This window comes from Camarhynchus parvulus, chromosome 8 (assembly GCF_901933205.1).
Source record: "Camarhynchus parvulus chromosome 8, STF_HiC, whole genome shotgun sequence".
Lineage (NCBI taxonomy): Eukaryota > Metazoa > Chordata > Aves > Passeriformes > Thraupidae > Camarhynchus > Camarhynchus parvulus.
The window spans coordinates 17565217-17637305 of NC_044578.1; the positions used below are offsets into that span (position 1 = coordinate 17565217).

Here is a 72089-nt window from a genome sequence, read left to right on the forward strand (position 1 = left end):
ATGTTTGGGCAGAGCCATATTTTGTTCAGCAATGCACGCCTTTAATCGGAGCGAGCTGCCTTGCCTCAGGTTGGGTTGGAGCTGGGAGATCTTTTGTGCCTCCAAATACCCTGTTCATCCTGTCTAGCACTTGTATGTGTCAGTGGCCTTGATCCTTTCTCACTCCTGTCAGTGAGTTCCTGTGCCCTGAGGCCAAGGCTTAGCTCTGCCTGCCCTTGTGCAGAAAACAGGAGGGATATGACTGGCCTGACTCCAATCCCCTAGAAAACCTGCACCAGGACTGCTGCAGCAGTATTTTGATTACTCGCTACAGGATGATGACTTTTACTTTACATGCTCTGTGCCTATAGTGGTTGTAAACTATCAAATTTGCCCTTTTAAGATATTTTACATCTACTAAGTCACCACATTAGACAGCAAGCACAATATTGGACCAATAGCTGGACTATGAAATGAGTAAAGAAATACAGACATGTAAATTTGACACAAAGATGATTGCTATAGTCCAAGCCATGAGGAATCAGCCTATCACTGGACTGCATCTCATAGTGCTGATGGTATTTGTTAAAAGTTGCTGCTATTCATGATGGAATTTGAGATGATAGCTGCTGTTTATTCTGAAAATGCAGATATCTTTGTTGGGTTCAGATATTGCAAAAGGTTAATGAGATATTATGTCACAAGTGGCCAGAAATTCTCTGAAATTTGCAAGCAGACAGTTTGTAATGCAGTGTGACAAGCTGCTCTTGTTCTCCAGCTACATCAGCACTCCTAAAGGACAGTAGACTACACAGAAGATTACTCTTGAAATTATAAAGTAAATTAGTTTTGGGGATGGCAAACTGATTTTCTTTTAAACAATATCCATCTGGATATATAATGAATTTAGGAACAGAATTATTTCTGACTTCCATCTCTAATCTGTTACTCTTCTACTCAGCACCCATTTTCAAATTTGCAGTGGGTTGTTGTGCCTTTTACCACTTAACATTTCTGTAGCACTTAATGCTGCATATGAAAGCAAACTGTATCTGCTTTGTATGGTCGATAGAGCAACTTAGAATTTTTTAATGGAAAATATAATTTAGTCTAGAGAAGAATATTTGGAACCTCAGAAACATTGGGATTTTTCTATTATTTCCAAATTGAAAAGACAAGAGTTAGGTTGACAAGGAAAATTACTGAGGTGCCTTGATCTGTTGCCCTATTCCACCATTAGTGAGATTTTTGTTTGCTGTAGCAGGTCAACTTTAAATTACAGCTAACATATCACAAAGTTTCTGTGGTGCATGAGGAATAGAAAAAAACCCATGCAAAACATTGGTTTATGGATTGCTTTCTGGTGCTTTTTTAACCCTACCGCCTAAGGCATGACAGGTCACTAATTCTACCTGTGATAGTGATGTCTCAGTTTCTGATTATTCAGGGATCAGAGCTGCAGGGGTGTGCACCTCTCCCAAAATCTCATTTGGGGCATGGGAGTACATGTACCAGTCCCAGCCTGAGCAGAGCCTGGGAAGGGGCGTTGGTGTTTTCTCAAGGATTGATGTGAGGCTCTGGCTACGCTGCTGGAGGAGTTTTAGCTGCAGAAAAGCTCACCAGTGCCCGCAGTTTACGTGCCAGCCTAGGGCAGCCCTGGGGGCTGTGTGGTGGCTGCAGGGGTGGCAGCAGGGAGGACGCTGTGCTGTCCCCAGTGTGGGCTGCTCTGTGTCAGTGCCACAGGGCTGGGCCCTGCAGCTGCTCCGGCTTCGTGGGACCCCTGCAGCCTGGGTCAGGAGTTTTGGGTTTGAGAGGCAGTGCTACAGAAAGGTTTTTATGTGCAGCTACTTGGGCAGATCATCTTCAAATGATCTAACAAGGTATTTGTATCTTTCACTTAAATTCTCTGAGCATTGCTAGCTGCAGTGACTGCTGTATTCAGTGAGTGAAAAGACTGTAACAGCAACTGAACATGGTAATTGGTCCTTGCAACCTGGATTTCTTTTCTGCTATAAGCAAAACCACTATTCACATCTACCTTTTAACATGAAAACAACTTCTACTTTTTGTGGTCATCTTTTTATTTTTTTCTAAAATGCAAGCCCCCATCCCCGCTACAGGCTATTATTAAATAACTTTGTGGTATAGGTTGTGTCAGTTGGGTCAAATTTGCCTCCTGTGTTGAACCTCTCAGTACTTCACAGAAATCACAGGTCTGTGAAATTGATATGCTAAAAACTATTTCAGCTGAGAAGATCTGAGATAGTAATGTTATCTACAATATTTAATACAGAAAGATGCTTAAGTGATCTCAGTTAAATTTGCTCCTAGACAAACAGACCAGTGGGAAAAGTATGTACAGTAAAGCAATTAAAAACCAGAGTGTCACAATGCATCCCCCTAGCTACATTTTTCTAGGGGTATTTATGATGCCCAAATCCTGAAGTGAGGAGTGTGTGAGGACAGCACGAAAAGATAATAAAGGGGAGGGGAGGAGACTGTCCCTTGTTGAGTGTTTTTGATGTAGGAACAGTATGAAGGTGGTGGTACTATTGTAGGTTCACTCCACCAGGAGTAGATGACTAAAATGTTGCTTCTGTGAGTCTCATGGGTAAGAGACAAAGTGGCCACTCAAGAAAGCAATTATGTATTTTTTCTGCTCATTTCTGAATTTCTTAATTTAAAAAAGACTGTGTCTCCCCAGGATGCTTTAAACTCCACTGCCTTGCCCTGCAAATAATTCTGGTTTGCTGTTGGCTTTTGGTCAGCTGCAGCTCACTCACAGTCCAACAGCTTGTGTAGTGTCCCAGCAGTCAGCCTCTTTAAATGATGCCATAGATCCACCTCCCTGCATTGCTCAAGGAAACACTTTAACAGCAGTCATCTTCAAGGCCATGATGTTTCAGTGTGGCAAAATGAACAAATTGTCTTTTCATTGTTTCCTTTCTAAGCTATATAGTGGCTATTTACTTTGCTTGTCACAGCTTTGCTTCTATAGCTCTTCCCTGTAAAGCTTTTGACCAGCAAGCGCTTCATGGAATGTGCTAGTTGGAAAACATCTGAATATGCATTTTTTCCCTGTAGAAATCATCCAGGTTCCAAAAATCATACAATTCTTAAGTGGAAAAACATACTGCAAAGCTGCTATTTCCTGTCTTTTAGGGGGGAAAAAACCCCAGGAATTCCATGGGAATATCATTCACAGAAATACTTCCAACAAGCTCCATTTCATGGACTTTCTTACATCTTCAGAAATTAATGATTTCTTTTTAAGTCAGCAACTCCTTACACAGTGAGAAAGAGTACACTGCCACCAATACTATTTATTGATTAAAATATTGTAATAATATATTTTAATAACTTTGTGAAGATGATAAGGATTTTAGATAATAATTATTCCTCTTGTAAGAGAAGAAGCATTATTCGGCTCTATAGTTAACAACAGTGCAGTTATTTCTCTCTTTAGGAACACCCTATACTCTCCCAAGGAAATACTGCTTTCAGTTTTAGGAATGGTTTATTTCTTTTAAAGTTTTCAGATCATTTAAGAGATTTCATTTCAAAGATTCTCACTCTAGAGGAATGCCCTTTTGAGGATTTTCTCACAGAAAGAGGTGTCTGCTTTGAAGATTTTCATTTCTTGAAAAATAGTCACATTTCTGGGGTGTCCTCTTTGAAGACATTTTCTGTATCACTTAAAAGGTTTCCATTTTAAATATCTTTTGCCACCATGGACAGCATCCACTTAAAAATATTTTTCCTCTGTGATATTCTTTTTGATAATTTATACAGTCTTGTAGGAGTCCATAAAATAATCCCTATCAAAAAAGCCCAGGAACAGAATGCTGTTCCTACATAAGGTGGAAAAGCATGTGGAAGAACTTAGGCTAGGATAGTATGAGAGCACAATTTTGGAAACATTGTACAAAAATAATTCCATTTTCTAACATCAAAGGGTAAAGTGGAAAGGTGAGCTCATCTGTCACTTATATGGCCTTTTAAAAATTACTGCAAGACACTTTTTACTCCTTTTAAATTATTTGAGTTCAGAGTTCAAGTTCTGGTATTCCTGAAATCAATAGCAAAAGTCCCGTTTCAGTCTAGCTGTGCAAAGAATATTCTTTGAAATTGCTATGAGTTTTCTTTCTTTGTTTGAGAATGTATTGCTTTAATTTACTACTATATTATTCGAGATTTGGAATTTTTCCTTGGTGGTGTTTATTTTTTTAAAAAAAACATGTTCTCCATTATTTTTGGTCACCATTTTAGTAATCATAATTATCAAATCTGTAAAACTAGGCAACCTCAGAGCTTGTACAAGACTGGGCTCATTGTGTATATTACATATAGTCTTCTGTCTGATGTTGGTCTGGGATTAAGAAGCAGAGAAGTTCTACCCTTTTTTTTTATAACATCAACAGACACTTTTGCATTCAGGGGGGAAAAAAAAGGAAAGAAAAAGAATAAAAAAGAAAAAGAAAAATACTCATTTCACTTCTTGCCCCTGACAGAAACCAGCTGCAGCTGTGGCTGTACATGACCCACAACATGATCTTTACTCCACCACCTCTCCAAGACAAAACCAAGGAAGCCCTATGGAATGAAAGATGTTTGCAAACACTACTGGCACATATTGTTTGTAATAACAAGTAAAACTGATCTCCAGTACTGAGGAAAGTAAATGTACATGTTTTTAATCACAGTGATATAAAAAGGTGAATTTGGTGTGGAAAATAAATTTCCAGGTGGATATCCTAGAAGCCAGAGAGAGAGTGGGCAGACTGATAATAATCTGGTTGTCGTGAGCAGACCTTTGGACACAAAACGAATGTTCACTTAAATACAGGATGAGCTATGCCACATATTTCAGTGTTTGAAATGGTAGAGAGCAGTAACATTCCCAGCCTGCCCAAGATAAGCTCTCTTTCTAGCAAGGATGCTAGAAATAAAATGCTGGAGAGCAGTCTGTGGGATTCAGGCCAGCAAGACAAGTTCTGACCTGAACTCGGAAAAGAGGCATTTATTTAGGCCACTGTGCTTGTAAGAGCTACACAATAGCTTCAAAACTTAGTTTAAGAAAACAAAGTAAATCAACACAGACTGCTGGGAAGAAATGTTGATTAAGGACATTGTTTACAGGAGCACAAAAAGATGAATAGCTACTAATAAATGTTGGGACTTCGCTCAAAGGCATCTGGGGAATTTATGAAGATGATAAGGACTGGCTTAAGATAGAATAATGTGGTTTAATATAACAAAGACTGGTAAACCAAATGATCAACCTTTCCCATAATATCCTGAGGATCTGTTGTTGTAAGCAACACCATTTAATGACACTACCATTAACAATTTGGGGAAACTGAAGAATGGGGCTGTTTGGAGATAAGGACAAATGAAGAGTTGTTACTGTGTGCCTCTAATAGCAAGAAGCGTCATATTCTTTGAAGGAGTCACTGAGTTTTAGCATAGTCTGATTGAAACAACATGATAAGGTTTTCTTAAAAAAAGAATTTGCTTAAGTTCTCTGCCCAAAGCTCTTGAGAGAAACTAAGCTGTCACAAGATTAACAGGTACATTCTTTGATATATTATTAAACTGTTAATTATTAGTTATTAATACTAGATTAATAAAAGATATTAAATGAAGGACAAGAAAAATGTTCTATTTTGTTACAGTACAGGGAGGTCATTGGTAGTGTACCACAGGGACCTATGTTGTTCAGCATATTCTTAAATGATCTGGAAAAAAGAGTGATTATCGAGGCAACCAAGTTTGCTGATGATGCTGAATTATTCATGGTAATAAAAACAAAAGCTGACCGTGAAGAATTGTGGAAAGCTCTCATGATACTGTGTGACTGAATGATAAAATGGCAAGTTACATTCTGTGCTGAAAAATGGAAGTAATATGTGAGAGAGAAAACAAGCCAAAATATAAGTGCAAAATCCTGGAATCTAAATAAATGGCTTTCACACAGCAAAGAGTGTTTGAGTTGTGGGGGGTTCTGTGAAAACACTAACTCATGGCTCAGTAGGATTCAAACATGCAAATGAGATTGGTGTTATAAGAAAGAAAAATAATATAAAATCAGCAAGCATTTATTATGCACCTATATAAAGTCATTGAGTATGTAACTTGAATAATGAAAACCATTATGGTCTTCTAGAATAGGATTATGAAAGGTATTTAAAAAACCAAAACAAATCATTGAAAACAGGGAATGACTTCTAATAGAGGAAACATGAAATTTACTAGAACTCCTGAAAGATAACTGAAGACAGTATGATGGAGGTATATGCATTCAAGAACAGCAAGAATAGGTATACAGGAAAAATGATCCATCTATTTTTTTTTTTAAAGGAGAACTAGTGGACATCAAAGGAAATTATCAGGCAGTGGGCTTGACACAACCAAAAGAAAATATTTTTCAGACAGTGATTTCCTAAATCGCAAGATTTGTCACCCTAAAATGCTGGGGATGTCAAAAAGTGCTCAGGCAAACTCTTGGACAAGCTGTTCTCTGAGAGTGTGGATGCTGTTTTATCCCCAGCAGCTCCAGAGACTCAGTCTGGGACAATGTACAGCAGAAAATATCTTTGTGTGCTTTCTAATGCCTACAATCTTCCATGAAGCAAACATCATTAACTACTCACACTGCTACTGAACTACACAGATGGTTATTTATTAGCTGTTCTTGAAATAAAATGGAAACAACCGATCAAAGCGAAACATCTAAGTGTATCAATGATCAAAGGAAATTATTTAGGAAAACAAGATATTGTTACAGCAGTAAGGGTATGGAACTTTTGAATAGCTGATAATAGTATCTGCACTTAAATTTTAGTTAGAATAAAATGGATAGAGTATATAAGCCCGTGTGTTTTGTAATGTAGCAACTGAATGTGGAGGGTTTTGCTTGAGGTATTTTACTTAATGCCTGTCTCTTACTGGACATTTCAGCTGAATTCTGAAATGGCTGATGCAGGACTTCAGCAGAAAGTTGACAGCTCCTAAGGACAAGGGGGTGTTTTTTGGGAACAATTTTTTTTCTGACTTTCTGAAACCTGAGAAAGAAAAAGCAAAAACATACTCTAGCAACAAAGAAAACAGGCAACCAGATAAACAGATGATGCTATCACAGTGTTCCAAATGCGGCAGACATTTCGCAAGGCACTCAGAAGTGTACTAAAAATGATCTAATAGTATAAAAAGGCAAAGCTACATGAACAGGAAAGTGGAATACCACACTGCATGAACAACAGATCAAGAGGGTGCCATGGCATTTTATTAGAAACGCACTGAATACTTGTATCTTTTTTATCCCTTTTAAAATTAAATGCTCTAGGTAAAATCCTGATTGATTATCACTTCTATTGATGCTTTGTGGGGGACCAGAGTTTTGCTGTATAAACTCACATCCATTATTTCAAGCAGATTTGCAGACCCAGTTCCAGTGTCTTTTCTGCTATACCCCACAGGTATTCCTCAGCCTCCTTTCTATGGAAGAGCTTCTAACTCAGAGGATAAACTGAATGAGTATTAGCTCACTTAGATTTTTGTAGGTGTCGTGAAAGAAGGAGAAAAAAGAAATATTACAGAAGAGAAAACCAGATTTGAAGATGGCATTACTATAAAGGCAAAGAAGGTAAGCAAATTAGGCAGTTGGAGAAATGAGATGGAAATTAGATCTTCCACTAATTGCTAAGAAATGGAAGGATTAGTACTTCTACCAATACCAAAATGCATAAGATGTATTTAGATTAATAAGGGGGAAAAAGACAAAAAAAATTCCCAGTACAATATGGCATCAAAAGGCAATGGAAATCAAGAGAAGCCAATTCTAAACCCAACCTCCAATGGTGTAAAGCCTAGTAAATATGCCAGAATATACAGGAATTATACTTAGAGAGAGAGAGAGAGAGAGAGAGTAAATATATAAATGTGCCCTGGATTTATGGAGATTGTTACATGCACTCCTATGTCTCTGATGTCTTCAATGTTACTTTCTATCATGATCATAGCACTTTATCACATGTAATCAGGAAAAGAATGCTACAACCACAGACTTTAAAAAAACCCAAACAAAACATAACAATGTAGAAGGCAAACCCTTATAGCATAGTATGTGGCATGATGAGCTTTAGATACAATCTCAGCAAATCAAATATTTAAGAGGGATTTTCTAAGAAAGTGAATAATAGTAATTTAGTCTAGTGGTCAGTGATGGGTGCTGAAGACAATTTCTGAAAGAGGAAGTAGTTGCAGATATCCAAGTGATAATGGCATTTAGGAGAATCATTATCAGTAAACTGCTGCAGAGAATGAGTGGCTTTTTCCAGAACAAAACAACAAAAAGTTGCAGAGTAGAATGAGAATTAGTACACACTCCTAATTGTTAATCCAGTTGAGTTATTTGTGGTGTCAGCTAGAGGAGGATACTGGAGTATTAAAGCATACTGAAATTTTTCCAGTTATGGATGTATGTACAGTTTCATAGTTTTTGGCTCCTAAATTCTTTATCAGGCTTCATTGCAATAGTTTTGATGACAGACTCCAAAACGTGCAATCAAGTAATGGGCTACCTTCTCTAAAGATATTTTTGCTAGATCAAAATATAGAAATCACAGAAGATGTTTTGAATACTTTGAAACATTCTTCTGGGTTTGCAATCTTACAGGAACATTTGGATCACAATTTCGAATTTTCTTTCATAGGTATAAAATGTTTAGTTTGATTTTTTGTTTGAATGCAATCCAGGGTCTTGTCATGCACAGCTTTTCTAGAAGACCTAGAAATGTATCAAACATTTGAAGATTTGTAATGAAATACTGAGATCTGGCAAAAGATAATGAGGAGAAAATGTGTATTTCTTAATAGCCACGAATTTTGTACCCTGACGCGATAATTTACAGAGAAACACAGAGATACTTATTTCTGTGAAGAAACAGCCCAATTGACTGCAGTAGTTCCTTTGGACGTTCCTCTTTATTATGTTTATGTAGTGTTAGCGATCAGTTATATAGTCAACAGGTTGTTTTCTGGGAAGTGACAGCGCGGCCGAGGGCAGGAGCGATGGGCACAAGGCTCCCTGTGGGGGCTGGAGCCCGGCGCGGGTCCCTCTGAACGCGTTCCCTGAGGAGAAGGGCCGGGATCAAGCCCGAAACTCTCTCTCTTCAACAAGTGGGGTCCGGCAGCTCAGCCCGGACGGGCGGCAGGGAATGCCGATGGGCTGAGTCCCAGCCGCCCCCAGCAGGCTCGGCGCCGTCCCGCGGCCGCCCCCCGCGCACTCCGGACGCGGCGCTGGGGCAGGGGCGGGTCGGGCCCGGGGCCGGGCGGGGAAGGCTCCGCCGCTCCCGCCTCCCGCCGCAGGCGGGGCAGCTCGCGCCGCCTCAAGGGCCGGCTCGGGCCGGGCAGCTGAGGGCAAGAGCTTCACCGGTGCGCACGGCGCACGCGCGTTCTGCCGGCGCGTGCGCGGTAGCGGAGGGGGACGCGGAGCGGAGCCCGGCACTCGGCAACGCTCGGCGGTTTCCGTGCAGGCCAGGCCGCCATTTTCTCTCAGCTCCCCGTGCGCGGCTCCTGTCCCGCTGCCCGCGCTCTGTCCTGCTCGGCGATGGACGGGTGAGTGGGCACCGGGGCGCTGGGAGCGAGCGCACTGCCGCGCTTTGTGCTGCCGGCCGCTGGTGGCACCTGTCCCGGTGCCGGGCGCTCGCTGGCTGTCGGCGGGCGTCTCCGAGGGTGTGGGGAGCGAGGAGCTTCCCGCCGCGGGACAGCTGAAGCCTGAGGCCCCACGCAGGCTGGGAGCGGCGCCGGACGGGGCTCAGCCTCTCCGTAACGCGGGCCCCCGTTCAAATCGCCGAGGGCCTCGGGCTGCCCCCTAATGAAGTGTAGTGCCCGAGACGCCGCGTCCCGATGTAAAGAAGGGGCGCGATCTGCCCTCATCCTCGCCCCCCAGAGCCTCCCGTTCCTTCCTTCCCCCCCGCCTTTGGCATCTCTCCTCTGGCCAGGGGGCGAGGAGGGGCGCGTTGCCGGGCTCGGGTTTGTTTTGGAGCTGGCTGGAGGGGAGGAGCGATGCCAGCAGGAGCCAGATGTCGAGCTCTTTTGTTTTCAGAAACTGCCTAATAAGCCCTTCGGCTTCCCCCCCTCCCCAGGTGGAGAGATGCCTTTGTATATACAGTGGAGTGGCTGTAAAAACCAAAGAAGGGAAGGTTGGAAGCAGTCGGCAATATGGGACAGTAGGGGCTGGGATGGGCAGGCTCTGCATGCCAGGCCTGCTTTTTGTTGCACCTGGAAAGCGGGGCTGCTGGCTGTAGCCTTCAGTGTAAATACAACAGCTTTCAGCTTCCAAATCTCCTGTTAGGCAGTTTACTCTGCTTCAAACAGAGAAGCCATTTCTTTGGTATGCTTTAAACATATATAACCTGTCAACTGTGAGAGTTCCCAAGGCTTTTTATGGTTGTGATTATAATGGTAGGAATTACAAATCCTGTCTGAGAACTACGAATGAGTACTACACTGTGGAATGCTCTCCCATATTCTTTTTTGTGTGTATGTGTTCGTGGACTGAGGTTTCTTTTAGGATTGTGGTATACACTGTGAGTGGTGATGTCACAACCTCTAAGGAAGAGCTGTACCTTGACATACCTGTTGCAGTGTTTTTCATAGGTGTACCTCATTAAATTTCATATAGGTGTAGCTGCCAGTACATTGGGGTTTTTTTCCAAGCTAATTAAAAAAAAATTGCTTTCTGCTGTTCAAAGAGTAGGTCAAACAAAAGTTCAGCTATGTTGCTGAATTAGCTGTTTAGTTAATAGAGGTGTGTGAGAAGTTTTGTACTTCGTTTTAAATTACTCTATTTCTACCCTGTAATCCCCATGTCCAGAAACCCAAGTTTCCTAAATAAATTTCCTGGCAGTGCTGAATTGGAGTAACATTTACTTGAAACTTTGTACTCTTTAGAAAGGCCTACAAGCTGTGGGAGCTCAGTGGCTTTTTAAAGTTTCTTTTGCATTCCAGTCCTATGTGTTTTTGAACATAGTTTCTTGTTAGGGGAACTTGTTGCCTGTTTGTTTCCTCATAATCTTGTCATTACAAGACATTGAAAAGTTTGGTCCATGAGGATAAATTGGTTGACTTATGTTCTTGTTTTTTTATTTTTTTACAGCATTGTCACTGATGTTGCCGTTGGTGTGAAGGTAGGATGTGCACTTCACAAATAAGGGGGTAGAGTGCTGATACAAAATGAACTACTTAGAGCATCAGTAATTGCCTGTTGGAAGATTTTAACTGGTCATTGTGAGCTGATATCTAGTCAGCCGTGTATGCTTTATTAAACAAAAATCCCTTGAGGTAAATTGGAGCCTCTACACAAAAGACTTTTTTAGGCACTGAACTGTAAACAGTGGTTCTGGATTAATGTAGTGGTGTCAGCTTCTTACTTTGAAACTTGATTTATCATACTTTTTTTCAAAACACCACTCCCACATTGTGCATGGGGCCTGTAAAAGTCATACTTTCTCTGTCCCTCCCCCTCCTTTTTTCAAAACAGTTCCCACTGAAGTTAAAAAAGAAGTGACTATCTATAAGAGGACAGAAAAATGGGAGCTAGAATTTGTTATGTAGACACAGAAGTGGGTGTTTGCTTTGCTGTAACTTTTATTTCTCAAGTTATGAATTTAGTATACCTTCATAACAAGGAAAGATCTTCTAAATAGCAGTTAATTTACTATTTATTTTGCTTTTATTCAAATCTATCACAGGAATTAGATCAGTATTCTGTAGTAGCAAGTGAGAAATAATGTTTATGCAAAGGGATATAGGACAAGAGAACTTCAATGAATGCATGAGAGCAATTCTATTTCAGTGGTAGAGGCAGAAGTTTTCTAGTGCATACAGTTAACTCTTTGTTCAGGGACTTCATAGCTTGTGCTGTGTACCTGCCTTTTCACCTGAAGCTGATCAGTGTTAGCTGCTTGCTAAGCCCAGCTTTGTCTAGAAAGGCCCAGTTGCTCAGATTCAGTACTGGTCCTGCTGGATTTGGACTAGTTCTTACATAATACAGTCAGCCTGGAGATACAGCAGCTGTTCTACCTGTATAATATTTCTGGGTAAGCTTGCTTCTAGGAAGGGCTGTGAGAAGTCAGTTATGTGGATTCAGGATCCATCCAGCTCCACATGTTTATGCACTATTGGAGACAAGCTTAAACTCACTCTCTGAATCATGAGTAAAGTGTGATTATTAAGGTACTTCCGTGGGAGCTAATCACAATAGAACTGACATGATTATTTCTCTGATGCCTGGGAGGACAAAGTGTTAACTAATTAAAAATTACCAATGTATTTAGTAGTTTGGAGGGATACCTGAGGATGTTCCAAGTCTTTCAGCAGCAAACTGTGCTCCATGTACACAGCTTCAGGGCAAAAAATATAAAATCATTAATTACGCTTATAAGTTTTCTTCTTTGTAGTGAAGAAGTAGTTTCAAGTAGACCATGTATTACTTCGATGTTAAATTCTAACATTTGTCACTTCAGGAGAAGTAAATGGACTCAGTATCCCTTTTACTCTTTACTGTGAGCAACTTCAGTCTATGAGAACTTGAGTGTTACAAACTATGTCTAAGTGGGTGGTGCCATTTTGGAACCAAATTTTAAGGTAGTAGCCAGACAATGAAATAAAGATGCTTCAGATGATGTAACTGCTTTCTTCTGTTGATTGTAGAAATTATATGATGAATGTAAGAAAGAAGGCAAGACAGGTGTATTGGAGGCAGTGATTAAAAACTACAAGGAAAAGCTCAGGAGTATCAAAAAGTTGTGCTTTTTGCTTGTAAAAATGGACTTGCTATCTGGTTTCTGAAAGAAAACAGTCTGTGCATGGAAGTAGTGCAAATAAATAAGGATGATGATTTCCTGAAGAAAGCTGTTAAATATGGGAGGAATAAACTGGATTGTATTCTGGAGCTTCTTTAATTATCTCAAGGTACTGCTAAGAATGGAAAATGGGATTTCTGTCTAATTGAGTGTGCATAGTGATGTAATGTCAGCTTCACTTGTGTTTTGTGGAAGGACATGTGAAACATTTGTCCTTACAGTGAATATTCATTGCTCTTGATGGACTGATGTTTTCAAGTTGAGGAATGCTTTGCCTGTCAAGTGTATATAAACAACTGGGATCAGTCATTCTGGCCTTCCCTTGGAAGTTTTCTTTTTCATGGGTACTGTGGGAATGTGTAAGAATTAAGTTTTGAATCCAAGGAGTTGCATTAGCAATTTTAATGCTCTTCCAATACTGCTTTTGTTGAGACTGGATAGTCATTGGATGTGGGCAGGGATTTAGCTGTGAGAAGTTGCCTTATCCAGAATATTTCTTTTACTTGATGCTTTCTGGTATTTTTCACTTAGAGTGTATGTGCTGATCACTTGCAAAACATGTTTGTGATATATTCAGTTGTACTCGGAAAAATGGATGGTGACGTGTGACTCTTCTATTTGGAAAATTTGCTGTATTTTATCATCATCAGTCATGTCAATGCAAATTTAAAAGTTATATTAACTGTTATCTGGCTGGTTGTTCTCCTAAACAGCAAAATGCACATGTTATATTTTTAAACCCATTCATAAAAGAGTAAGAGAAGTTAATTATTGTAGTCTGGGTACTGTCTTCCCATTAGAGGAGGGCTTTGTAGCTTAGGGGACTGCACGTGGTCAAGGCAAGTATAAAGTAAAAGGAATGCTTCCTTATAATGCTTTATTAACAGTTTTACAATCAGAGTTATCTACAAATGAAGGATAAATTTGAAACTATTACCATTTATTTGTATTGTATACTTAATTTGTTTTAAAACATTTTTGTTCATCTGATGCTTAGTCTTCATGTGATTTACACGTTGAGTCACCAGAAATTAACACTAGAAACCAGTACAAAACTTAAAATGGAGATGGAAAAAATGATGAATACAACTTGAGAACTTGCTTTACAAAGAATAAATGTGGGGATTTGTGCAATTCAAAATATGCAGTGGGAACACGCTTCCTAGCTCAAATCTGTCAGAGCAGCAGCGTGCTTTAATTTCTGAAAGCATTAGAATATGTCACAACCCAGTCATCTTGTAAATACAAATGAGATAACTCATACTTGATTTGGTCTGTAATGTCTTGTTTTGCTTACCTAGAATTCATGGAGGCAGGGAAATGTCACTGCACACAGTTCACCCCTTACATTACATTTTGCAAAATAATGCAAGAAGGAATGAGCTTTACCTCTCTGTCTGATGCTGATTTGTGAACTTGCATTGTATATGAGCAGTTTGTGCAAAGTATACTTGAATAAAGGAGAGTTAAGGATTCCGGGAATGGTAATATTTACATAGGTCATCAATTTAAAAAAAAATTCAGTTCCCTGGAGAAATTCTATACATTTTATAGATTTCTTTGTGCATAATTTCAAAAATTTATCATATCCTATAAAATGTTTGCTTTTTCTTTTTTAAAAAAGTACATTGGATATGCTCTGTTCTTATTACATCAGGTTCTTAGTTACTCTCTGGTTATACAGTTTTGAGCATCAGCATCTAATAACTATACTTTGAATTGTTCTCTTGTGTTCTCTTTACATTACAGTGCTTTAATCTTGATATCTGATTTGGCACTTGGTGTGATAGAGCCTTTTTCAGCTATTGGATGTATGAAGTATTAAAGTATCTTTCCTATGGATTAATTAAAAGAATCTTGGGAAGGATATGAAAGCATAAGGAATATATGTTACACAGGTGTAGGGAATAACTTAGGTGAACTTTGGGTGCATATTGAGGGTGATCTCTCCTACTGTTTCATTGTGTCCCACTTCAGTCTGATGGATGTTTCTCCTGGATGGGATGGGTAGCTGTGCAGCAAATTGAACAATTGAGTGACTCATTGTGTGTATGTGCATTGCGTGTTTCACAATGGCTGAGGTGTTCTTCTGTCTGACAGGAGAACAGAACCAGGCATTTCTTCCTGGAGCATTATTTGGTACACAGCATTTGGGAAATTTTTGACCTTCTTGATGGTGCTATGGATACTGGCCAAAAACCAAGCTTCAGCTGCCAAGCATGGACAGCCCCAGTTGTAGCTAGGAGAGAAAGCTCATTCCTGTGAACAGAGTTTTGGAATGGTTAAAGATGTGGGGATGGCCTTCTTCCCCCCAAGGTCAGGGCTTCAGCCATTGCAGTGCACTTGAGAGATGAGGGAATTGGTGGTGTGTGTTTAGTTGGTTATGTTTGGGATGGGTAGAATATGCTAAGAAACACGTCCTAGTACTTTCTAAGTTTTCCAAACAGGAAAGAATCACCTAGTTCCCCTTCTTCCTGGTTGCTGAAACTTAACATGGAGGATTATAGAAGTTTGGGGAAGGACAGTAGCTAAGAACTGACAGAGAAAGGAACTGAGGGAGAAAGGGGAGAGAGCACCAAGTAGCAGTCTAAGTACTCTTGAATTGTTGTCCGCTTTGGTTTTTTAACTCATGTTCTGAGGTGTAGTCTTCTCTTACAAAACTATATTCTGAACCTTTTTTGCTAGTAATAACTGAGAATTTTTTCATGGTGGAAACAAGTAGATATTGTAGATGTGCTGTGACTTTTTGTTTCAACTGTACATGGTATAATGAAAATAGGATTGAAAGTCAGATTCTAGCAAGTTGTCAGAAGATAAACTCCCACTTCTAAAATTTAGTCTAAACTTACTTCACAAGCCTGTTCCTTTCAGTTTTGTACTCTCTCAATTTTTTTGCCTTCACTGTTGTAATTTTGGCTGCTTAAAAAGAAGGGAGTGGTAGGATAAAAAAATCGATTTATTCATACAGACAAATGCCATGTGATAGTCTGTTGTATTTAAAATGTTAGGATTAGAATTTTGGGCTAACCTTGGATGTCTAATATAATTGCTGGTAGACTAGACAAAGACACAGTGATATGAAAAAAATGGGTTGTTTGTGAATTAGAGGTGTTTTAATCTTGTGTTAGCTATGATAATGTTTTTACAACCTTTGTTTTTGATAGTACTTAAGTTGTGCTAGCAGCAGTAAACAGCAAAAAAGACGTGTGGAGCATTAAAGAAGTGAAGTAAGGCTGAAGTCTGACCATGTTCAAAAGTTTAGAAGTGGCATCTGGATTTGTTTTTCCAGCAGTGGTATGGGGAACATGTCCATAGTGACAAAAAGTAACTTCTTACAATGAAAGATATCTGTTAACAGTAAAGATATCTGATAACAGTAACTTCTATAAATTGACTCTGTTTGAAATGGCTTTCATATTTATTCTCAGAACAGCTGACTCCAGTTCTTTTTTCTTTTTACTTTTTTTTTGGTGATGCCCATTCTGTCACTGTAATATATGCGAAGAAGTAAGGAAAGCTGAAAATGGAAAGAAAGGAAACATGTTGAAACTTAGTTTGTTCTCTGTAGTAAGTACGCTCACTGTATGTAAGGAAGTTTTAGTGTACCTGTTTGATAAATTTTGATATCTTTCACTAATTTGAAATCATGTAGTTTTCATTTGTAGCAGAAGACTTAGTTTTGCATCTTAACTGAGGGCTTATACAAAGAGAAACGCAATCACATGCACCACCTCTGAAAACATGCACTAATACCATATGCAAATACCCTTCCCATTTCCTACAGCTTCAGGCCATGTTTTCACAAGCAAATCAAGCTGCATTCCATTTTTCTGTCACTGTAATACTTGTGCAACAGATGTTTAGGTAGCCAATTCACAAACCTTTTTTGGGAACTTAATACTAAATGAAAAGCAAGTGATGGTATAAATTAGTTACTAAGCAGCCATGGAATTCACAACCTTAACTGATTTCATGCTGATCTAGTTAAATGGTATATTCTTTAAAATTATTCAAGTAGGTGTACTCCATGCATGCAAGGTTCTGGTGAAGTAACAGCAAGCTTATAATGAAACTGTATGCTTTGTAAAATAATTATGAACCTTCATGGAGCTTCTTTTGAATATATGTAGTGTCCTGCATGGGTATTCTGTGATCCTGTACTTATGAGAGGTGTAACAAATTCCTCAGGGTAGTTTGGATTATGTGTTTTGACAACTGTGTGTATAAGCAGAGCATAAGGCAGATCAAGTGTTTTTTCTTGACAAAAGATTATGTGAGGGTATATTTATGCAGTGTTTCATCTAAAAATTTATCATGTTAGAAATGAAGCATCCTTTTAAATTCTGATCCATCACATGTAAACTGAACAAAGTTTATAAATGCTGTGTTTGGGGGTTCAAAGTGTGTTTTTCTGTTGTTTTGAACATCCAGTCCCCAAAGTTACTTCAGATATTGAAGCAGTGTGTTTACAATGTGTAACTGTTAGAGGAGAATGTTTTAATGCCTGGGTTGAAACTGGCATGTGCTTATTCCCCTCCCATACCATCAGCTTTCTGGCTCTTTCTTTTAAATTGCTCCCAGATGTTGTTAGAAATAAAGTGTTTTACAGTGCTGTTGGATTTCTTTAAATCATGAGCTCTGTCTCCTGGCTTGTCATACCCCTTGGGAAATTCATGCCTGTAGGCTGAGAATGACTGTGGTGAATGTGCAGTGCAGCTGAAGTTCTCTTACTTATCTTTCCTTTGGAGGGGAAAGGCAGAGAGAGGGAAATGGGAAGGGGAAATTATCCTGGTTTTGAGAGAGGTTTCTAATATCAGCAAATATAAACACCACAAATGAGAGTATTTGTAAAAAATGTATTTTTCAATATCTTTGAGTGTCGTTGTTTTATTTTCTAGTGCAAGTGTAAGAAATTTTTTAGATGATACTGTTGGCTTTTTAACGGAAGTTCAGTGTTTCTAGGAGTCACTTGTTTACTGTTTCTAGGAGCATTGTAGTGCTTCTACATGTGCTGTCTGTAATACACTGTTAGGTTAGGTTTAGCCAAAACTTCTGATCAGAGCCTCCATAACCCTGAATTATTGGGGAAAAAACCTGATGTGTCGCTGATGTAAACAGTTGTCAAAAAGTATTTTAGTGCATAAAAGACTAAACCCTTGGATGTAATAAAATCTGGGGAATGTGTTAAGTATTTAAAGCCTAATCTGGAATATGAGGCGAATAGTTTGCAAAGACTTCTAAATAGTATATTTTTAATTAGCTGGGAAGCATAGTATGACTGTAATGACTTGTTGAAATTATATAGCTACATAATAAAACCTGTTATAGCATAAAGCTTTATAATAGTCTTTAATGGAGGGAAAAAATCTGAAATTCTGCAATGTAAATCCAGCCTGTGTTGTGAAGGATTTTGAGTTAGCTATAACTTAAAGCAAGGATCTAGGACATTCATTTGCTGAGCTAGGGGTTTCTTCTTTCTCTTTGTTTAATTGATTTTGTAAATTGCAGAAGTGACAGTATAAGAGATAAGTATTCACTTAGGAAAATTAGCTAAAATATCAAAGTGATGTCTTTAATTTACAGTATGTAAGATAATTTTTGTATGTATAACTTTGAATTTTCACTTAAATACGCACCAAAAGTCTGATTTGGTATATTTTTTGTCTTTTTTGAAAGTGGTCCTACATGTCAGTTTTACATAAATCCATCGATTGACACCATGCATTAAACATGATGTTTTCTCACCATGCATGGAGATGCTCTCGTGGGGGGTCATGGGGGTGATAAGATGATAACATGGGCTGAAGTGAAAGGACAGTATTGACTGTGACAAATTCAGGGTTTGCTCGCTGCAAGATGTTAGCCTGGAAATTCCCTTGTTTATTTTGTATACTCATATTTTGGTAGATGCTGGTTTCATAAAGAAATGGTATAGATAGCTCTGATCTGAGCAGTTAGTTGTTAGTTTTTGTAGAAGATTTATGTGGATTTATCTTCTTGACACTAGTAGGAATAGAAATATGGCATTGGAGACTTGTGCTGTTAAGGCCTAGATGTCAGAAGATGAGGTATTAATAGTATAATAGCAGTTTGTACTTCTTATTTTGTTCTTAATGATCTCCTTGCCCCATGCTAAAACAGATATTGAATTAGTCTCTACAGTGTTACAGTAACTTTCCTTTGTAGTTTATGGTGAAATATAATCATTGTGGTGGTTTTTTATTTGTTTGTTATTTTAACTTAGATGAGAATGTTTTTGCCATTTCTGTATTTGTGATCTTCAGTACTGTTATACAATCTCAAACTTCCTTTGATTCTTTAGAACACAACAGTTTGTACAGACAGGGAAAAGAGTTAAGTGAATGTTGCTGTTGGATCTTTCTTCCTTGAGTCTGATTCTGTGTGCTCTTCAAATATCTGAGTTTGGTTTCCTTAGCTCTGAAACATTCAATACAATTACCTAATTTAGTTTAAAGGTTTGTACCATTCGACTAGCAGAACTTCTGTGATTGAGACTAATTAAATATTTGAGATGCTTGGAAAATTGGTTATGATTTTGAAATTAATGTGTGACATAGCAGAGTGATGAAAAGCTTTGCCACAGAGCATGGTGTTAGTCCTTTTTGGCTTAGCACCCTCTAAAAGAGTATGCACATAAAACCAAAACCAAGCACCCAAACCACAAATTGACTACAACCTTATCTCTGCTGAATAAATGCAAGTAAAATAAATATTTGTCTATGTAATTTCGGAGGGATTGTGTTACACAGTAGTGCTAGTCTAAGAGCACACATTGGCTTACTTTAGATGCTTATATGAAATTGCTTTACTAGCCAACCAAGACTTTCAGACAACCCTTTTGAGGTAAATCACAAAAACCAGGCAGGTACTGCTTTTGATTTTGTAATTTACCACTCTGTATCCAAGTCCATCATGTCTTTTGCTGCAGAGCTGATTCTAAAGTTACATACTGAAGTACAGAAGGATCTAGGCTGCTTAAGAACCAATTAGGAAAAGTAAGCATGTATATCTGTATGATCATTAGTCTCATGGTAAGAGAGCTCTTTGTCTTTGACCAAAAGCTTGGGAAATATATATGGGAGTTATAGAGGTATGCTATACATTTGTGATTCACAGGGGAATTGGAAGAACGTTTCATGTATGAACCTGTACATACGTGAATCAGACTTTTGAACACTAATTTATGCAGATAAGACAAGTGTAGATTTTATGATACAGGCCAGTGCAAGAAATTCACATTTAATTGTTCTTCGGAAGCAAAAATGTTAAAACTTTCAAGTGCAATGACAAAGTCTGGTGATTGACTGTGAAGGTGTTCATGAAATGTAAAATGATATGTTTGTAAATGAAGAGAGAACTGTTCATGAAACACAAATACAAGAACTGAATATCTACTCTGTTTAGTAATTTGTGCTCCTTTTGGATTTTTCTGCTGTGGATTAAGAAATTAACAGTTTTTTTGAAAGCCGGATTTACTAGGAACCAGAAGTTTATATAATCATTCTTGCACTCTTTCATTCAGCAGTTGCTGTTGTAAGTAACTTTCTGAAGCTGGTGGCAATTGAAATCTGAGATATTTCAGATTTGTGAAGTTCCTACAGGTTTTGGGAAGAGCATTCATTTGGTACTGGGGTTACTTCAGCTGTTAATGTAGTAATTGCTGTACTGTTGCAAATTTATACCTGTCGTATTAAGGGGGAAAAATGCTGGTGAATGATCTTGATCAGCTGGACTATGAGCAGATTCAGTGTCTGCTGCTACTTCGGCCTGTTCAGCTGGGCTGGCCTGGCTGCAGACCGGGGCTCCCAAGCAAAGCTAGATGGGTATTGCAATCAGAAGGAACTGCACTTACCACTGAGTAACCTAATGCTGCTAGTAAACTTCAACTTTGCAGCATTCTACCCTTGTCAATATTATGTTAGAAAAAGTAGAACGTGAAAGGGAAAGAATGTTTATGTTTCAACTTACACCTGCATGTTATGTCAGTAGTAGAAAGCAATGTAGTTAGAAAAACAGAGAATTTCTATAACTTGCCTATAAATTGCTTCTCAGTTCTATCTAGCTAAATTTTTCTTAGTTATATCTGATTAGAAATGCATCCTTACATGGAAAAGAAAAACACATAGTCCCTCTCATGGTTCTGTCTGATCTTGGTATTAGGAATGATGCAATCTTAAGGGAGCTCTTGCTCATTTGATAGGCGCAGCTTTGTTGCTTGCTATGTACCCTTACAAGCTTAGAGCATTCAGTAAACTGTATAGAGATTCTTCAGAGCTGATGTTGAAAACCAAGTAAACTTTAATGGCTCTATATGTGTGTACACATATATAAACTTTAACATACTGTTCTCTTTGTGGACACAAATCTAGTGCAGTATGAGAAAAAGGTAAGGGTTTGATTTTTGTAAGTCTTTCAACTGTGCTGTCTCTGAAGGTAATAGTCTCAGATGAATTTATTATGAAGTATTGAAGTGCCTTGTAAAACATAGTCATTAACTATTCTTGATTCTCTTGTAGTGTCCACAACAGAATTAAACCCATTTATTTTAATAAGGATGGATAGAAACTTTTTTTTCCCTCATTGCCATTTTAGCAGTGACCTGGATTAGTCTTAAGGGTGCTGTAGAAATACTTCTGAAGTGGGAAAGAACCTGTAAGAAATTCAAGATAATATTCAAGGGATGGTTTAAATATTTTGTTTATTGAAAGATCACATAAAGATTTTGTAGGCTTTTTGAGGGAGGAAGTCTTGAGAATGAAGAGGGTTGGGGCATAAAAGAAAAAAAGAAACAACAAGGTGTGAAAAGAAGCACCTCTTCAGCTGTGTCAAGTGCCCATCTTACCATTTGTGGAAAGGGTTATCTTGTTATGTTTTTAATATATACCCTCCTGATCTTTGCAGCTCAGTTTTAAGTCATTCATTAATTTATATTTGTCATGTTTTAAGAACTGCAATGAAGATGTAATTCCCTGCCCTAAGTTGTGTTTTGCAGAAAAAATGAATGTCCCCAAAATGAAAACTGATTTCATTTCCTGTGATCATTAAATATTTGTTTTTAAATAGGGGTGTTAAAATTGAGCTAAACTCCATATTTCTCTTTGCATAGATTTCCCTTGTAGTTTCAGCTAGATATAATAATTTAATATATATGTGTATTAAAATATTAAAACTTAAATTAATTAAAATGTTATTGAAGTAGAATAAATTTATTTAATTATATTTTAATTTGAAATGCTGGACAAAATTACTGTTCAGCAGTTCTCATTGTGTCCAGAGATGGCTATATTTCAGTGGTGGGTTAAACAACTATGCTTAAGCTGCTCTCATTTCAGATTGCCATGTAAATATTCCGCTTTACTTAGATTTCAAATTGTTGCACTTATCTGAAAAGAGGAAGTATCATCTTTAAAAATCACAAAATAGAGGAAAAAAAATCTCTTACTGTCTCTTTCTTTTTAGAGAGGATCTGACGAACTTCTTTCAGGCAGTGTACTCAGTAGCCCGAACTCTAACATGAGCAGCATGGTAGTTACTGGTAAGTGATGCCCTTTCAAAGGAGAAATCTATAATTTATACTTGGACTCATTTCCTGTTTACAAGGGGAGAACACCAAAACAAGAATCCGTTGTGCTATAGAGGGATAAACTGTTGGCTTGTATTAGAATATAGTGACTTTGTATTTCCTACAAACCTTGGGTGTCTGAGAAGAATAATCCCACAATCAACAGGCAACTTTCAGATGTCTGCACATGAAATTGTTGGTGGGTGATGGGATGAAAAATCACAGTTCTCTTGTACAGCTGCCTTTAAAGTAAGGACTCTCAGCTGCAAAGGTAAACAGCCCAGTAAAATCTCAGGCAAAGGTAAACAGCTCAGTTCCTGTGTGACATCAACTTCTTTACTCATGGTCATCCACAAGTCTGGGTGTTACAGGGAAGACCACTGTGCCAGTTTGATAATACAGTGTGGATTCAGGAAGAGAGACTTCTGGGTTTCTGCTCAAGCAGGAAGCTTCACTTTGCTCCTTCAGTTTGAGATCACAGTGGTAGAATATCAGAGCAAAGAGACTGTGGCTGTTCTTGAATCTGTTTTCTGGTGATGCTAGATAGAAAGGTTTTTTCATTAATTGTCACACACTAAAATGCCTTCTTTTGCACTTGATGCTTCTGTATGTTGAATGTACATTAAGTTCCCTTGGAAAGCTCATTTCAGAGGTCTTGCTTTTTCTTTTTTCTTTTTCTACTGTACTATTAATTTTGTGTGGGTTTTTTCTCTTTTTTTCCCTCTTGCCTTAGAGATGTGGAGGAGTTAATTCATGACATCAGAGGGTTGCTGCACTTTCCAGTCACTTGCCTGGTTCGCTGTTCTACTGTGCCTGATTTTCTGTATTCATGGGGTCAGCAGTATAATCACTGATATTAATAGCAGACTATTTCCATTTTAAATTGTTAGTAAGAGGTTGGGATTCAGGGTGCAATTTCATGTTACTATTAGGGTGCTGTGGTGACAGCTCTTGCTAGAATGGGTGGCTCTGTGCTTTCTCATCCTACATCTTTAGCACAAGCAGAAAAACCTCCAAATCCACGTTTCTACTACACTCTTCTGTTGGAGTGCTCATACACTTGCAGAGTACGTTAATGCAGCATTAAACTAGGCTAACAAAATGAAGTCGTTTTCCCTTGTAGCAGCTTTCTGATCAGTCATGTGATTGCACAGTTGTAGACACAGTGTAGTGTTGAGTGGAGGAGTGTGGCAGCAGAAGAAAACCACTTCCACTGGCAGTTCTGTAACCAAAGGTGACGAGGTTATTCCTTTGGAATAAGTCAGAAATGCAGTGCAGTTTAGTGCATTCATAGCCATTTTGGAACCTCAGAACATATGTCTCTCTTTTCTGTTTTTCTTACTTCCTTCTGGTTCTGAAAGAGGTCCCTCTTTTGTTCATTTTCTTGATGTCCTCTTCAGTCCTGGATATTTAGTGCTTCATCAGTTTGCTTTACTTAAACAAGAAACAGCTATGCAAAGGAGTTGTGTGCCAAGGGTTTGGGTTTCAGCAGTGGACATTAAGACAGGACCAAGTCCTAAACATTACCAAATTTTCTATATATTTTTAGATAAACTTTTAGTTCCAGGAAATTAAATGCAAATTAATTTATGAAAGGAAAAAGGAGGGAAAGGAAAAAAAATTGAAATAAGAATTATAATTTTAAGGTTTCGTAACAAGAAATACGAAAGCTTGTCTAAGCAGCCCCTACATACAAATTCTTCCTTAAAAATTCTGAGAATGGAAAAGCATGTTTTGATCCTGTTAGGTTGATGTATGGGATAGAAGTTTGATGTATTTAACAGATACATTGCTTCCCATTTTGTTTTTATTTCCCAGCTGACTGAGGGTTTGGGTTTTATTTTTGGGAGTTTCTTTGTTGCGTGTGGGAGTATTCTTGGTGTGGGTGGGGTTTCTCTGTTTGGGTTTTTTTGGCATCCATAACCATAACTCAAGAAACAATCTCATTAGCAGCAGTGGTTAGAGTTGTGATCTGGCTCCTGTAGTATCAGATGCCTGTCATTAAAAGTTTCATATGAGTTCAGTAATATGTAAAGAAGATTGGTGGAAAAATAATTCCAAACAAACAAAAACCCACAATCTGAATGCAGTGCTGTAATTCAAGTCATTCTCTACAGCAGTCTGTGAAAAGGGGATTAGTTTGTTTGGGTGTTCTATTTTTTAAACATTTTCTTGGTATTGTATTCAAATTTCATTCTGTTTGTCTTTTTGAAGTAGCACAAAAACCCCCTGTAGAGAAGGATAAATCTTCTGTTCAGCTTCTGAATATATCCTCTCATAGCTCTTTTTTTTACTGTGAACCAGGAAGTACTTTTTCCAGACTTACACAGTTTACAAGTTCAGATTGTAAACTCAGAAGTAGTTAGATGTGAAATTGAAACCTCTGTTAATTTTTTTGTAGCCATTTCCTGAAGCCAAATGAGTTCAAGTATTCTTTCTATCTGAATTGATGTCTTCCTTATGCTTCAGTTCTGTTATTACTTTTTCTCTTCACAAGAATTTAAAACTTTAGTCAATTAAACTTTTTTTTTTTTTTTTTGCTGTAGCCAAGGTGATGAATCTTTCCCAGATTTTCTAGGGTTTCAGGGACCCTGTGATCATTTATTAAGTCCCTTGTAAATGAGACATGTTGTAGATACTTGCCTATGTAAAACTAATACTTGTTCTTGCCCTTTCATTCTTAGAGTTGGGAAGTGTCATGGTGTTATTATGAGACTTGGCCATTGTTTCCCAGAGAATATAGAAACCTATTCTGGTTTTGACTGTGATATTTCCAATATCTGACTCTGTGATATTTTTCTAAGTAGATAGCTAGGAGAACAGAAGAAAGAGATGGTTTGTCTTTGTAATCCTCTGGGCCTTTTATTGGTGAAAGTGTACACAGTCAAAAAAGCAGTTATCAATAGCAGTGCCTTAGCAGGCCTAAACTTTGAACAAAATCTTGTCAATCACAACCTCATTTCTTTCTCTGCTGTAGAAATATTAACCTAAACCAAAATGCCTAAGTTGTCAAAAAACCTACCTTTTCGTGGAAGGAAGGGGTTTTGGTGGAACTGGGGCGGTGTCGTTATGGGTGAGCTGGAGATGATTTTTTTAAAATGAACATCCTACCCTTTTATCATAGGAAGAGTTCCTTTAGTGAGTTGTGTTGGGGTTTTTTGGGGTTTTTTTGTTTGGTTTTTTTTTTTAATTCAGCTGCCATTCAGTGAGAATACTGTAGTACTTCAATGCTTTTATGAATACTCTTGCTCTAATCTTCTCTCCTAGTGAAAGGCATGAAAGAGGAATGGTTTCTCTGCCCTATAGGGAGTCTTGCAGATGAATCCTTTCCTATTTTTTTGTGAAAGAAACTTGTGAAATTGGTGAACAAACGTTTGATTTGCATTCTTACTGATAATTTGAACCACTAGTAATTCTCTAAAAAAGGCCAGCATGTTTGACATGGCTCAAAATGTAAGGCCTGATCCTTGGGCCTTTTCTAAACAGTTTTGTCACCTGTATCCATCCTCCAGACTGTGTCGGTGACAGCAGGTTACATTAGCAGTCACTACAGGTGAAGTTACTGTTTTAGGTACTTTCTATGTCTTTTGTAAAGGAGCAGTCTTAAGACTGTAAAGGAGCAGAATTCTACACTTGGATTGAGATGACTTTTGTCTCTTAATACTGAACCCTGTTTTGGACAAATTTGATTATTGTCATTGTTGAGGAATTTCATTTCAGTTAAGTGTTTATATTTAAATATACAAGATTTATTCTTGTTCCTGAACCAGGTTGGACAGTATGGCAAAATATTATTCTGTAAATATTAAGGGAAGGATCCCATCCACTAGATTAGAATTTGTAGCAAGGGAGAACAGCATGTAAAGTACAAGATCAGCAAATATCTAAGCTTAAGAAGTTCTTTTTTTATGTTACATGTGTAAGTTTCTGATGTTTTTAACACCAGCTGACATGAGTATATTAAAGTTGTGTTCTCAGAACTACAGGCCTTTTACTACTGCTTAAACTACTGCTAGTTTTCCTTTAGCTTTTTTTGAAAATATTGTCGAAGTCTATTCTTATTCCATTATCTTGCTCGACTCGGATTTCTTTAGAGAGCATAATCTCATGAAGATCCATGAGTTAATTTTTTCCGTGTTGGTGCACAATGACTAGAAAGACTCCTTAAGTAAGCTAAAATATGATTTGGTAACAAGATTCTGAGAAACCAGAGCTGAAACCAGGATCTTTAAATAAATATTGCTGTTTCTGACCTTGCTAATGGTTTTGAAGACATTAGTAAGGCAGATTGCAAATGATTATACATAAATAATGTTTTTACCTTTCAGTGCTGTATGTTCAGTAAGTATGTAGCTGTTTATTCTGCAGATTTTAAATGTAAGAAAAAAATCCCTTATCTTTAAAAACTGGAAAAGTTGTTTTCTCTGTAAAGGAGTAACCTCCTCTGTAAAGGGGTTACTTTTTCACTGAACTTGGTGTGAGGCTTTGACTGTTCAGGAGGATTGCTTAATGGAATTTGTAGGAAGAGTTATCTGTGTGGAGATGCTCATGCCATGAACTCATTGCTGAAATCCACATACAAAAAAGGTAAAATTTTTAAGTGATATAGATAAAAAGTGAAAGATGTTGATGAAAGTTTTATGAAAATTGGCTTGTCAAAGACAAGAAGAATTGGCAGGTTTTCTTGTTGCAGCTGCCATCAATTTCATTGTTCACATTTGTGTGTTTAAAGTAGACCAGTAGAAACATTCCAAAATCATTTTGCAGCTGAGCTCACCAAACTCCTGGAGCTTTGAATGGTACTGTTTATCTTGTTTTTACTTAATTAGCAGGGAATGTTAGGAGTGACTTTGGTAGGTAGTTCATTGTATTAACAGAATAATTAGCACTGAGGCATACAAAGTAATAATATTTCAAGTGCTGTATTTAACTTGGGCAGTAAACATAGATATGTCATAGATGTGCCATTTTTGCTAGCACATTAAGTAAAATTACTTATTAGTTAAAATTAATGATGCCTAAACTTAGGAAATTTACTTCTGAAGTTTTCAAATTGATTACAATTAATAATAATTTGAAAGATTTTAAGAAGTATGTTACATGTGACTGGAAGGTATTGTAATTTAATAATACTGTATACTTTACTTATTTCTACAGATACACGGATTTAGAAACTTAGAAAAAATAAAAAATATCTGGATGGGAGAAATAAAATGTGGCCATTATTATCAATTTGGGTAATTTCTGTCTGCATTGCTATGCTGTGGTAACTCCTTGTTCTACTTCAGTTGGATTTCACTCTAGCCTGTGGTATTTTTACATATTTTTAGGGACTAAATTAGGTGCATTCATGTTAGGCTGCAGCATTGAACAGCCACTATACCATACTGTAAATGTATTAGCATAGTTGCTTCAAAAACTCAGTGCTCAGTGTATTTTAAAACAGGCACAGCCTATGTGCAGATGTGCCAATTAAAAGCTGTATTAAAATTTTCTTTGTTTCGCTATGTTTACTTATTTAAGCTCAAATTCTTCTTAAGCAATAGTCTTTGTAGCGTAAGATAGTTTTAATATTGATTGGTCAAGATTTTTGTATGCACATGGCTCATGTCTGTGATAAACAGCAAAAAAACCCATTAACAAAAATGTAATTAACGTTGACCAATGTAACCTAACCTTCAAGGTTAACAAATGTGGACTTCAGACAACTTCATATTCTATGTGGTTTTATTGTATTTTGAGTGTAGTATCTCCTTTTCTTGTTCTTTCAAACATTTTGAATTCCAGATTTTATCTTTAGGTTGGACTTTTGAAGATTTACATGCTAAAGCAAAGGTCCTGTGTATTTGCTTTTGGGAGCCTGGGAGAGGTCACTGGTCAGCTCCCTTCCTACATTCTATCACTTACATCAGGGTAGGGTACGTATAGGAAAACTTTCTTTAAGAAAAGAACTTTCCAGAAATGAAACCACAGTGATCTCTATTATACAATTTGCGATTGTCTGCAGTTTGTTGCTGGTTGGTTGAGACAGATGATTGTGTTCAGTAGCCAGTGCAACATTTTAATATTTGCCTAATAAACTAGATATCTTCAGTTGCATTGCCTTTCTGTTAGTCACTTATTTCCTGTCTGGATATGTGTCTGATGTTCTACAGCTGATAACATTAAATCACATATATTTAACCAAGGTAAAACAAGTAGTGCTTTCTACGTAGAACAGCACTGAATACTACTGCTATTAGGTGTCTTGTCTTTAGTATGTACAAACTGAAAGTTACTTTTTTTTTTAATTGGTTGTTGATGTGTACTGGCAGTTGTGAACCAGAGTGATTTCTGCAGGAAGTATCTGTATTTGTACATTATTTCACTACTGCAGACATGCAGGAATTTATAGCCAGTGTCTTGTGGTAATTTTTACTTTTTTTCCCTAATTTTCAGGAACTAATGGGTGAAAGCAACTTTATATTGTATCCAACTTTTTTTTGCCTGTACCCACATAGTTACATTTCTGTATTAGGAGATTGTGTGCTTATAAAAAAGTTTATGATACAGAAAAATTATGCATCTAAAATAAAGGTCTCAGAACTCTTAGGTCATATTTATATATTTCTTTTTAAAAAGTGCAGAGAAAAGCTCCTCTAGGATGAAATTTTATGAAATTGTTTTCAAAATCAGCTATTATCAGATAGTAAGCTATTCATTCTTTGCTAGGACTTAGGGTGAACTTAAAAACAGTTTTTCTGCAAAAACTGCTTGGTTGCATTGAATATTCATAGCTTGAATGATTGAATGACTTGGACTTAAAATATGCCTTGTGTTTGCTGCAGTTCTTTTTGTTTCTTTTTTATATAGGTTCCTATTTCTTTGTTTAATAAAATAGGAGTTTCTCACTGAAAATGCCAGGACCTGAGTTGCTCAGATTGTGGCCATTTAAAGGCTTTGTCAACCTGTAAACATTCAATTTCACCAGGTTGGTCTATGCTGAATTGAAGGAACTCTATTCAGCAGGGATGTGGCTTATGTGTCAATTATATTTAAATTGAAGTATCCTATTTGGATGTGAGAATAATGCTTTGAATATCATTAGTAAAGATGACATCTTGTTTAAGATATGGTTGTCTCATATCACATGGAAACTGAATTCTTCATCTCCTTGGTGGAGAGATGCAGAGCACTTAGATCAGTGCTATGGTTGTTAACAGAACGTGGGTTTTTACAATAGTCTGAATTGAATAGAACCATTCCTGTGCTCAGTGGATCTTGGCCGTGTAGGATTAAGGGTTGGGCTCGATCTTAAAGGTCCTCTCCAACCCAAATGTTTCTATGATTCAGGGCTAGGTTTCTAATTTTTTTTGGTTTACATTTTTTTTAAACTATGCATTTGCAGCTATAACTTGATTTGTAAATGAGCTAACACTGTGTTTTAGTCATTCTCCCAGTGCTTCTTAAAACTTTTTCTCCCAATGCAAATATTGTAGCCTGCTCTTTTCAGTGCATATTTATGTTTGTTAAAGTTTTAGCAGTAAAATGTTTGAATTGGATCAAGATTTTCAAGTCCAGTGAAAGCCAAACTACCTCATGAAATAGCTACTTGCCAGTAAGTCTCCAGTTTAACAGCAGTTTCAGCAGTAGTTATTAGTCAGCTTGTGAGGTCTCCTCCAACATCCCTTGGCCTCTCCCCAAGTTTCAGCAATTTTGTTTTATGTGCTGTATAGGGAAGGATCTTTCAGGTTGTTGCTGCTTAGGCATAGACTCTATTTCTACCAAAAGACCAGGTTATTCCTCTAGTACCTTGCTCCCCTTGACTTGGCTTTTAACCTTTATGGACCCTGATTCTGCTAATAAAATTTGTTAGAGGATGAGATTTGTTGTTTTAACAGTAAATTCACCTTTCAATGGCTCTGAACAAGTTGTGCTCCTGTGTCATAAATGTGGTTTTCTATTCCCAAGTGCAATTTAATGATGCGTCTTCAGCTGAGAAGTACCATTTATAATGACAAATAAGAGACTACAGTTAGAGAGGTGTCATACAGTGCCAGAATCTCTCAATAACTCTCCTAAAAGCTAAATTTAATTTGTTCCACGAATGTCTTAAAAGTTCACTTGTGTATGTTCATGCATATTTAGTGTATGATACACACTTCATTACTGGAACAGGAAATTACTGTTAGGTGATACTGAATGGATAACCAAAAGTAGTAAAAGTACATATTCTCTTTGCATTCAGCAGCTGACACGTTCATTTCTTCTGTCTTCCAAAAGCCATTGTTAAATCTTTTGGCATAAATTTTACTTTAAGAAGGTGGGCTTCATTTTTTAATGAATGGTACCAGTTCAGCTTTCATTGTACAAGAGAGGCTTTTGCCCATAAGTAATAAACAGCTTTTGTCATGTTTACCTGCCCTACTGCTAAAAACATTTTTTGGGCAATTCCATAGCACTGAGAATGCTTGTTGCCAGTCCCCCCATCCTGTCCCTCCCACCCCCTGTTTTCTGATTGCCATATGTTCTTTTGTGCCTAATTCTGTATTTTTTTGTATTACTGTAATATATTTATCTGCTTTTTTACAAAAATGTTTTTGCCCAGGCACTTGTCTACATAGCTTTTTTTACAGTAAGTAAAAAAAGTTACAAGTACAGTGTAGTTGAGGTTAAGACTGTGTAAAAAATAAAATTGTGTGAGAGGCTTGTGTATGTGAACTAAGTTAAAGCTCTTAGTTGCTGTTTAGGAAAAGATACACATATTTAGTACATCAAAATGCTTCTTTTAAGCTTCTTTAAACTTACTGCAGCAAAAGTTGAAAAACTGTGAAAATGCCAGTATTAGTAGCAATGCTAATAGATGCAAAATCAATTGGGTAATACAGTAATTCATAAATTATTGTGTTAAATAATTATTAGAGAAACATTTAATATACATATATGTGAGTAATTATATACTGGCCAGTGATACCTTTACTAGAAATGCTGGGATTACCTGAAGCCTAATTTAAATAAGAACTTTAGTGTAACAAAAAGTAAATTCCTGGACATTGTACTGTGGAAACGTTAATATGTTAAAATTGTTTGTTGAAAAGCACACAAAAGACGAAACAGTTCTGTCCATACTGATCTGAGCCATCATGGTGAATATTTTTCTGGTGATGTAAAAAAAGAGGCTTCTTAATTTCAGAAAATTCTTTAGTTTGAAAACTTTTTCTCGTTTTCATTTCTGATTGGTAATGTTTCATATTTTTTGAAACTTTATGAATTGAAATTATTCAGAAAACTGAAGTATGAAGGGCATTGGACATGTAGTCTCAGTATCGCCATAATTCTTTTATCCTTTGCAAGTTTGTTTTTAACATGTTTGTAATGCATTGTCCAGCCTATTGTACTTTGCCTTGTTTCTTCTCTTCGGGTTTTTTTTTATTTTTGTAGAGATTTAAATTGAGAACTAGAGAAGGCTGTTGTGTGATGAGCTTCAGGTGAAAAGTGAAAGTACTTTTTTCCCACAAAGTTTGGCTCTCTGTCTCTTTGAGATAGTGTTATAATAATGTATAATTTTGAGCAAGTGAAACCTGGCTGCCTGGAAGCTCAATCTCACCATGTTTGCCAAAATGGTACGGGTTAGAGTCCTGTGTAGACTTCAGATCCTAGGTCAGTGTGTATTTCAAATTTTACTCTTCTGTGTTCCACCAAAATTTGTCTTTCTCTGCAGCAGACCAAAATAAAACACCTACTATTGCATGGATTCTAGCATTGTCAGTTGGGAGATACTGCTAGCTGAATTTTAACCAGTCTTGAATGTTGAGGTTTTTATAGTTTTGCCTGCTGTAGTAAGGTGGAAAACACTGTGTGTTCTTCAGTGCAAGAACTTTTTAAAAGCTTAGTCATGGAAATTTTTTTGGAGGAGGGTTGATGGTAGTGGTACAGGGTGTGGGTATGGAGTTACTACATGATGTACCTCTAAGACATACTGTTTTTAACTAATAGGATATTTTGAATTTTATATTTAGATAAATCTAAACTTTTTTTTTGGTAGAAGAAAGGGAAGTCTTATCACTTGTTTCACTAATGTCTAAGTGCATACTGATTTCCAGCACTGATTAATTCATTAATATTATATCTTATGACAGTGTTGTTCTTTAGCTCTTGACTCTGATGTTTACTCCACTGACGTGTTTTTAACCAAAGTTAATAGTTTTTTTCTGGCCTTCTTTCAAAAGCAAGATTTCTTCCATCCAACTGGTTAGCTGCTTATTCAGCAAAAGGAATTCCAGTTGGAATTTTGCTGTAATTCTTTGCAAGAATTCTGGAGAGTATTCTGAATAGTCTTTCTGGTGTTTTGTACATTGATGCTAATGCTTGCCTGATTCTTTTAGGGAAATGTATCTGGATCTTACCCCATCCCTGTCTGTGTTGGCTGCATCATATTATTAGTTGGTTTTTCCTTTTTTATGAGTGAGCTCGTGGTTCAGAAGGGACGTTTTCCTACCTTAAATTGTTGGTTTCATCAGCTTTTTGTGATGTCAGTCCTTTGGGTCATCCCCTTTCTCCGCTCTGATCTTTCCCAGCATTAATGATGCTTCCTGTCTTGCTTTGTTACTTTTCTACTTTTCGTGTCCAGTTCCTTAGTGCAAGCAGTTCTTAAAAAAACTCTGGGATCTATTAATGGTTCACCACTATTTTATTTCCTTCAAAAAATCTCTGGGTAGCCACTAACTGTTTTTACTTTAATGTGTGTTGGAGTTCTTATGTGAGCCCTTGTTGGACATGATTAATATCATGTTATTCCATGTTATTATATGAGATGCTTCACTGAAAGTGAGGTGTAAAGGGTTTGCTGAGGTCTCTGTTAGATGACGAAGTCTTGAACAATCTACCTTCTATGAAACTAGCATTTGTCTCTGCAGAATTTGTTCTGAAGCCTTGAATTTGACCTAAACCAAATGAGATTACTCACTTAAAATTAATTTCATGTTTATAATTAAAAGCATTTTTTAATAAAGCATTAAAAGTATCAGTAAACTTTTCAAATAGAGTCTGAATATGTCTTTCAGCCAATGGTAATGACAACAAGAAATTCAAAGGTGATGATAAAATGGATGGGGCTCCTTCTCGTGTTCTTCATATCAGGAAATTGCCTGGGGAAGTGACAGAAACAGAAGTTATTGCTTTAGGTTTACCTTTTGGTAAAGTAACCAACATCCTGATGCTGAAAGGGAAAAACCAGGTAATTTGATGCTTTTTGTTTTTTTCATATGCTTGCTGTCTGATTTCAAAATGTATTGTTAAAATGCTGTTGAAGTAAGTCATAAAGCAGTAAGTATTCTAGAAAAAAAGAGCTTTTGTTCCTTTCTTTTTTTAAATGAATTTATGCCATCTTTTACTAAATTTTGGGGGGAAACAAAATTTGGCAGCTACATAAAGCAAAAAGTTAGTTGGAAGATAAATATTTATTCTTGCATCTTCACTGGTGAATTTTTGGAGATGAAGTAGCTTATCAAATAACATTGGTATGTGTAGAATGACATTTTCTGAAGGCTGATATCAATTTGTTAAAATATGTTATCAAACCCTTTTTTTTTTAATGTACGTCTAATATGAAGATTTCCTGCTTTGTAAATACTGAAAATTTTAATTCTTTTAATTACAGGCATTTTTGGAACTTGCCACAGAAGAAGCAGCTATCACTATGGTTAATTACTACTCTGCTGTGACACCTCATCTTCGTAACCAACCCATTTATATCCAATATTCCAATCATAAAGAACTAAAGACTGATAACACACTTAACCAGGTATATTTACTGTTCAGTAGTATCACAAATGCAGACAGTAGAAGATGAGGCATGGCATGTTCTTGGCTCATGTGCCATGTTTGAATCGTTTGGTTTTGTCCACATTCTAACACTCCTGTGGTCTTATCTATGATTGTTCCATTTTGTGGCACTGAAAGGCCTTTGCTTTCTGTGCCGTCTTTCCGTTACAATAAATTTTCTTAATGTGTCCTTGATGTCAGAAGGCAAAGGTTCTGAAGTGTGTTTTTAATAGTTATTTAAAAGTTCTAAATAACTTCAAAGTTTTTGTCTTAGTTTAGAGACTGTAGGATGGTACAATTAACTTCCTTGTTAATTGTACACCTGAGATTCCAATGCCAATTTGAATTCCCCTAGTGGTAGTGGCTAATGCCAATGCCTAAATTTCAGTGCTTTGGATGATCACTCCAGTAGCACTGGTAACCTCAGCTTGTGATCTGCTTTTTCTGGAGAATAATACCCTAATGATCACTTTAGAGACAAATGTACTTAATAACAAAACATCATTTTGATCCCCATTTTGCTCTTGCCTCTCGAGGACCTATTTCACAACAAATACAGATACATATGTCTATTTTTAGTAGAATTGAAGAATTGGCACAAGTAACATGGTGACCAATTAATGCAAACAATAGAGAGATAAGAGACTCAAACCTACCAGAAGTCTGATGGTTATTTTAAGATTAATTTCTTATGTTGCATTTTTGATGATACAAAAAACAGTGTAAGTGCCAAATTAATTTCTATTAATTGTGTCCTCTATTAGGGCGTGTAAATAGTAAAGTTATAGCTGTTGCCTTTGAAAGCAATTTCAGGGTAATCTATTGAAAGACATTTTGGTTCAGATCAAGTATAGTGTTGATTTTTCTGTTGGTCTTTCTAAATAGTCTCGTTCCTTAGAATACTTTGATTTATTTTTATAGCGATTACCCACCCTCCCAAATGACTACTTAGGTATGATGCTAGATATTATTTTGAGGTTGTTTGACAAAATACTCTTAAGAATTTTAATATTTACCATTTTTTTTAGTCCTGTATTCCTTCATGTACTCACATTAATTTTAATGGAATGAAATATGATGTATAAGTATGTATAGACAGTGCTGACAAGGGTCATACGTTAAAATTGACTTCACAAGTTGTAGTTCATTGTGTTATACAGTTTGAACTTTTCCAGTCACTGTAAGTATTGATATTTAATTGATATGAACTTGTATAAAGAGTAGGAAATAATTATGCAACTCAACCAAGTATCTGGCTATCTTGAAAGTTGTGTTTCATGCATTAGGGAAAAGAAGTGTAATTGAAAGAGATTTCAATGTAATTAATGTTAAATGTAGAGGTAAATTTTGTTTTCCCAACTGGTGTTCACCAGGTCTTTTTTTTTTCCCCTCCTTTCCTTATTCATTGATTTGATTCAGTATGAGGAATATCATGTAAGTTGTGAGACATGGAATGGTATAGTATCTCTAATACCTTTAAAATATGCAGTATGCATTAATATGATGGTTATTATTTTTACCTGGCATGCTCACTTGTCTCTCTTGTTTTGTATTGTTTTGCTTCATAAGGGGACTGTAATGAAAGTATTAAATGGAACCTCTTTTTTTCTGCCCTTTTTCTCAGAAAAAGACATCTAATCTTTCTGATACTGTCAGTTTTGGCAGTGGAAGTAGTTACATACATGTGTGTTTTTGTGGTATCATGATTACCTTTGAATTTCTAAAATCCTACTTGTGTTTAAAAACAAAAAAAACCCATACATGGAGAGGATTTTGTTTTTCTTTTTACAAAAGAGGGTGGATAACAGACACTAGTTTGTTTACCTCTCTGGATACTACTTTCTGACATTTGTTAGTCTTTTGTATTATTTCATTGTGTTAAAACTGAGAAGTTTGGACATGTTAGTTTAGAATTTTCCCTTCCCGTTAGAACCTTCTACATAATTAAAATGACAGTGGAATGTTAGCTGAGATACAACCTTTTGAACATAAGACCAGTACCTCTGCTTTCTGTAGCATCAGCGTTTTTCCTTGGTTGGTTTGTGGGTTAGTTTAGCTTTATTTCCTGTAAAGGAAAGAATCTTGAAACCTACAAAATCCTCTTTATCCTTACTAGTAGAACAACAAGCTTTCTACTAGAAAGATTGATATTGGTGCCTTTTTTTGAAGCCCCTCCTTAATGTGACATAAGGATTAATTGCTGTTTTTGTTGGCTCTTCTCACAGAGTCAGACTGCATTGCACTTAACGTTGTGTTATGTCTGTAGCTCTGAGTTTTAAATAAGTGGACTATTTTGTGTTTCTGGAGTTAACTATATTAATATTTCTAACTAATTTCAAGCTGTTATCTTGAAATATTAAGAAAATCTCTCTTCTGTCTTATTTTTTTTAAAGCGGGCCCAGGCTGTTCTTCAGGCAGTGACAGCTGTGCAGGCATCAAACGCTCCCATTAGTGGGACCACTGTTAGTGAGAGTGCAGTGACTCCAGCTCAGAGTCCAGTACTTAGAATAATTATTGACAACATGTACTATCCAGTAACCCTGGATGTTCTTCATCAGGTAAGTCAGATTTCACTTTAGCTTGAGCTATGATTGGGAGAAACAGATGTGTAAAACTGTACAATGTTTTTTGGCAGATATTCTCTAAATTTGGTGCTGTATTGAAGATAATCACATTCACAAAGAATAACCAGTTTCAAGCTTTACTGCAGTTTGGTGATCCAGTAAATGCACAGCAAGCAAAGCAAGTAAGTATAGTTCTCTTCTAAAGCTAGAGATCTTCCTGTACTCTCAGTATTTGTAAAATGTTGATGTAACAGAGTACTGCCGTAACAATGTGTCATACTCCTCCACCATGTGTGTGAACTTTTTGAGATTAAAACAAAATAAGTAGAAGTTAGTTGTTATACTATGTGAAATCAGTGTTTAATGATAGTATGTTTATGGATACTGTGTCTAAAATATTTTAGATATTTGTATGAACAAATATTGTAGTAAGACTGCACAGAGATGAAATAATATGCAAGACTGCAATAGTAAAAATGTCTACCAGAAGTAAGAATGTAGGATGTCAGGGTGATGCATAATTAATTCACTGTAAGCAGCAAATTTAGTAACCCTTTTGAGTTGTTGTTGGCAGGTACTTTTAAGCATCCATACCAAAATGTGATTTGTGGATTAGTTACAGATTTGTGAAAGTACTTAGTTGTAGTATCCTTAAAAAGAAAAAGAAAATCTAAACTAATATGTAACCATAAATGCCCAGAAGAAAGAGTGCAATTTACTCATGTGACCAGACTGTGAAGAAGCTTTGCAGCAGTGATGGGTGAGCAGGATCTTGCTTTTGTTTTATAGGAAACTCTCCTATCCTGGATAGGAGAGGCAAGAACAGGTAGCTGGTTTTATTCATTATAGCAGGAGAGAGCCAATGGATAAATTATGGCAAAGATCAACAGCATGTCATCTAGACCAGATGGTTTGAATTAATTGAATGGCATATGTTCACATTTGTGGCAGTAGAAAAGGTGAACCAAAGGGGAAGGTGAGATTTTTATTATTATTATTATTATAATTTTCAAGAGATAAATGGAATTAATTTGTATTTTCAAACCTTCACATGCAGTCTGAGTTTGAGGAAGGCTGATTAAAATTGATATGCTGGTTAAGTGTTGCTTGGCAGCATAGAAAGTGCTTATTGCCTGTAGATGACAGACTAGCTGAGAACTTCACAAAATTGAAAAGCTCACACCTCAGGCTAAATTGGCAAATTTTCCTCTTGGTAGAGGAAAGACAAAAATGGTCTTAATCTTCTGTTGTAAAGAATGAGGACTATATTGTAATAAAGACTTTGTTTTGGTGGAGGGTGGTCATTTTTGTCCCTATCACCAAATGAAATACTCAGCATTGAGTCAAGAACTGTGACATGGTCAAGACAGGGGGATCACAAAGAATTGAACATGTTTTCAAAAAGCAGAGTGTAAGTTTTCATGCTGTTGAGGGAAACAAGAGAGAAGAGATGATTTGCAGCTTGATTTATGGTGGCCCACTTTAAGATAATCTACTCCAGAAAAGCAGTCTGGAAATACTTGTAGATCTGGAACACAATTTAAATTAGGAATGTCATTTTCAGAGTTGAAATAATATCAAATATTAGATTGTGCCTCAGAGTGGAGAGAAATGCAGATACATCAATGTACTACATAAGAATTGGTATGGTTGGAATGGACCTTGCAGGTTTAAAATAGTGGTACAGAAACTACATCATAACCTACAAGTTCTGCAGAAATCAATTGTAGACATTTAGATTTATATTTGAAATATTTGATAAATAGTTGGATGCTAAATGTATTTGTTACAGAAGGTTGTAATTCAGGCTTCACTTGTGTTTCGAAAGCCATTTTCAGTAGTAGATGTTGCTGCTGCTTTTAAAGTGCTTTTCTGATGCAAAGTATGACGTGTTAAAACTTCTGACCTCGTTTTTTGAGTCATGTATATTATCAGAAATTTTAATGGAAAAATTATGTCTGTGAAATGGACTGTAGTGATATGAAAATTATCAGTGTAATTCTAGGAATATATTATAAAGAAGTTACAAATGAAAGGATGAGGTATGTAAAAGTGTGAAAGGAATCTAAGAATCTCTTGCTGTTGTTGACTTCAGACAAACTGATACTAGCTTGTGGGACTCTATTGGTCTTAAAAAAACCCAGTATGTATTTGTTTCTCCAGTTTTGCATGTTTTCATTAGGGTACCTGTTCACTTGTAGTAACGTGTGTGTGAATGACAAAACTTCATTGAATAAGTGACTCATGTATGTGCAGTCATTGTCAGAGTAATGTTGGGGCCTTATTGAAATTGAAATAACCTTAGATTTATGGTTTCACGTTTTAACCAATCTATGCATAAACATACAAAATGTTAAGAGTAGTACCAAGTGCAGTTACTAAAGGGTGCTAAATTGGAAGGAAGGTTTGATTTCCCCACTACTCTCACAAACTAAATAGAGTAAAATACAGTTCTTACAGTTAAGTCACTGTGATAAAACATGAAGTGCCGCCAGAACAAAAATACCTGAAGGAAAGAAGCAGTCAAGTATTCAAGTGATAAGGAAGAAAACCTCTTCACCTTAAATACATCTGGGTGTAGAAGCAAGATGATGTGGTGGCTGCAATTAAGTTGCATGGAGTTCAAGATCAAACACGTGGTAAAAGAGTAAAGTTTTCAATTTGTTTTCCATACAAGTTACTGTAGAAGATAATAGGGAAATTTAATTTTCCGGTGGCCCTCTTCACAGGAAATCAGAATATGGCCTTAATAGAAATTGAAGACTTATTAAGGAAGTTAAAGAGCAATTTGAAAAACTCAAGTGATGTAAGTACCAAGGAGAGATGCGATGCATTTGAAGGTTCTGAGAAAACAGTGACACTGACAAGAATGTGCAATATGAAACCTCTAGCCCTGTGGGATCTCTTTTGCAATTTGAATGAGCAGCTAGTGAAAAACCTCATTCCTGACCCGCTTGTTTTGTAAGAAACTCATTTCCTGTAAAAGTAGATAGTGGCTCCACCGATACTTGTTTCATCACGGCCCTCAGGCTGGATCGTTATAGGTTCCTTGGGTGAAGACTGGCAGCTTCAGGATCTGTATAAAGCAGCAGTCTAGCCAGGGTGGAGAATGTAACTGAGAATGGGCAAGAGTAGAGCACATTGAACTGCTGTGCTTCTGCTAATGAAGGTTTTGTCTGGAGATGTCTGTATGCATATGGAGATACCTAAGCATTAAAAATAGCCCATTTTCATTGTAAATGATGAGTACTCTTAGCATAAGCAGCAGACTTAAATGTTTGAACACCAGTACTTTGGTATACCATGAGATGAGAGTGCTGGTGTTTCTGTCTGAGAAGCTGGCTAATTCAGAGCATTGCCTTCATGCAGATGTACTGGAAGTATTCTTGCCAAATCGTGGCTATTAACAGTCATTAATGACTCATCTACAGACCATCAACTGAGGCTCATATGTAGTGCATGCAGGTCATCTTGACCCAGCATGGGTTAAAAATATCACTAGGGGTTCTGTTACAGTTGGCCAGTTGATCCTTCCTCGGCCTGCACGTGATTCAAAGATTCCAGTGAAGTTTGACTGCACATGTCATCTTTCCAGTTGTTTTGCCTCACAACTTCAGGGTAGCTCTGTGCTGGTAGCAGTCTGCAAAAGATCTCTGCCAATCTGCATTGCCCTAAAATATGTAGTAGGAACTTCAGGTAGTTATTGTGGAATGGAAGAAAGAACATCTTCAGATAGGATACTGAGCTGCAGGGCTATTATCGTATTAGGGTTTTTTTGACATCTTTAGTTCTAAGGAGCGCAATTCATGCTCCGTTCACATGCACAGATCTGTGGGATGCACTTGGGACATATCTCTCCCAAGAGATACTTACCATATGACCTTCAGTTACCTTGAAGTACTTACTTGAGCTGGAGTATATTTTATAAGTGTTGTTTCCTTGGGTTTGGGGAGTTTTTTTATGCTTTTAGCTCTTAAGACCCTTCTGAAAATCTTGGGTTGAATTTTTTGGGTTTGCTGATACAGGCAAGGTGAAGAATGGTGCTCGCATTTGTAGAAGGTCTCATGATTCTTGATCTCCTTGGTTTGGCCCATGTGTGATGTGGTGTGGTATCACACGTGAAATAAATACTGGAAAGAAAAGTTTCTTCACAGTAGCTAGAGTTCTTGGAGATAATGTTTGTATGTACGTTCACTAGCAGTGAATGGTTGGTGTCATGTTTTTCAGGATGTCTGAGAGGAACAGTGTTTGAGGATTTGTTGCACATTCTTTTGCTAAGAGCTCAGGACACATATTCGCAATTGTGACTTTAGATGTGAACAATTAATCTTGAAAAAAATGCTGGTTGGCGAGAATCTTTCTTGCATTATTAGAGGTGTATGATGTTGCTGGTAAAGATGGTTGGGGTGAGGGTTTTTTTTTGTTCTGGTGTTTGAATCCTTTCCTAGAGTTTGACTACAGTGCTTATTAAGAGTGCATCTCCTTCCTTTCTCATTCAGGATGTTCTTTCAGCCCATCTATCCCCCAGCTACAAGGGATTTCTCTTGTGCAGTACCTTTTATATATGTATTTTTGGTCGCTTTGATTTTGGAAGGAGTTTTTGCTGTTTCAGTAGAAGTTTTAGTTAATTACATAACTCCCTTCAAATACTGACTACTCTAGAAACTCCAAACACAGATATGTCTTGGTTTGCTACTTCTTAAGTCTAAAATATTTCCATCAACTTAGCAGCTTTCTGCAAGCCACAAGTCAGTATTTCTACAGACTCCACACAGAGGTTAAGTATGAATCTTGTTGGGTCCTGTGATTCAGACTAAGCTAAATACATCCTTTCTGTCTCAAGAATTCACACCTGTTTGCTTCATCATGGGATTGGGTGTTCCCTTGCTGGGCAGTGACATTGTATCTGACAGTAAAAAAACTCTGGCTGGATAATTTGCACCTTCCTCTAGTCCATATCTTAGTGGTTTTTAAAAGGTAGGAAGTCTTCTAAAAGTGATGGTAGATTCTCAATATAAACTTTTTCAGGTGCAAGTGTTCAAGTGATATTCTTTTCCCAAATACCAACAGGAGTCTTGGATTGTGCTTTGTCACCATGTATTAAAGAGCTAGCAAATGGTGTATGCTGTAATGGTGGTGCTCGCCACCACCCCAACAATACAGAATTAATTAATGAAGCTTGTGCTCTATGAATAAGGACAGTAAATTTTGCTTTTGAAATATTGTATAAGGCATCGTTAAGCTGAATCTCAAGCATAGGAGTTTCTCTTTAATTGCTGTTTGTTGATATAATGCTTAGATTTTCCAGTTAAGTTTTTTGTTCTATATGTTTTTAGAACTTCCAAGCTATGGCAAAATAATTACATTGACTTACACATTGTTTTACGTTGACTGCCAGTGGTGGTAGTTCTTTTAAGTGATTTTGTGAGCCCTGGAGATGTCAGGTGTGATAATGTTTTGTGGGGACAGCCTTTCTGGCCCAAGCCTGGCAGAGGGGTGTCTGTAAGATGTTCAGTTTCCAGATGCATCACTGTATGAAAATAGCAGGCACACAAGGTTTGTGCAGTGCTGAGCTCAAAGTAGTAAGCCCTACCAGAACCTGGATGTGTTAGCAAGTACACTGCAGATGTAACCCTGCTAACTGCAAGAGCTAGCTCAGGTCCAGAAGTGGTACATTTCAGTCTAACATTTCAGTCCAAACAGATGTGTGTATTTGAAAATTTGCTTTATTTGATTTTTTCAGTGCATATGTATATATATATATATATATATATATATATATATATATATATATATATATGGTAGCTTTATATTTAGCATAATGAATTGATTGAATGCTAATTTGCTAATTTTTAAGATGAGCTGCATCATCACTTCCTAGCACTCCCTAAGAATTAAAGTGACTTTATTACAAAAGTTTCTGTATTTTTAAGTCTGCCATATTTAACTGGTAGTGCTTAGAGTGAAAGGAGGATATGCCCAAAATGTAAATGGACTCAAATCCAGGTATTGACTTGCCTGGTGGATAAGGGAGATAACGGAGACACACATATATATATATATGTGTGTGTATATGTTGGATTTTTTTACAAAAGTGTTTTCATAGAGTACTAGTTGTCATATTAATACACATTCTTTTAGAAGTACCAATTAATTGTGAAAATGGGTTTTCTAAAAGAGAGTATTAGGAACATCAGGTTAGCAGTTAAAGTTGGTTTTCTCTCATTTTTGGCACTATCTACCTTTAAGAGGAGAAGGGAAGCATGCAGGAATAATGTATATATTATGCTTTAACAGATGGCTGTCTAACATGGTAGTGAAGTCTAGATTTTTTTTCTCAGTTGATTTTCCATGTAAAATTCTTGGCTTTTTGTTTTTGTTCTTTCTTTTTTTTTTTTTGAGAAATCTCTTTGGCATTATGTCTGATTTTAAGCTGTGCCTTGGAATGCAGGTTAATGAGCTGTATTCGACAGACAAAATTTAAATTTGACAGTGTGAAAATGTCCCTTGCCACTTGGGTGCATAAAAACAGTTTCTAGGTAAGAAGGGAGCATGGAGCTTCCTGGCATCATGTTGAGAGGTTAATGCATTTTAATTGGTTTTAAGCTAGACTGTAAGACAGATAAATATCTATACACTGACCTTCTTTAAAATAAAACAACCAAAAACCCCAGCCTTGTGCAACCAACTGTTATTGTGTCTTTTAAATAAACTGTGATCTTTTTTTCAGGCCTTAGACGGTCAAAATATTTATAATGCTTGCTGTACCCTACGAATTGATTTTTCCAAATTGGTGAATTTGAATGTCAAGTACAACAACGATAAGAGCAGGGACTACACTCGTCCTGACCTTCCATCTGGCGATGGACAGCCAACTCTGGACCCAGCTATTGCTGCAGCATTTGCCAAGGAAACCTCTCTTCTAGGTATGATATTTACATTCTTCTTCTGTATTGCAAAGCCACTTCATGAAAATATTCATTAATCCTTCTAACAACTTAAATTACAATAGTGTCCAAAGACCCAGGCACGGTTCAGTCTAGATTGTGGTCTGAATTGTAGTAACATAATTATATTGCCTTTAGAAGTACTGCAAAAAATGAGTGAAACTTGCATGACAAAATGACAAATGCACAAAGTACTAGAAAAAGTCAAGTTAGTTCAGTTTGTATCCCAAAATCTGTCCTTCCCTCTATCATGTGTTCCTGTCTGTGGCCACCTTGCTCACCTTCCCAGCTAATTTGTAAGAGAGACTTAACATGATGTGCATGATTTCTTCATGCTGAATGGTTATTTGTAATATCAGATTATGAAACTAACATTTTGCTGGTTTCCTTCAAAGGGGAAAGATTATGTTCTTTGGTTAAAATACCCAAATCCTTTGGTGCTACCTGTAGTTTCTGTGAATAAAAAAATCTATAGCTGCACTTCTAGTGATATGTTATAGGAGTTCTATATATCCTGTCTCAGCCTTTGAGTTCATCAGAAGTTGGTGAAATGCTCTGAAAAAGGTACAGATATGTCTGTCTTCTGACTATTACCAAAATAATCAATGCATGCTCCTACTCCTGTCAAATTGTTTTTTGGGGAGAGCACCTTTCACTCTTAAAAATGTAATAGCACTCAGATACTGAATCATAACTTTTATACAAGCTGATTTATTATGTTGTGATCATTGTTCTTCCCGCTTAGTCTTTTTTTCTTTCTTGGATAATTTCCCATTTTTGTTCTGAAGAAAACATAAGAACAACATAGATTTAATGGTTTTTTGTACAGTCTGGGCCGAACTGAAGTAAGTTTGAGTTACTCTACGAAAGAGGGGCCTCTGCTCTCTGTTATGAAAGGTAGAAGGCACTTAGTGAATGATGTGAACCCAGGAAGAGGTAAATATTGTAGCTAGGGCTACCGAATGTTGCACAGTATTTGACAATTTTCTGAAATTGTCAGGATACATTTGAAGGATACATTTCATGTCTAGTGTTGTAAAGTGCACACAAAGGCTGTGCCTTATTCACGTGTGATTCTCAGAGGGCATATTTCCCCATGAAAGAGTGGAACTCCATTTGGAGTTTAGTGTGCTGTTCTTCAGGTTCTTTTGCATGCTCAGAAAGAATACCATGAGATGGACATGTGACATTGCTGTAAAAATTCTTGCTGTAGCAATCTTTTATACGTATATCATGAGATTGCCAACAGAAAATGCACTAAGGACTCACTTCTTCCTTTTGCTTATGTTACACTTTTATATGCTGCGAACTTGTACAAAACTTGGGTGCAACGTTTTGTTGCTGGCTTTCTAGGAGTATACTGTAATCCATATGTCAAAAGTGAGATTTAGGTTCAACACAATTTTGTGGCTTGTGTTTTAGTGACAGGATGTAAATCTTGTTAGTCTTGGTTCTTAAATCTGCACTAATTCCAAACCAAACGTATCTCAGTTTCCTTCTGGGTGAAGTGAATGCTCCACTTCAGTAAATGTAACTTGATGATGTAACTCCTGTAGCTTTGTAAGCTGTTAAGCAGAGGTGTTAAGCTGCTGTCTCCCTCAAAGCCATAGGAAGCATGGCAGGAACTAGTCAGTACAAGTAGATGGTGATTACTTGACATAGAGCCATGAAAAGGGTTCATAACAGGTCTATAAACCCAGTTCTTGGTCAGTTTTACTTACCTGCATTAAGATGATTACAGTGCCTGTGGTTTTCATGGAAGTTGATAATATATTTTTAGTGTAGCTTCAATCTGCCTACTATGAAAATGGCGTTAGCAATTTGCATTTCGGAAGTCACAGAAAAGGATAAGCTGAGAGGGAATTAATAATGTGATATGTTGTATTTTAACTTCATTGAGGAAAAGGCCTCAAAAGGCTAGAAAGAAAGTATGTAATATTTGTATGTTTCCATTAATATTTTGAAAAAAACAAAAGCCTGTTATCTGTAGTTATAGGAAGCTAAAATAAAGCTAGTGACAAAGATTTCTAATACTAGTTGATCATGTTTACAACATAGCTAAATTTCTAAATAGTTTCATACAAGGTCTAAACAGTAACATGGTAACTTTTTCATAATAGAAACTCTTCTTATTTTTATTTATTAAAAACCTTTTCATTGCTTTAATCAGAATGGCAAATCAAAGTACAGTGGAGACTGCAGACCAAGAATTCTGTTCCACAGCTGTTTGCTGTGGCTTTGTAATTTGTCTGACCTTTTCAAAAAATGAGATCTATGTATGCTAAGTAATCAGTTAAAAACACATCAGTCAAATAGATGGTCTAGCCTGCATGCATCATCACTCATTCATCTACTACATCCTCACCTGTGATAAAATAAGGTTTCAGAAATCCTTGAGTCTGTAAACTGGACAATATTCAATGAGTGTTAATGTTTTTTGAAAGAAGGAGAAAATTACTAGTGGACTAAATGAGCTGGTTTCAAATGAATGATCAGAGGCAATTTTTTTTTCTTCTGTTTTTACCTCACATATGAAACAATAGATATAGTCTCCCTCCTCTTCAACCCCCTTAAAAAAGTTACAGATGTCACAGAAAAAAGTTTTGGATAAACAACAGGTGTATTATACTGAACCACAACATACAAAATATTTTATATAAGAACTACTCAAAATAGCAAATACTGATATTCGTTACTCACAATTTAGGTATTTGTGTAATATTACAGCTGCAAATATACTGTTGTGCTGGAAAATTCACTGTTGTGCTTAGGGCTCACACAGCTTTATCCATTGCTGCCATTGCTGGCGTTCTTTGTTAGCACTTTCCACTAGTGCCCCTTTTTGAGATTGTTGCTGACAGTTTTGAAGGATAATAATTGAAAATGCTTTTGTAGGAATGGTGTGTAATAAATCATTGTTTATAACTTCTTTGGTGGGGCCAAAGAATGTCCTTAGGAGAGTCTGATGCTGTGAAGAATTTTTGCCTTTTTGAGTTACTTGGCTTTGCTGTGCCCAGCTATGGAAAGAACCATAAACACTGCACTGGTCTTCTTTAGATTCCTTTACTCCTGAAAATGCTGGACTGGCTTAAAGTTTCTAAGGTTAGGGAGAAATGTCTAGACATACTAGAAGACTGGCTATGCTCTAGTAAGACCTGGTAGCTTGACATTTTCTAAAATGTAAGTGATTGCTATTGACCTAGTATAAAATAAGTTGTTTTTCCTTCTGGTGGGGATCTGTCATGCCATACTGTCCTGGAAAAGTACTTTGATACAATGGTGCTCATTTACTGAACCTACATGATGTGCAAATGGCAATGTGGATCAAATACATTAAAGCTGTTCCTATATAAACCATGTATAGTGCAAGTGTATCACAAGAGCCTTTCCCGAATCCTGGGAGTAGCACACTCAACTCATACCCCAGTGATGTGAGCAGACAAAACCAGCATTTCTGTACAGGGTCTGAGTTTCCTTGAAGAAGAAAACGTAGAGGCACAACTGAAGCTATAGCTGAGGGTAACATGGTTCTTCAGAGAACTGGATTACTAAAGCCACAGAGCATGTTGAATCTTGAATTTAGAGGGTTGCCTCCCCACCTCATGCTAAGGTTCTGAGAGATGTGTAAACCTCTTCACATGGACAAATGCACAGTTGGGGATTTAGTCAAGCACCAAGTTGAAGTGTGGAAAGTCTCTCAAATGATGAGAAACAAGGATGTAATGATGCAGAGAGCACAATTAGTGTTTATTCTTACTGATTTAATCAACATTTACTTTAGACCATCTTGATAAACTAGACACTTCAAGCATTTTGGAGTGCAGTGCAAACAGTTTTGCTGCACAATAATGGTTATTTGAATAGAAAGTACTTTTTATACCTCATAACTCTGCAGACTTGATCTGAAAAAAAAATTCTACGTTTCTCTTGCCTTAATTTACCAGCCTATTTCATAACCTTTTGGATGACTTTACAGTTGTATTGTTTGCTGTGTAGAGTGGTGTATACAGCCCTAGTACTGATATAGGAACTTTTTTTAGAAAATGACTTGTGTGTGTTTCGTAAAATATGCTTTATTTTAAAATTAGGGCTTCCTGTTGCAGCTGTTCCAGGAGCTCTGAGTCCTTTGGCTATTCCAAATGCTGCTGCTGCAGCTGCAGCTGCTGCTGCTGGCCGTGTGGGAATGCCTGGAGTTTCAGCTGGTGGCAATACAGTCCTCCTGGTTAGCAATTTAAATGAAGAGGTAAGTGAAACAATTTTACTTTGTTTTCCCCCCTCTTTAGTCACACTTCATTTGTCAGTATTTTATAATTTCTTTGCATTTGGCCTCTTATATTTGGATTTTAAGCTCAAAGTATTTTTGCTGTTTTTTTAATAATCCCTAAAGTTTATTTTAAAGCCATTGTTAAATACATTTTTGTTCCTAGGTAGCTAACAACTTAAAATATCCTTTGACAGTCAGCTACCTATTTTTTTTCTAAGAAAAATTTGGTAACTTCTTCATGTTTGAATACCAACTATTCTTTCTTTTGTAACTGTAATCATGTAAACTAGAATTTCTGTTTTGTTTCTTATTGTTTGCTGTTTCATTTCATGCTTGTATCTCACATTTTTGAGTCTTAATTTATGTGAACTACTCTAACACATTTTTCTTTGAAGGTTCTCCCAAAGATCTTGACGAGGCAGTCTTCCAGTCTCTCTTAGTAATTTTTTTTTCTTTGCAGTTACTCATTTGTCTTAAAAATAAAAAAGTGGTGGCAAACATTTTCACCTTAACTGTATCTTTCTTGCTAACTCTGAAATCTAAAGGGATTAATTTAGTTTTGCATTTTTACTGTCCTTTACATTTATTTTGATGGCTGTGAAAGCTGGTATGAAATGTGGGAAGTTTGTATCAGTCTAGCTGTTCCATTTTTAACTGGCCTCTGTCACTGTAAATCATTAAGCTTTTTTTATCATCTAGTACTATTTTGTCATCCACAGTCTTGCATGTTAAAATGTTTCAGATCAGAGTGCCATTTTGAAAGATATTTTGCCTGCATTTCATAACCAGCCATGCTTACGCAGTTAAAGTTTAAATTTTAAAATTTCTATTGCATGCTTTTTTTAATTTATTTTCATGTTGAGATGAAATGCTGTAGTTTACTCTTGATATGAATGTACTTTACCCATATTTGTCTTGGGTGACTACATTTTACTCAGTTTTTCTCGTACAGTACATAAACCAACCATTTTCTGACCAAATTCCTACATTTCCTATGTACTGACCTATATTTTATTTTTTTTTTGTTCCCCACTTCCTTATTTTTTTTTCTTCTGCATTGCTGTATTCCCTTCCCCATTTCATCCTTTTCCCTGTGTGTTCAACTTCCCTCTCCTTGTCTTTACCCAAATTCCCGTGCCCTTCCCTGTCTTACCCTTCTCCTTGTCTTTGTCTACGTTCCCTGTCTCCATTCCCGATGTTCATGCTTCTGTGCTTGAACAAAATGTTCCTCGGACCAACTTGCCCCAATTAACCGCCTTGAAACCATGATCCATGACCACCTCACCATTCTGCGGGAACCACCCTTCGTTATGGATGATCTGTTCATCTCCGCTCTTCCTCGACTCTTCTCTCTTCTTGTCTTACGCTGCTTGCTCTTCTCTCCTTCTAAAGATGGTTACGCCCCAAAGTCTGTTTACCCTCTTCGGTATGTTATTGTTAGCACTATACTTTTATTATTGATTTGGTTTTGTTTTTATGGTTTTGTTTGGTTGGTTTTTTTTGTTTCACCTTAATTCTTATTTGTAGCTAGCACTTTGGCTTAAAGTTGAATAGTAAATCTTTTGCTATTTTTCTTTTGCTGTTTAAATCTCTCCATAGACACAGATTTTCTTTTAATGCATGCTAATATATTTTGCATGGTCTTTAATTTTATATCATTCACATAGCTTTGAGGGTTTATCAGAAATTATTCTTTTCAAAATTCACTATTCAAAATCTTTATCTCCTTTATTCATTTGTGAGTGTGTTGAGTTTGAGTGAGTGATCTTGTTGCTGTCTGAATGTTCCATTGATATGTCAAAATGTATTACTTAGGTGGCTGGCTTTAAAATGAACTTTTCTTTTGGGTTACTTTTGACTTTGAAAAGGTGTTTATGGTGATGTGCAGCGTGTGAAGATTTTATACAATAAGAAAGATAGTGCTCTTATACAGATGGCTGATGGAAACCAGTCACAGCTGGGTAAGATGAGTTTTCTGCTTATATTCCTATTAGTCTAAGTACTTGGAAATTAGGCTGTGTAAGATCAGGTGAACTAAATATGTTTATATTTGTTAGTCTGTCTCTTATCTTGGTTATCCACCAGATCCAAAATTTTTTGCATGCACTTGTGTTCCATAAGGTCTGCACTTAAATGAACACCCTAAATGAATTCAACAGCTGAATGATGATCCCTGAATAAAATTAAATATTGACAAAGAGTCTGCAGACCTAATTCTTGATTCTAGTCCTTTAGCACACTGACCCATTGATTTGCTTGAGTGCTTTTCTTCTTTGCATGTGTGATGTACCACAAGCTATTGAAAAGTAGCACTCAATTGAGTAAACCTGTCTTTTTCAGCCATGAGCCATCTTAATGGACAAAAAATGTATGGAAAGATCATTCGGGTTACCCTTTCTAAACATCAGACAGTACAACTACCTCGAGAGGGACTGGATGACCAAGGGCTGACTAAAGATTTTGGTAATTCACCTTTGCACCGCTTCAAGAAACCTGGTTCCAAAAACTTCCAAAATATATTTCCTCCTTCTGCAACCCTTCATCTGTCCAATATTCCGTAAGTGTTCATTGTCAGCAATCTGATAATATTTATGTGAATCACAGCACACTGAACTGACTAATGATTTCCTGCTTATGCTGATTTTCTTCCTGTCTGTAGACCATCAGTAGCAGAAGAGGATCTACGCACATTGTTTGCTAACACTGGAGGCACTGTGAAAGCATTTAAATTTTTTCAGTAAGTACCTTTTCTGCACATAGCTCTAAAAAAAGAGTTTTGCAGCTCATCTTAAGAAAAAGTATATATCAAATTGCAAACATTAGGAGCAACCCTGTAGTGTTCAAGTTCCTAATTCCATTATTTTGTTTCAGAAGAGATCACAAGATGGCACTTCTTCAGATGTCAACAGTAGAAGAAGCTATTCAGGCTTTGATTGATCTTCACAATTACAATCTGGGAGAAAGTCACCATCTGAGAGTTTCTTTCTCTAAGTCAACTATTTAAAAAGGCAGATAGAGAATGAAGGTGTATTGCATTGTTTGGTGTTGTCACCTTTTGACTGTTCAAGAAAGTGGGGACCAGAGTTTGTCTTCTGTTTTTTTATTTTTTTCATGCTGTTACCATTCCTTGATTGTTTTAAAAAAATAATTTAAAAAAATGCAGTGATGTTAACTGCTTTTCAACTGTTCAACTGTTGTTTAGATAAACCATTGTTTTGTTTAAAAGATTTCAAGTTAATACAACATTTTTTCAACTTAGTTGACGTACGTGCCTTAAAAAGGAAAATTAGTACTGCTGGAATTGCATAACTAGTAAAAAGCAAATTTGGTTGTCTGGGGCACATTGTTACATGATAATTTAAATATGTTTAGGCAGGGGTGTGTAAAAAGGTTAAGTTTTTATTTTCTCCTGCTTGATAGATTTCTTTTATCTGCTGGCTTGTCACTTATTTTCTTTTTAATTGGATAAGATGCATTACGCTGAAAGAGTAAAATGATTTTATTTGATTTTTGCTACTTTTTGCTATGTGTTCTTTTTTAAAGAAAGCCTTTTGTATTTCATTGTTCTGGTCTAGATTCAGTTATGAATGTAGGCATTAGTTAAAATTAACAAGGTACAGATTATTAATTTCTTAAAGGACAAAAAGTGACTTCTGTGACTTTGAGCCCTACGTGAAAAGCATTGTGGAATCTTAACCTTTTTGTACACACTCTTGTGGGATGTATCATATAAATGTCAGCACTAAGTAATGTCTTGTTTGTGGCTGAATATTTTTCGTAGATGTTTTTGAAGTTGACATGACTTACGTGCATTTCAATATATATTGCCATCTTTAGTTTGTAATTAAGATATGGAATATGGTTGTGGATTTCTGAGCATGTACAGACCGGTCAAGCTAGTTCAGGAAATGGTGCATGTATTTTTCAATGATGAAGAAAGTTTGCTGCAGATGCTTGCAGGAAATTTTGTGGCAGTTTTCTAAAACTGACAACCAGGTGGGACCAAAGTTTATGTGCCTTTAGTCTTAATTTACCTTACATTGTAATATTCAGTTTTAATAAATCTCTTCAAAATATTTTGTATTTAGAATTTGATCTGACTTTACTATAAACATGGCTCAGAATCTGCAGATCCAGTTAATTTGAAAGCAGTTCACTGACAGTCTGAACTGTTACCTTGATTCTGTTTAAATGACCAATACTTTTTGAAATTGATGTACTTAGTTTCAAGATTCATAGATTCTGTTATCTATGTAGAAAAAAAAGGTCATGTATATTTTCTATTAGTTGAGTTTTTACATCTTTAGAATTGTAAAATTCAGTATAGTTTGGAAGTGGCACAATTAAAAATTAATTTTCTAACAAAGTTGGGAGGTTTGATGGTTGTTTAATTTCATTTTGTGTGTACTCTGCTTACCTCTGTAGCATGCTCAATAAACACTTCTGTAGCTCTGTATTCACCTTTTCTGTCTTTCTCTGCTGCTTTCTATCTTTTCTCTTCTTTGTTTTCCACTTCTACTGTGCTTCTAAATTCATGTTATTCTCTGCCAGGGTGGGAAAAGCATAATATTAAAAACTGCTATTTATGGCTTTTTACCATAAATCTGATGCTGTGAAAAATACCAACTCTTTATGTTCAGATAGTGACCCCTTTGCAGGCATATGTGCAAATTAAACATTTCCCACCCTGTTATAACTTACTGCTTTAAAGACATAACTTTATTGTAGTTTGTTAGCTCTCTCTTTCTATCTTTTTAGTTTTTAAGCAGATTTATGCACTAATAGATCTCTCAGGTTTGCCATGCTCTCTTGCTGCAAGTTTCATCTTTCATTTTTTTTGTGTGTGCTAAAGATTTTCTACTAATCATACAGTACACTCATGGGTGAAAGTAACAAAGGATTTCACATGAGATCTGTGGACCATACATGTTTGAGAACAGGATACTTCACCTTTTCAGAGTCATGGGTTCAAATGAATATTAGAACAGTTTGGGCACTTCAGTAGTTTTCCTGTATATTACTTTGAACTGATTGTCGTGGGGGTTTTTTCCCTTTCAGTTAGAAATAGGATTTTACACAGTTGCCATTTAAGAATAACTGAATGATCCTGGAGTATTCAGTAAAAGCTGTCAGCATTCAAATCAAAGCATTTTTCAGTCACTTTTCCAGTACAACCACTGTAGGTACATTGATGTCAGAATACTTTTTGAATTGATGTCTTCCTTTGGATGGCTTTCAAATCAGTAAATAGCTATCAGCTTTTGAAGGTCATGGTATAATGTAGGGGCTTGCATTGGTCTTAATACGTTAAATAAAATGCATTTTATCAGAATTACACCCAATATATGATTTAAGTCATACTCCAGGTATTGCAATGATGACCCAATCTCAAGTGCTGATAGAATCCTATTCATCCATACTCAAAGTTTGTGAATCAGCATCTTTTTCCAACTCGAGCACCCAAACGCACAGATGTGACTATTTCCAGTGATTTAAGCAGTAGTTAAGGGTCTGACTGAGCTGATCTGTTACGTTTTTCATCTGTACAATATGATGTCCCATATTTTTCTAAAATAAAAGTGTGTCAGATATCCTTTTGTCTATCAGAATGTGCTTGCGTGTTTCAACTAGAAATGTGACTTGAAATTTGCCATTCTGTGTGTTCAGCTTGTGCTGAATTGTTTCCACTCTAAAACGTGTATCAGATAGCATACAGTGATTGCCATATATGTAATTTTGAAATAACTGTAAACATCTGCACTGTCTGATTGTGTACAAATATAGAGGTTTATAAAAAGGTAGCTTACATGCTTCTTGCCAGGCTTATTTCCTTAAAAAGAAGTTTCTATACTTTTCTCATTTTGAAAATTTCTGTGGCAAAAACCTCAAGGGAAAGAGTATATATTGGCTTTGACTTGTTATAAATTCAGCAGCTTTTATTACGAGGTTATATTTGTATCAGCCAAAATTAAAAGTAATGACAGTCATAATTGTCATGAAAGCATTTTTTATTAATCTGAAGAAAATCACTGTTCAGTTATGGATACTTAGTCTGTAAAGTGGTATCTCTTCAGAAAATACAGACTTAGTAATGTCCTAACTCCTAGAACTTTCAAAAACATGTTTTTCATGAGATGGTAATGCATTTTGTATAGTAATTTGTACATTTTTGTTGTTATAAAATGTAAATAAGTTTCTGTATTTTTAGCTCTTCAGAATGTGAAAAGCATCACTTTTATTAAAATTTTACTAAAAATAAGATTCATGAATAACTTCTTACACTCCATGGAATGTGAGTTTTCAGATTGTTAGTAAAACTTTACCATTAGCGTTCTCCAAACTCAATTTCAGATTTTTAAAATAATTCTGGTATTTTGTCAGAGAGCAGTTGCTGACTTTTATTTCTTCGTGAATCAGTACATTTTTCTCTGGTGGAGCAATGAAATTGGTTGGAGAAGTCCAAAAATGATCTTTGATCAGATAATGTTGAGTGGCAAATACAGTATGTAAGTGAAATAAACCAAAACCTTATAGCATTCTAACTAGAAATTGGGGGAAAGCCTCAAAGCTAAGTGAATACACTTAAAAGTATTTCTGTATATTGTGGTTTAACATGTTACAAAAGGTGCCTTTGCCCTGCAGGAATAACAGTTCATACAGCTATCTGTAGCTTGCCATTTTTAATGTTTTATATTAAGAATTAGTTTCATAAGCCATTTTACAAAAACAGTTTATTCAATTCTTTATAAGTTTCCTTATGTTTTCTAGTACCTTACAGCATGACAAGATTAGTAAGATCCTGCTATCTGCAGGATTTAAGGTGCTGTGATTTCAAATTCTAGTTTACTCCAGATAATTTGTCTAATTCTGTGCCTAGATAACATCTACGTCTGTCAAAACATTAGAAAAAGAAATTCTGTGGGTTTTTTGCCAACAGGAATATAAATCCACTAGTCCCATCTCAAGAAATGGTTTTCCTAATATCAAATGTGTTACAGTGAGCAAGACTGCTCAAAAGGTTTGACTGTGTTACATAGGGATGAGGCTGAAGTCCTTGTTCTGTTCCAGACTCTGAGACAGCCTGAAATTCAGTTTGCTGAGGTGAATAAATTTTCTTTTAAATAATCAGGCAGAATAGCCCATGTCTTGTAGTCCCGCTGTGTGTAGAAAGAGAGATAGATAGATATAGATATATAAGGACATCTGCAATATTTGTTACCTTCCTGGTTTCTTGGGGAGCTGAGCAGCTGCAGCCTGCTAGTGTGATTCCAGCCACAGAGGATAAGAAGAAAGAAAGAATGATTTTTTTGGAACTATAGGATTTGGCATGGTATTTTCTACTTAATGGGCCTTGGTAAAGTTAGTCAGTCAGTAGGTTGCAGTAATCTTAACTATAGAGAATGATAAACCATTAATTATTCTCTTACTGCATTGGCTTGCTAGAACCAGTGACAAAGTTCCTGCCTACTGTGGAATTAGAGGCCACAATAATGCACCTTTAAATAATTTCTTTACCTTGTTTTTTCCTTTAATGTAAAAATTTATTTAGTATCACATAATCTGAGTATTTTAAGGTTTGAAATTCTGTCTAGTGCATGTGTTTGGTCTTTGAGGATGGTTAACAAAATGAGATTGGTGAGTTCCTGCTTCACCTGAAAAAATTTTACAGCTTGTTATATCTATTGTTTTCTGAGTTGAGTAAATTTTCCTCTGATCAACAAAGTAAATTCGGAAGAGGGTTACATTGCTTTGTTTTTTCCTTTTCAAAGTTTACAGCATGTGATGTTTAAAATCTATTCTTTCTTGGTTAGTTCTGCCAGCAGGCGGCAGAGGAAAAGTGAACTTTTTTCCTTGGAAAAAATGTGAATTAAATGCAAATTGATTTGAATGTCTCAAAAAACTTAGCTGAAACTAGCACTCCTGTTATAGAAGAGTTCTGCATGTTTTATGAGTTTTAGCCTGGTTTCATTAGGAAATGAGGCATGTGTAATCTCTGTGTGAACATGCTGTTCCCAAGATAACCCCTGTCCCTTCCTTGTCACTCCTGTACCCTTTGGTGGCCTTCCTGGGAGGCAGAGGGGATGAAGGTCTCCAATAGTAAGGCATTTCTGTTTCTAGCCTCGTGATTTGTTGGCTTGCTAGGTCCAAGTCCTTACTTTCAGTAAGGAGTAAGTACTTTCGATCCTACAGGCAAGGGAAGGGAAGATCAGGTGCCTTGTCTTTTGCCAGGACTTCTCAAACAGGCACGGACCTGGTTCTCTCCTTCTTAATGGGCAGCAGCTTCAGAGGTAGCCAGCGTGGTGGGGCCTGGAGATGCTGGGTACAGGACAGAGAAGTGAAAGGGAAGGGATATTTTGCAGGAGGAGCAGAGTATTGGACAGAGGAGTGTTGAGGGTGATTCAGTAGCTTGCTTTCAGTTGTCTCATGCGTAAATAGATGTGAAAAATTATTGACAAGGTGAGACGTGTTGACTGAATAATTCTGTTAGAGGTATTTTAGTCTGAAAAAAAGTAGTCCAGCTTGTGAAGTAAATGTGATGTATTTTCACTTCAGCTCAACAGGTACAGGGGTGTCAGAGCTTAGCACTTGTCTGCAGACTGCTGTGGAAGCTGGTTTTCCTAGGATGAGTACTTATCATCCCTGGAAGCCAGCAAGACTGAAAGCCTGAAGCCTCTAGCCTAGGTTAGGCTACATGTCAGGGTAGTTTAGGATGATTGACACTGATGGCTGGCCAAAGAGCTAGATAAAGTGAGCTAGTGGGATCCAGGAAGAGATTTGTTAGAGGAGTCATCAAGTGACATGCAGGGACTGGCATTTTTTGATGAAAAATAGAAGCTGTAAAATTTCTGACTGTATTCCATGGCAGGGTACAGCAGTGTCCTTTGGGCTAACCCTATTCCCCCTAGTTCCTTAATGCCCGGGGCTTATCTCTGACAGCATCAACACTCTTTGAAGATCTCAGTTGTGCAGCTGAAATCATGCTGGACTAGTCTGTTCTTTTCTGAAGCAAGAAAGGTTTTTTGCAGCTGCATCTGACAAGCACCAGTGATTTGTTGTGTGTGGTGGGATACTGGCCTTTCCACTTTAAATCACTGGCAATCCTCAGCAAGTAAATAGTCCTGGTGCTGTGTCAACAAAATACTCCTTTCATCATGCTGTGCTTTGTTGTCTAACGTTCAAGTATTGACTTAGATAATTTAAGTAAGCTTTTTGTGAACAATGTTTATATTTGAAAATAAGGGAGTTTTCCTTTTTTTCCTCTCTTTTTAGACAGAGGGAGATATTCCTGTTGATTATAGAAAATAAACTAGAGGTTGCCAATTCTTAAGCAAATTTTGGTTGACCTCAACCATTTGGATCAGAAGTGTGTGTAACTTACTTAAACTCTGATGGCAGAAGTCACACAATATCCTCAGTCTGTATCACTGCTCCTAGACTTCAGGGAAAAAATAACCTTGACCTAAATCTTTTGCTACAATTTAAAAGTTTGCTTTTGTTTTTAGAAAGTTTTCAAGTTCCTCTTAGATGGAAGATGGAGCAGGTGGTTTTTTAAAATATTGTTGGAACTTTAAATTTAAAATATTTTAAATTTAAAATTTAAAATATTGTCATGCTCTGAATAATGCTTTTGTAATCAAAAAGTTACATTTTTCAGTCCCCTACTTTGTATTTCTGTAGTAAATGTTACTTAGGTTGATTTTAATAAACCTAATTTAATAATAGTCAATGTAGAAGTTGGTGAACTTGCAGGAGGATTACCACTTGGAGCAATAGCCATTAGTTTTCTGTGCTGGAAAAAACAAGTCCAGGCTTCTGGCACTTAGAAGGTGGTATCTAGGCAACTGCTACTGCATGCCAAGATCCTCTCTTGTGCAGACATCTGCCCTGCCAAAACCGTGTTCCTAGGGAGAAGAGAAAGTTCATCCAGATGTAGTGACTGAGTATGCAAAGAAAATGAAACTGAGGACAAATCCTGTAAATACTAAACTGCTACACAGGAACTTCAGCTCCCTAGAGATGAGACAAATGGCCGAAAGCTTCCTCTGCACACACCGTGTGAAAGGTGGCTACTGCAGGGCACCTGTCCTGAACTTGTACCCTCTCTCAGCTGGTTTCAGCCTATATCCTTGCACTCCTTTTTATAAGACTGCTTTTTCTTCCTTTTCCAGTTTCAAAAATGAATTCGCAAGTTTTTAAGTTGCAGTGTTTTAGGGTTTTTTTTTAAATCTGTCAAGCAGCACAATGCAGATGAGCTGTGTGTCGCTGTGAGGCCAGGTGTGATTCACTTAAAACTGGAAATAATGTAAGACACTGAATGTAGCTGAGACTTCACTTTCACAGATTAATAATTGTCACAAATAGAGCTCTGATCTTTGGGCTGCCTTAATCTATTGTACAAAATCTCCTGTTGAGTAAGTATGTGTACATCAAGTTGCCTTTCTCTGTCAGGGAACAGAATGCCTATTTACCACCACTCTATTGTTCAGAGACATTAACAACTTCTTCTACTGATAAAGAGCTGATGTTTTAAACTGGTTGATTTATATGAGTTATCAGGTTTGTTACAGACTTCCTTATTCTGTGTTTGGCAATTTTAGACGTGTTAAAGTGTCAAAATATCTTACACTTGTTAGTGTTTAAGCACCTTCTTTTGCAATCATTTCAAGCAGTAAGGAAGATGGAACAGTTACAAGTTTCGAATATTTTGGATGTCAGCTTTGTTCCAAATTTGGTTTTAAGATACTTCATGCTTGTAAAATTGCAACTGGATTTTTAAAGTCTAACATGTACAGCTGCCTGATCCCTTGTACAAAATGTAATGAAAGATTTAACTACACTTTAAATATATTGGTACCAATAATGTAACCTATTTCTCTCTCCTATCCCTTGGCTAACATGGCTGTCAAGGAGGGGAGGTGCCAAATGCTCCTCTTGCAGTGCAAGAAGTAGCCAGGAATCATTCAGGAGGTGCTTTTGCTTTACAGCTGGGCTGTTCTTAAGGCTTGTTGCTATTCAAGGGATTAGCTCTGCTCCTGCCATTCTTGCTTGGGGTCTTTTGCCAGCTCTGATGCCTGCCTTCTTGCCCTTCATCTGCATGATTCAACCTGCTAAACTGACAGCATCCCTACCAAAAAAGTCAAACTTCTGCCTTGTCTTCTCCTTCTCCCCTTTTGGTATTGGTTTTTGCCCTTTGGTGGACTGAACCTGGTCACTGAATGGTTACAGAAACACCAAAGGAGATGGAGCATATTCCTGGGAGAAGGAGGGAAAACAACTCTGCCTGCTTCAACTGAAGTCAAAGATCAGCTAAAATGTAACAAAATCTCATATTTAGAACATTTTAGCTGATATAGCTGTTCCAGCCCTAAAAGCTGGAACTGTCCAGATTTTGGATACAGGTGGAAATACTCAGTTACTCTAGGACTTCAGATAAAAAACACCTTGATATTTATTGACCTAAGTGCCCATATGAATCTCTTGAGTTTCTAGACATTAATAATTACTAAAATACTGTATATTACATGGAGTTATAACATAAATTAACATAGCACATCACTTTACAACAGCATCTTATGAAATGGTCTGCCACACACTGCCAAATAAGTAGATTACATCAGTTTCATGGGCTATGTGAAATGTTTTGCTTAAGTAATGTTATTTAACTTAATGTTTTTCCTTCAGTGAAAAAAGAAATAATACTTGTAATTATGGATTAATGATCTCTGGGATGCCGTTTATTTTGCATGGGGTTTTGGGGGGATTGTGCTTTTTCCCCCTACCTTTTGCCTATCATGCCTCTTTTGTTGTGTTTCTGTCATTGCTGCTTTAGGTCCAAGCAGGATTCACCAGGCACAGCTCTTTTGAAATCTCTGGTTATTATCTGGGTGGGATTTTCTTGTTCTGTTTCCAGACCTGCTCTTTTGAAACAATGTGTTAGTTCCTTGTTAATCATGCTAAGAATTATGTTTGCTTTTAAATGATGGAATTGGGCTGACATTTATGCCATAAGTTTCTTAAAGCAAAGCTTCTCTTTGACTTTGAGGTGTCAGATATGTCGTAAAGGCCGTAAGAATTCTCAGATAAAGAAAGACTTCTGATTTTTGCCTCATCACTGTACTTTAAGAGAAGAAAGACAAAAAAAATGGTGCTTCATGAGCCAGGGTTTTACTGCTTTATGGTGACAGATAATGGCAATATTTACTACTTATGAGCCATGCACATAAATCTACATATTTATATTGTAATGAATACAGTAAAATATTGTGGCATTTCTACTTAGAACATAATTGCCATGTATATTAACATGGATCTGGATGTCATAGAAAGTGAGCCAAAAATAAAGGTGTTTTACCAAATTGATTCAGTACTATGGGATTATTTTAAGAAGCTGTAATAAGGGAGGTTCTTGAGAAATAGACTGAAATATTTCTGTTTATATGTAATGACAATGTAAAGGTGATAAGCAGTGTCATTCTTACAGCTGATTACATGCTGCAAAGGTAGCTGTAGATTACTTCTTGTACTAAATTTCTGAAGTGTATAAATAGCTCTGTTCTTTAGAGTCAGAGCAGATAGAAAATTGAACTAAAAACTGAAAAAGTTCTGCTAGGCTTGGTTTACTCTTTTCTAAACCTTTGCACTTCTTTTCCCCCTTGCTCTATCATGTCTCCTTTTCCATTTTCAATTTATCACAACCTAGATACACCAAGCCTTAATGACATTAATGTTTTTCTTTTCTCTACCTTAACACCTGCCTGTCATCCATCACACCACCTGCCCCAAGTTTGGAGCATTTGCATTGTTTACATTGATTGGTTTTGAAAGCTGCTCTCCTGATCTGTTCTCCATCCAGCGTTGCATCCTTGTACCTTATTCCCCTGATGCTGCTGCCTCCTTGTCCTCTGTGCACCACCCTTCCCCTGTGAGTGATCCCCACGCTCTCGCTTTGGGCTCCCTTTACTGGTTGGAGGTGTAATGGTGCTGTGGCAAACCCAGCCCCCAAATGCTGTTGCTGGCCCTCTGCAGGTGTGAACACGCTGGGAACTCCTGGGTTTGGGAGCAGTTTCAGGAACTCCTTCTCTTCTCCAGCCACAGCTGACCTTGGGAGGACTTAATGATTGTAAACCTGAGCACAGAGAGCGCTGCCTTGTGACAAAACATCTTCATCTTTGATGTCCTGTGTACAGGAGACCTCAACTACAAGTGCATCAGAGACTGTGCAATGGGGCACTTGAGCAAGACCTGTTGTCTGTTCAGAACATCACAAGATTTACCAGCAAGATGTCCAGGTAACAGTGACGGTCCTAATGCTGAAATGAAGGGTGGGGATGTTGAGGATATGTTTTCTATGGATGTATGTACAGGTTGAAATCAGACTTTAAATCTTGCTGGATAGTTATAATGGTGTAGCAGAGCTTCTAAACACATGCCAGAGCTTTCCATTTTATTGATGTACAAACCAAAATGCACAGCAATTTTTTAAAGGTTTCTTTAAGGTTCTGACCCAGTCCCTTTCCATCTGTATGGGTTCTGTTTCTCAGGAAAGATACTTATGGGATATGGCAGAATTGCTAGTTAGTTTGGGTTTTTTAGATCACAAAATCTACTGCAGTACTAAAGGAAGGGCTAGTAATGAGAAAGGATCAATTGACAAGAGAAAGGGTGATTGCTAGTGTTGAGCAGGGAAAATGTACGTGCTGCTGTCAGGGTTTTCTTAAAACAGTTTCTTTCAGCATGTTCTCTAATGACCTTGAAGGTGAGGTTAATTTGATATTGATCAGATTAACAAATGTAAAATCTGGTAAATAAAAGCAATTAATTGAAAATAGTGAGGAGGTTGAATAAAAGTAAGAGGAGCTTTAACATTTGGAAGAACAAGAGGCTACAGAACTGCTGATGTTCCTGAAGTTGTGCACGAACTTGTGACTCCCTGTTACTTGTTAGAGAGAACTTTGATTCCAGGGGCCTCTTGTGCTTCAGCATTTGATGCTGTTCACACTGAACCAACCACTGAAGCACAGCAGAAAATAAGGTCTTGTCTCCCAGGATTTCTAGCTGGATTGCAAGCACCCAGACTTTCTTTAGAGGCTTGTATGTAATTAGTCCTAACATGGCCCAGGAAAGCAGAGGAGATTTTGAGCTCGCTGTCAGTGTTACGTTAAAGTACTGTGCTATCGTGTCATGTTTATGTTATTGAAAGAGGTGGGAGGATGTTGAGATTTAAAGATCTGTTTCTGAGCCTTGGCTGCAGACTTGGGGGTCAGACACATGAGTATCCCTGTGTTTAGTATTAATGTTGGTCCTTGTCTCTGAATTTCATGGCAAATATTCTGCCTTCTTGCTAAAGATGGGCAGAGTGAGTGCAGGGAATTCCTGAAGAGCACATCTTCCCACAGATGCTGACAGGTCATGAGAGTAAACCTAGCAGCACACCCCATGTGCTCAGCATTCATGATCCTCATCTCTTCCAAAGCAAACCCTGCACTCTGTTCTCTACAGTGCTTTTGTTCTGGGAGGCGCTGGTGTTCATGGAAAGTTTCACAGACCTAGTAGGGAAGCTCCAGTTTGTATTGTGCACTAACATCTTGAGTAGAGGCTTTAGGCAGATGCTTTTTCCTACTGTTGCTACTTATTCTGTCCTTTACATATAAATGAGAAGACGTGAGAAAATCAGCAAGTGAGCCCAGGCACCAGGCTGTTTGCTTTCATTCAGTGGGCAGAGAGAGAAAATGAAGTAGTGTTAACTGCCTACCTCACTGCCTCCTTCAGCCCATTCTCATCCCATGAGTCCACTGAAAAGCCTCTCACATTTCTGTACTAGAAATAACATTAGCAGGAAAAAAACCCAACCACACTCCACTTCATACATTGCAGCTGTATCATCTTTTCCCAGGTGCCTGTGTTGCTTTTAAGAAAAATAATAGAAACAATAGTGAGGAAAGACAGAGCACAAACAATTCCCACTCTTCCCCTTGAAGTGAGCAGTTTAAAAATGGGCTTATTTTGTTAGAATTCAGGGTAAATGCTTTTCAATAGATGAGAGATACTTTAGCTCAGTTCCAATGGACTCCACCAAATCAACCTCCCACCCAATTCAATTAATTCCCTTCTCCCTGTGTGTAAGGAACAAGGTTTGGATATAAAAACACTAAATGTAAGATTAAAACGGAGATGATCAGAAGGGAGTCTATTTTAATAACCCTCTCAGATTGCTGTGCATGAGATGTGGAAGTAGGAGGTTTAATCTAGTGCAGTGCCTTTACAATTATAATCAGAATTGAGCTGAGTATTGGTCAATAGGAAATTTGTTCCTCGGGGTAGGGAGAGGACTGTAACAAGAATTAAGTCTCAGATGTTAGTGAAGGAAACCATCTGAAAAGAATAATCAACTGCAGTGGTATGGATCTTGGGTTCCCAGAAAGAATTGTTCAAAATTAAACAAAAACCCAGAGCAAGAAACAGCAGAAAATTCACAGAGACTAAGATGATCATTGTACAAGCAGGAGAGAAACACAAGTTCCAAGTACATCATGCTTTCCCTTGGTGATTTTTTGCTTTAAGATATTTACAGCTGGTGTCAGTGTAAAAGGAAGAAGTTATTACCTCTTTCCTTATGTCCAAGATTCGTTCCTATAAATCAGTGCAGAGTGTATGAAAATTGTCATTACTTTTAGGCAGCTCATGGGCTAGGAAACATAAAAGGTGCCAATTGAAAACCATTCTGTGGGTGCCCATCTCTTTATTTGCTAAAATGTAAATTTCATTTCTAGATTTTTTTTTTGCTACCCTCTCGGTAACAAAAAATACTCTATACTCAAAGGAAAGAAAATATGTTAATGGTACAATTTTGAGCTTTAGCAAAAGGCACTTGGGTTTATTCTTTGTTCTTGGGGTTTCTCAGGGTTCCATTCCTGACCCTCTGCTCTTCAACCTCTTCATTAATGACCTGGACACAGGACTGGAAGGGACACTGAGCACAGAGATCTGTTCCCAGATGATACAAAACTGGGAGGAGCTGTTGGCTCGTTGGAAGGCAGGGAGGCCGTGCAGAGAGAGGGCTGGGCAATCACCAGCCATAGGAAGTTCTACAAGGGAAAGTGCTGGGCTTGGCACCTGGCATGGGGCAGCCCTGGATGTACAGACAGGCTGGGGAATGAGAGGCTGGACAGCAGAAAGGGGCCTGGGGGACCTGGTCAAGGGAAAGTTGAACATGAGCCAGCAGTGCCCTGGCAAGCAGGAGGGACATCCCTGTCCTGGGGACATCAGGGACAGCATGACAGCCAGGCAAGGGAGGGGATTGTCCTGCTCTGCTCTGAGCTGGGGCTGCCTCACCTCAAGTGCTGGGGGCAGTTCTGGGTGCCACAATACAAAAAAGACACTGAGTGTTAGAGAGGGTCCAAAGGATGGTGAAGGCTCCAGAAGGGAAGCTGTGTGAGGAGTGGCTGAGGTCACTTGGTCTGTTCAGCCTGGAGAAAAGGAGACTGAGGGCAGACCTCACTGCAGTTACAGCTTCCTTGTGAGGGGAAGGGGAGGGGCAGGCACTGATCTCTGCTCTGTGGTGACAGTGACAGGACCTGAGAGAATGGGCTGAAGTTGTGTCTTGGGAGGTTTAGGTTGGATATCAGGAAAATATTTTCCCCCAGAGGGTGTTTGGGCACTGGAACAGGGTCCCCAGGGCAGTGGTCACAGCAGCAGCCTGGCAGAGGTCACGAAGCTGACAGACAGCATCTCAGGCACAGGGTGTGACTCGTGGGGATGGTGCTGTGCTGGGCCAGGACTTGGACTCGATGATCCTGATGGGTCTCTTCCAAATCAGCACATGCTGTGTGATTCATACTCAAAACAGGAAATGGCTTTAGCAAAAGGCACTTGACAAAAAAAAATCTGGAATTACAGCACATATTCATGAAAATGTTTGCATTTCTGCAGGTTCTGACCACCTATAGTAATTAGCATTTCAAATTTTCCTGTCAGTGTGTAAGTATTAACAAGTCAGGATGCTTTTTATGCCAAGGCAGCTTACTGAGAGGGCAAGCTATTGCCTTAATCCTTTTTAAAGTTGAAGATTTTCTAATATCAGCCACTAATCACAATTGTTTGTTCCCCCATGATTTAAATAGTGCAGTAGACGTGTCCATTTCTTATGCAGAAGAAGCAGAATGCACAGTGTGGAGTTTTCTTAAGTCGAATCTTAGGCACATGATATGATACTTGAAATTACCACTGCAATTTAAAAATTAATCTTGTTTCAAAGAGCTGACAGTTATGATGTCTTTTCAATATATTTATCACTGCTTCTGAATAATGAAATTACAGGACTCAAGGAAGCGGGATCCGGCCTCATCTTTGAAAACTGTTTCTGCTGGGGAACAGTCTGGCAAGGCCAACAGCAGCCAGGTAACCCTGTCAGTCATGCCACATCAGGCTGGGATTGCCTAGGAAAATATGTCAGAAATACCAGCCTGGGGCACAGAAATCAGCAAAACTGGCACCAATGGGGGAAAAAGTCATTGGAGGCAGATTGTTTATTTTGTGTGAGGGTAAGGCAGACAAAACAAGGTGAAATAATGGGTAGAGGTATGGTGAGGTATGGCAAGGTATGCAAAGCTCTCTGTTTTACTGCAAACTGCAGGAATCACCTCCATATACAAGAGCTGCAAGATACAGCAAAAAACTTGTAAGGCTCAATATAAAATGAATATTCTGGAGTGAACGTAATCTAAGTATTTGGAAGTTCAGATGAAGGTGATGCTAGTTCTTCTTAAAACAGCACTGATGCTCTGGGAATCTCGAACAAGCAATTAAGGAATTACCAGATTACAGGCAAATATTTTTTTTAAATTTGCTTCCAGTGCAAACACATACGGTGCTGCTGTGTCTCAAGCAATAAATAAGCAGATGTCAGAAATGTAGCCTGTGTTTGACACTGCTTGAGCTGCCTCTGCCTCCCAGAGCCCAGAGCTGCAGCACATCTCATGGTGCTACCAGAGTCAGAGCCCCAGCCTGAAACCCCACTGAGAGAGGGGCTGGGCAGTGTCGCAGTGCGCTGTCTCACTGTGCCATTGCCCACGCGCCCACCAGAGCTTATCTCCCTTCTTCAGACCAGAGAGCAGTGCTGCTGACAGGGAGGAAGGGCCTGAGCTATACTTTCAGTCATTCTGACTGTCCCAGGTGGATTATTTGGATGATTGCAGGATCATTTGGTGGCTTTCTCTCATAAGGCATCTTTGAACCTAGCCTGCCTTAATCTAGTCCTGAATAGAAGTTAATTTACAGCTATTCAGAAACTAATTTAGAGAGGTTTACTGAGCTCTCTTCAAGAGAGCAGTCTTTTAAGATTCCATTTCTAAATCGTGATTTTTCTTTTTACTGTGGTTTCCAGGCTCTGCATCAGGGAAAAATAACTTGGTTACTATTGCAGGACATGAAATGGTGGTTAATGGTAGTTATGTTATCTCCTAAGAAGTGCCGAGTTCTTCTTGAAACACTGATGATACCTTTAAATAGCACATGTGGCACACCTGTGTGGCTCTTAACCCCACTAGTGCAGACAGAGATACAACAGCAGCTTGCAGTGACCCCTGGATTGCAGCACACACCCAGTTTTCTCTGGTTTTTCCCAGGAATCTCATTGTTGGCATTCCCTTCACCCACATCCTACCAACTGTTTGTCGTCTTGCTGTCTAACAAGCTCCTGAGGCCCAATGATGCTGTTCAGATGAATCCCTGGCCACCTTGCACCCAGTCCTGCATTCTCCTGAAGAACACATGGGTATGGACACCCTGTCCCAGGAGGATAACAGGAGATGGTTTACCTACAGACCTAACCAGATACTGTCTAAGAAAACACAGTACTTCCAATAACAAACCTAGGAGCAGCTGGCACTGCGTTTTCTGGAACGCTTTTTATGTATTTTAATTTTCAGTTGTCTGAAGACTTCGGATGAACCTCATTCTAAACTTCAGGCTCTTGTGTCTTGAGGCCATCAGATGTACCAGAGGCCATCAGATGTACGAGATGCTGAAAAGATTGAGCAGTAAACGCATTTGAGGCCATGCAAGCACCACAGAATTGGCACCTGGTCTGCATGTTGTCCATCTGGCATAGGATTTCTTTTGTGAGGGCAGAGCCTTTGGCCAGTTTGTTGTATGTCTGATGGGTTCAGAGCAAGGACTATACTGCATGAATTGTGGGGCAGTGTAGAAACAGGCAGAGTTTTTCGCTGATTACCAAAAAAGCCCTTTGGGGGCATTGGGAAGTCTCCTGCTCTGGAGGATTAATATATTTTCTTGGTGGTGCATCAGTGTTTTCTGACTGAAATGACTCCAAACCAATAATTCTTTAGGTAGTGCAGGGTAAGAGCAGGAAGGATACAGGTGAACCTGGAGGAGGCGAGCTTTAGTGCTCCCCCCTAAATCTGAAATGTGGCACCAAGGCACCCAGGTGAGCACTCACCAGGCTGCTTCACTTGCAAGACAAACATGCAGCTTAGCCCAGGGCCCTTGCTCGGAGCTCTTTTCCACTTGAGCTGAATTGTATCCACCACCTGATTCCACCTGTGCAAAGGGGGCATGACCTATTGATGGCATGGTTTGCATTGACCTTCAACTGAGATATTTGAATTCATATTTAGTGTGAGGAAGAAGCAAGACCTTCAGTGTTCACATGGCACACCTTCTGTGCCCATGCAACCCAGTCTAAGGTCTGCCCCTAAATTTCAGCTGATTGCAGGGGTTCCGGATTTTTCTGGACTGTCAGGTTGGGAGTCTGAGTCTTGTTTTCAGAGAGAACTTTTGAAAAATTTGTGGTTGGTGGTGAAGTTAACTCAGGCTGAGATGTTTTCTTTTTCTGTTACTCCTTCCAGTCAGATAACTAAATTGATTAAAAGGCTGTTTTTAAAACAGAGAATTACTCAGTCTTTTGTAGTTCCTTTTACAACAAAAACGTGCTCAATAGAAAGGAGCCTAAGGTTTGCAGCAGAGAGAGATAGCCCTGTAATCTTTGTGTCTATGTGTGGGAAGTACTTGAAAATTGCCTCCTACAGACAGATTAGTGAATTGTTGGTAGAGGAAAGTTTCTTAAAAATTATGCTTTGCATAAACTTTAAATTGCAGAAAACATCTACTTTCCTGTTATCTCCATTATTTATGTACTATCTGAAACAAATGTCAGGCTGACACCTCGCAAATTGTTTGCTACTGATTGTCCTATTACTTTACAGATGTTCCAAAAGTTTTCACACCAGCTTCTCAGAAAATATCCAAAGATGAGAGCAGGTTTCATTCTGTAGCATCATTGTTTTGGCAGGTATGAAGAAAGTTGAGTGGGCTGATCACGTGCTTGCTATCTGTCAGCTCATCACTGTTAATAGGTGCTTGAAGGAAAATTGCAGTTATTTCACACAGCACTGGAAGCTGAAAGTTCATATGTCAAGAAAAGATGGACATGGAAATAACAGACTTTTTTATCTACAAAAGACATCCCTGTGCTGCCCTGTTGGGGGTAGTTATCTTTTGTACACTTGTGATCTTGGTCTAATATGGATTTGCTGATGCTCACTGAAAAGGACAGTGCCCTCAGTCTGGGCCTGTGTTCCTCAAGACATTGAAATGTAGAGCAGGATTTTTCCAGTAGTGCTGAGGTCCCCCTAAAGGCTGACAGAGAACTACAGTGTAGAGGTTTTCCTGATTCCTGGAACTACAGCTCATTCCTAGTGCCAGCTATTGCCGCCTCTCTCCCAGCTGCTGTGTGTATTGCTGTTTCTTACCCACAGAGGTAAGGGCACAGCAGCTTCACAGGATAAAAGTTCCTCTCAATGCATGTTGGACTCCATACCTTTAGTGGCTTTAATGACTAAACCATAAAATTTCCTTCTCTTGCTTGTCTGAAAGCCATTCTGACAACCCAGTCAAACTGCCCACATCTGTGGCTTCCTGGGCTACAATTTATCTCAGATGACAAATGCAGAAAGCTGTGCTTAACCCGGATTAGAGGCATCCTGCAGTGCTGGAAGCAGCTCAGTGCCTGCAGGTTTGGGTACAGCATGTCACAGCCAGACAGGGGCATGGCTCAGTTGTTGAAATGGCCAGTTTGCCATTCATGGTGCACCAGCCAAATGAAACTTGTCTTGCTATTGATTGTTAACAGCAGCTAAGCGAGCTCTTCAGTGTGATTCATCTCCCCTAAATTTAGCTGCCTAAATATTAGGCATCTCATCTGAACAAGTCATCTACCCTAGTCTCAAAATTAGTCATCAGAGATAAGCAGCTCAACAGTACCTGTGTCAAGAGAGGTTTCAGGCAGAGATAGGGAGTTAAGTCATCTCTGGAGGTAACTGTTTTTCTCCATTCTTTCTGACTTCATTTAGTGACTTTTGACAGCAAGGCAAGGGAAGCTCTCTTCTTTGTTCTGTTTTCCAAAAGTATCTTTTCCATTTCAGCTATCGGTATCCTTCTTTTTAATTATGAAAAAAAAAGTCTTTGTGTGTGAAGCACCGCCTGGATTTGCTGTCCTGATTTTAAGTTATTGCCTCTTATTTTCTTGTTGTTTCTCCTGATTGTGAATTAGAATAATTTCCAAGGTTGGGTGGAAAAGAAATTGTTCTTTATTCTTTATTTTAACACATTTTTTCCAGTAATCAATAGCACAACTGGAACTCTGGGTTTCAATGCTTTCTCCTTAAAAACATACATCAGAGTGTTGTGAAGCTATACATCTTCCCTGTCAAACATTTAATTTATTGTGCTGTTCATTTATAGCTAGAGACTAGAGAACTACTGGTTGACAAAAGAGGATGGATGACTCTTTTATTGAGTCCTTATACAGCTGGCAGAAGATAGCAAATGGAGGAAGATGTGCAACACTCATTTCCAAACTTCTAATAAATTGTGGATGGATCACAAGGAATTTATGCTAACTTAAATATCTTTCCAAAGGATCAGGAATTGACAATCATTTGTCTCCTTCACTGTTAAACTTGAGCATCAGAAAGCAGGTTAAGAAGAAACTTCTATAGTGGTACACAACAGCTAATGTGGATATAGACGAATAAACAGCATGATCCATTTCTAACTCACTTATGGCTATTGCTTTATCCCTCTGAAGCTAAAGCAATATTAACTTTCAAACCGTTTTTATTTAGTGTTATGTACCCCGCTATACGTCACTGCTCCTTGTCAAGTGAGGGTTTTATGGGGATGGCCAGGTGGTCTCAGTGCTGCTCTGGGGCTCAGGTTGTTGGTGTGTGCCCAGGAGGGTCCTGCTGGGGGGTGCTCAGAGCCCCAGCGCTGCCTCAGAACTTCTCTGTTCTGAGGCACCGGGCATCCCTCAGCCTCCCCTCCTGCAAGGCTCTTCCTCTCATCATCTTGATGTACACAGAAATCTTACCATGGCAGAAAAATACAGAAGCTTATTGGTTTGAGCTAATAATTTCCTGGGTTTAATATCTGTCTGGGTTTCTGCAGTATCAAGTTGTAGGTTTTATCTTCAATTTTGGGGACCTTTGTCACTCTGCTCCTTTACTTTTTCTTACCATATCTGAACCCATCTTTCTCTGTATCTCTAATGATGTTCCAGAAGAATTCTTTATTATTTCTGAACTCTGATATTTTCTTCTTGAAGGAAGTTCTGCTATAACATTTAAAATACATTTTTTTTAATGATCTCTTGACTGCATATTATCAGTGGGTATGAGCCATGCAATCTGAACTTCAATCTGCTTTGTTATCTAGTAGCAGTAGAAGTCTTATATCCTCCCTCTCAATCACTAGAGGGGAATGAATCCTATTTAGCCATAGCAATTAAAGAGATTGTGATTGGTTTCAGGTTAGAAATCCTAATGGGTTGGTTGGAATAAAGAGCTGCATACTACAATTCTCCAACCTTCCCAGATTCCTTGTGTTTCACTTTTCTCCAATTAATCTTTTATTTCTGTGTTTTAAGGTTAGTATTACAGTTTATGCACATGTGTGTAGAGTGTGTAAACCACTGGATAAACCACTGGCAAGGAGGATAGCAGAGGCCATTATGCTCATAGGAGCTAAACAGAGGTGAATGAGTGCATTCTATAATAATTCTCTTCAGAATTTCAAACAGTGTATATGTGAAGTAAATGCAAGGAAAGTGTTCTCTTAGCTTTTCAAAACGAAGTGAAATTCCTACTTGCAACATCTTAATAAACAGAAACAGGCTAAGACACATTTCTTTTGGCTGCACAAAAATGAATGGCATTTCAATCAATAAACACAATAGTGAAGAGTAACTGATTGTACGTATGTAGCTACAAATGTCAAATACAGTAAGTATTTAGAAAGAAATTGAAAAAACTGGGATTAATGCATTTTTTTATTTTTTAGAGAATATACTTACATGGGTATCAACACTGACCATCAAATTAACATGCAGAATTAATAATGTGCGATTTGCTTTTGAAATGAAGGATGCTTTTATATCACAGTCAGCCTGATAAAGTCATACAAAAAGGCTCATAAATGGGACAGCACAAATGAAAATAATTACCTTTACTCCTATTATATTCAACAAGGTTCCTGTGTAGAATAGGTAAAAGAAAGGAAAAGGAATGCATGGATGTGATATGATGTAACAGAACTCCCCAGACTTCCATTCTACCTGCACATCTGAGTATCTTTCAGGGAAAGTACTGGGCCAGACTTTGCTATTTAAAAGATTTTAAATACCTTGTATTAAAAATATTATGCACAGAAGGAGAAGGCTATGGCACTTTTAAGAATTAACACTTCAAAATATCTGCCTGCATACATCCCTGTGTAGAACAATTTTCCCATCCTGTCTTAAGAAGCCTTTTTACAGGAACAGTGTTTTCCAGCACAGATTTCTGTCTTCCAAGCTTCATGAAACCTTACATATATATACATTTGTAGAAACAAAGCTCCAGCCTATTATCCAGAGACAACCTATGAGTTTGTGGAAATGCTCTCTGAAAAATATTTTCACCCTTTTTCCCCAAAAATGTACCCTGCTACTCTGTTCTCCATAGTCTTCTCAACAAAACAGCTTACAAAGCCATTCTCATCCAGCGGTAATTCTGACCCAAACTAGCA

At 37.6% G+C, this 72089-nt stretch overlaps 1 protein-coding gene across 5 annotated transcripts; it reads left to right on the forward strand.

Moving 5' to 3' along the window:
* Nucleotides 1–9409: 9409 nt before the first annotated feature.
* On the forward strand, nt 9410–52374 carry PTBP2 (polypyrimidine tract binding protein 2). 5 transcript variants are annotated; one of them, XM_030952989.1, is made up of 14 exons: nt 9410–9597; nt 11141–11171; nt 22329–22404; nt 33474–33646; nt 34070–34213; nt 36627–36791; nt 36869–36979; nt 43528–43723; nt 47833–47987; nt 49401–49434; nt 49877–49969; nt 50349–50565; nt 50668–50745; nt 50880–52374. In XM_030952989.1, exons 1-14 carry the CDS (start codon nt 9590–9592, stop codon nt 51010–51012), a joined length of 1614 nt encoding a protein of 537 aa, XP_030808849.1. In that variant the 5' UTR covers nt 9410–9589; the 3' UTR covers nt 51013–52374. The 5 variants fall into 5 exon arrangements, with proteins under 5 accessions (XP_030808849.1, XP_030808850.1, XP_030808851.1 ...); XM_030952990.1 differs by having other exon boundaries at nt 50883–52374; XM_030952991.1 differs by having other exon boundaries at nt 47848–47987.
* Nucleotides 52375–72089: the final 19715 nt, after the last annotated feature.

What these genes read in the sequence shown, in the direction of transcription:
- PTBP2 (XM_030952989.1), top strand. An exon ending in AAGTCTGTTTACCCTCTTCG is followed by an intron (nt 49,435 to 49,876) that starts GTATGTTATTGT and finishes GACTTTGAAAAG; the next exon opens with GTGTTTATGGTGATGTGCAG. An exon ending in AAAGCATTTAAATTTTTTCA is followed by an intron (nt 50,746 to 50,879) that starts GTAAGTACCTTT and finishes ATTTTGTTTCAG; the next exon opens with AAGAGATCACAAGATGGCAC.